A 67214-nucleotide genomic window follows, 5' to 3' on the forward strand; every position below is an offset into this window, starting at 1 on the left:
AAATATTACAAACACACACAAAGTCCCCTGACAGGATTTAAAACACATAATATTAATAAAGTAAATATTACAAACACACACAAAGTCCCCTGACAGGATTTAAAACACACAATAATAAAGTAAATATTACAAACACACACAAAGTCCCCTGACAGGATTTAAAACACATAATATTAATAAAGTAAATATTACAAACACACACAAAGTCTCCTGACAGGATTTTAAACACATAATATTAATAAAGTAAATATTACAAACACACACAAAGTCTCCTGACAGGATTTATCTTTTGAAAGAAAGGATCTTGGTCGTTACACAAATTCAGCCTGAAGAGTTTAACCATGACCGCTGAAAGTTACATAATCACAATAATAACTCTTACAGTAAATGATGTATTACACTAGTAACCAGAGAAGAGAGGTTGATCATAATAATTCAGGAAATGCCTGTAAAATAACAGTGTTTACGCTTTATTTAAATTAGGATATTTTACTTTAATTTCAAGGTTTTTGTCTGGCAGTCATTTGATAGGTTTATCATTTAACTGTTTTGTTACTGTTTAAACTTTTTTTGCGTGTGTAAGTTTACGTTTGTTATTTAAGAAAACAGAAGAAATAGTGAATCAAAAATACAGTAATTTTTCTGCATTAAAATGTAAATTACTGTAATTTCTCATTTGTCATAATTTGTTTGTAATTTTTACAGTTTTGAGTACAATTTAAAATAATTAAAAAATCTGTTATTTTCTGTAAAATTAGTTTTTTTTACAGTGTAGGATTATGCCTTTCCAATCTCCTAGACCACTGTACAAACATTGCAAAATCAACATTTTATGATTTATGCTTTTTTTTTTTTAGAACAAAAACATTCTATACATAATATATACACTAACTACATATACACGATAATTGTAAGGAATTATATACAAAATACATATATAAAAACAATCTAGGCGATCTGGGAATAGATCTGCGGAGTTCCTGATCCTTCTTGGGCCGGTCAACCTCCTTCTTAGTTTCATCATTTCGTATCTGATTCCCCCTCCTGAAACAACAACAGAGAATCATGATACATGTAACACATATAATATGTTCTCGATCCTTTGAAATATTCAAGAAACTGTCAAATGTAAAATATCTGATACCTATTTTAATCTAAACATAAAGGAACACAATAAAAAGTGACCGTCATGATTAAGTATTCGTACTAAAACTAAAAGTTGTCACCAATTAGAAATGGATGAATGAACAAAAATTAAAGCCTTAAACTACATTTCTTGCCGAACATAAGAATACTGTATTTTCAGAATCAACCAAATTGAAAACCGTTTAATTTCTCTTGGTTTATTTTCTATCGGGGCGCGGATACAGTCAAACTATCCAGCTCAAAAAATATCTTTAAGACAAGAATATTTAAAAACAACAGATTTAAAACTGTAACAATCATGTTGAATATGTTGAACTCACCGTTTGACACTTTCTTTTTGTTGATCCACCAACAAATGAGAACTAGAAGTAGAAGAAGAAATGCTGCCGCTCCTCCTGTTATATAAAGCCAGAAACGTTCTGTTTCACAGTCAAAACATCCTCCATCTGCAGAGTGAAGAATATATACAGTATAATTATATATAACCAGAAACATTATGAATGCTTATCACCTGTTGAACTGAATCGAGGCACTTCAACTGTATTTGTTTGTGACCAGAAACATGAATCTATTTCAGCATCATCATGTTCTCCTGATACAATATGACTGATGCAGAAGCACCATTACTGTATAAAGATCATTCATATTCACTCAAGACTGTATTTATGATCATATTTACCCCAGTTTACTGTAACTGGTTCTGTCAGACTGCTGTGAGTGATCAGACAGTCGTAAGATCCTTCATGGTTTCTGTTGATCTTCACACTGATTCTCATCTGAAAGGTTTCATCATCATTTGGTCTGATTCCAGAAGATGTTTGATCCTCAAGATTAATTCTGTTCAATCTAATGTTCATCTGAACATCTCTGGGGTAGAAACCAGTGGCCAGACAGACCAGAACCAGTTTACTTTCATCATCAGGAGATTTACTCACAGAGACATGAACATCTGGAGAACCTGGAGTAGAAAGAAGAATAAAACCATTATGAAACTGATTCTGTCTCAAAGGTTTCTGTGTGGTGAAAAAAAATTATATTCATAATTCTAGCAATAAAATTCATCATTATAAATTCATCTTTTGTGTTCCACATAAGGGAACCAACAAGGGTAACAAAATGATGACAAGGTGAATTAGCCTTTTAACCAAAGGGTTCTGTTCTGAACATTAACTGATAAACAAGTTGACGACTGACTCCTGTAGACCAGATGAACATGATCTGCATCAAGAACATTTCCTTAAGGATCTTCAACTCATATAGACAAACACACACACACACACACACACACACACACAGGAGATAAATAAACTGATCAGAACTTACTCTTATTTGTGTTGTGAAACGTTGAGATCCAGTCAGTGCAGGTCTTGAGGAAATACTGCAGGAACTGGTTTCGTCCAGTGTGACGATCCCATTTCTTTTTGGTTTCTTTGGCTTTGGGGTTTTTATCAATCCACTGCATAGTGTCATAATTAAAGGATATAAGATCTTCTCCATCAAATCCATATTCATCAAACACAGTCAGATTCACTGATCCATCAGGAAGTTTCTCCAGTTCACAGCCAATTATTCTCTGAAGAACATGATCTACAATCACAGATCAACACTCATGAGAAACTCTCAGTAAATATAATGTCTGATAATTAATAAGAGTAAAGCATGAATCTCACCAGAACACTGTGAGTCTGTGCAGTTTGACAGAGTCCTGATCTGATGTAGGAACCAGTCTCTAGAATCAGGAGGATCTTCAGGAGCTTCAGTCCAGTCTTTATTAGTCAGAATCCAGACTCGTTCTTCATTACTGAAGTGTTTGATCCGTCTGTCATCATAAACACACACAGCACTGAACTCTGGGAATGAGTCTGATTTGGTCAGGACTGTAAACTTGTAGTGGAGGAAGTGTTTCTCTGAGGAACATACAGTATAAAAAAACAAGCTATGAAAACATTGACAAATGGTGGATAAAACTAACTTAAAACCTGAAAACATTCAATACTATAAAGTATACTGTAAAACTGTATTTTATTTTATTTTACATTCTATTTTATACTATTCATAGTATGTTTCTGAGTGACTAAAATGTATAGGTCGCATTTAGTCTACTAAATCTAATAAACCGTGTTCTTACCTTGCAGCCCATCGCTAAATAAAGAGAGAAACAATACAAAAATAAGCAAAAACATTCTTATGTCTATATAGAACATTTAAAAAATAGAGTCAATCAACCATTTTCGTCCATTATATTTCAGACGAGCGTCTTGAACAGACTAAACACTGAAGTGAATGTTTATCTCGTCTCTTCCGGGTTGTATTGAGCGTCAGGTGTATCAGCTCACTGTCGCCCCTCACTGGCTGCTGGAGGAATCACACTTTCGTTTTCATTCCTGACGTCACGTGTTGAGGAAAAGTCCAGCCGTAAAAATAATTTAAATTCGTTGTTAACAGTATTATCTTTTTAAAACTACCTTAAAACACAGTTTTCACAGTTTTAACTGTTAACAAACAAAACATTATATCAAGGTCCAAACTGGACAATCCATCAAATGTATAAATAAATCTTACTCCATAAATAGTCCTAATGGATTCTGTGCCATAAGGTCTTCTTAAGTCATTTGACAAATTTATGTGCGGACTGAAATTTAATTTAATTATTACTGAAATTTGCACACAAAAAAAAAAAAAAAAAAAAAAAAAAAAACATGCATACAGAACTGGACACGCCTTTTCGCGAGTCTCATCCAATCAGAGTTGACCTCGTCAGACGGGCCTCCATCATGTGACACAAATACAAATGAGTGATACATTTGACTTCTGTTATTTTCACTTTTTAATTTAGTTTTATCATCACTATTGTGTGGATGGTGAAGTTTCTCTAAATATGCCATGTGATTGAAATTTAATTCATTTATGATCATGAATTAAGAGTTTAAAAAAGGTGAAAAATAGTCAAAATTGATTTCATGTTGATTTAAAAGCACTAAGAAGCAGCGAGTCAGATATTCAGCTTCAGTGTGTATATGGTCTATAAAAATACAAACACTTTCACTTCACAAATAATCAATACGTTTTATGTCACGGTGTGACAAATGAGAGGGCGGAACTAAAGTTCGCCGCAATTGTGTCCCCTCCGGTACAATAACAAGGACACACCACCCCCCGTGTAAATGTGTATCTGTTGCCTTGCCAACCGGGATGAGGAAATCGACATCAGGTGTGGGGAATTAATCTAGAGCCATGACGAAGCCATGTGGGCATTGAGAAGGATATAAAAAGCCAGTGAAGAGAGACTGTTGTGTGTACCTGATCAGGCTTCAGTGTATACGGCAGAGATGATGGCGATTATTGTAGGACTACAGTGGGTTGAGGAAGTAAAACCAGACAGAGTGGTGTGGTGTGGTGTGGTGTGGTGTGGTGTGGTGTGGTGTGGTGTGGTGTGGTGTGGTGTGGTGTGGTGTGGTGTGGTGTGGTGTGTTGTGTTGATTCTGTAGCAGCTCTATATAGTATTCAAAATATGAAATCTAATAGAGAAGATCTAATGCTAGAAATCCAACAAAGTTTATTTAGATTACAGAGACTACAGATAGATGTGAGATTCTGTTGGGTACCTGCTCATATAGGAATAAAAGGGAATGAGGGAGCAGATAAAATAGCAAAAAAATCAACCAGGACAAATGATACAATAAATATACCCCTTGGAAAAGGAGAGGCTAAAGCAATAATCAAAAAAGAAATGATGAAAAAATGGCAGGACAGGTGGGATGTGGATAAAAGTGGAAGGAAATATTACAGTTTGCAAAAATCTATTAATGCACAGGGGGTGAATAGAAGTAACAGAAGAGAGGAGAGTGTTTTAACCAGGCTAAGGTTTGATCACACAGGTTTAAATAAAACATTGTTTTTAATGGGTAAAAGTCAATCTGATGAATGTATAGAATGTAGATCCAAGGAAGATGTTGAACACGTATTATTGCATTGTAAGAAATATAGGGATGAGAGGATGAGATTAAATCAAAAGATAAATCAGGTAGGAAGAAAGTGGAATATTGAAGGTTTGTTAGGCACAACAGGAGATGGGGTGAAGGATGCACAGAAAGCAGTTGTACAATATTTGAAAAATATAGGAATATATAATAGGATTTAGGTAGTATCTAAATTTATTTATTTTTTTATTTTTTTTTCTAAATGATATAGTCATGATAATATTGTCTCATGTTACATACTCCTATACAGTAGGTGGCGGTATGCACCTTTATAGTCATGGTTGCAATCTGCCATAAAACGAAAAGAAGAAGACTGTTGTGTGGTTCTCCCCCGTGAGAAGTTGTTCTATTTGAGTGTTGCAGAGAATAATTGTGGTGTGCAAGGGAAAGTGTTGTTGGAGGGGACTCGAGGAGCGTGGAAGAGTTGTGAAAACACCCCGTTTGTTTGGAAGGGAGAGAGATAAGTAATCGACCATTGGATCTCTTACCTGCATGTTTCAACACTGAATTTAAGGTGGATTGGAGTGTTTTGATTGTGCTATTTAAACGTCACTGAGTGAATTACACTGATTCATGTCCGATCTCTTACCCTCTTCCCCCGTGTTGGAACGGTGATGTGAATCCTGTCTGTGGAGGAAAACCCCGAAACATCCTTTCTCAACATTGAAGCTCGTTGCTTGTGGCACGGAGACCCCTGGGTGAGTGCTGGCCTTATCTGCACTTATTGAAGTGGATTGCAGTGCTTAAATTGACGTTTCCCCCCTCACGTTGCATGTTTGGAGTGAAATTGCCGTGTGTGTGGAAGATTTATTCTCTTTTGCCGTGCACTCCCCACGTGCCATGCTGGTCTACTGTCAGTAACTGGAGCTTAATAATGTCGATCGGCCCCATCTGTTGAGGACTAGAAGGAACAGCATCCGTGAGTCAAACTAGCCTCTCTGTTTTGAAGTAGTGATTCTGACTGTCTTAGAAGAAGCTCTGTCCAGCCTGGTGACTTAAGTTCGCTACTTGCCTGTCAACCCACCTGTATGGTGAGAAGGTTCGCCCCCTTGCAACACACGTGAGACTGCACACTCTATCTGCAATCTTGATTCTGTTTGTCTTAGCAGGAGCTCCGCTCAGCCTGTTGACTTTGAGTCTGCTGCAGCCCTAAGCCCACCTGCACGGTGTGAAGTTATCTGTCCCCTGCAACACGTGAGAACTGTATACTGCTGTTGAAGTTGATTCTGTCTTAGAGAAGTTCTGCTCAGCCTGCGACTTTGAGTCTGCTACAGCCCCAAGCCCATCTGCATGGTGTGAAGTTATCTGTCCCCTGCAACACACGTGAGAACTATATACTGCTGTTGAAGTTGATCCTGTTTGTCCTAGAGAAGCTCCGCTCAGCCTGCAACTTTGAGTCTGCCGTAGCCCCATAGCCCACCTGTCTGGCGCGAAGTGGTCATCCCTCTGTATTACATGTGAGGACTGCATCCTCTGCTTGAAGTATTGACTCTGTCTGTCTGTCTGTCTTAGAAGAAGCTTTGCTCCGCCTGTTGGCTTCGAGTCTGCTGCAGCCTTATAGTCCACCTGTCTGAGGTAAAGTGTTCATCTCCCGGTAACACACGTGAAACCTGTATCCTCTGCTCCCAGTGTCGATACTGCCTGTTCAGAAGAAGGCCCGCTTAGCCTGTGGACTTCGAGTCTGCTGCAGCTCCAGAGCCCTGACCATCCCTGTGAACCCTGCATCAGTGCGGGAAGAGGAACAGCCCCGACCGCATACTCACCCGTGGAAACTCACCTGTCCCCCGAACCTTGCACCGGTGTGAGAAGAGGAAGAGCCCTGACCATCTACTCACTTGTGGAAACTCACCTGTCCATCGCATACCATTGTGAACCCTACATCGGCGTGGGAAGAGGAAAGGCCCCGACCGTCTACTCACCTGTGGAAATTCACCTGTTCGTCGTAGGTCCCTGTGAACCTTGCACCGGCGTGGGCCCCGGAGACTACTGCATTGCCTCGATTCCTAAGAAGAAAGGAAGATTTAGTTTAGGTTATTCAAATTACTTTTAACTTTAATAAAAAGTACTGTTATTCTTTTAAATTCTGTCTCCGTCTCGTCTCTGACACGCTCCTCAGGGTGGTCCTGGTTCAGGGGTGGGCGCAGTCCGGCTTGGCCCATCCCGACCTGTGACATTTATGACTTAATTTAAAGTTTTTAAACAAATTTAAACAATTTAAAAAAAGTTTTTTTTTTTTTTAATAAGTGTTGCTGATCGCTGAATTTGTATATATTGGTGTGCTGAAGAATTAGATCCTTCAACTCTTTAACAAAGTTCAATTGAATGAAATCTAAATGAATCAATATCAGTCTGATAAAGTCATGAGTGTAAAAGTCATCAGACGATATTTTTACAGTAGTTTATTAAACAGCTTCACCTGAGATTGTCAAATACAGCAGGATTAATATTAATATCTCCAGATAGTCAAAGATGCACAAACACTATTAAAGCTGTGACAGTTAAAGCATGAAGTGAACACACTGAATTACATAGACAGCATTTCTGGGCATCATAGTCTCAAAACCTACAGTTATTACATATTATTCTATCTAACATGATTTTCTATATGAGCTGAGAGAAATGTCTGATATGAAGATCTTCATAAGCATCATATTTCACCATATCCAGTACATAAACACTCAGACCCAAGACTCATTTATTAATGCACATTTAACACATGTTGTCCAAAGAGGCTTATTTACAGTACGCATCTGACAGACACTTTTACTAGCTTTACATCTGATCAACACATGTTCACTGGGAATCAAACCTGTGATCTTGTGCTTGCTAATAATCATGATTAGCAAAATAACAAGAACACTATAAGGACATCTTAATCTAATCTAATCATGATGCAAAATATACAAATATGCTTTTCCACACTCATAACATGTTTTACACAGACTCAAAACTAGAAAGAAAGAAAGAAAACGAGTGATCTGACAGTATTTAAAAACGTCATTTGAAAGGAAGGACTTTGATTCCAGCGGAGGATCATTACATAAAATCAGACTTTAACCGTAACTGCTAAACGTTTGTATAAAATTTCCCAGTGCTGAAAATATTATAACTCATGCACCGCATAATAATCTCACTTCCCTTTAGCCCGTCTTTGCCATAGTATTAAAAGTCTCATTTTATCATCTTTGGGTTTCTTGGTAGGATGTATGATAATTCTGCCTGGTTACAGCTGAATGTAAAGGCCAGAATTAGTATTTTAGTTTAGCATATTATCTAATAGCAATAAGTATTAGATGTAATACTAATTATTGATTAGTTTTTCCCCACATTATGATTTACTACAAGGTAAAATAATGAGATAAAAAAAAATGCCTTGGCTTTGCAATTTATAATACTCTTAGTTCTTAAAGGTGATGAGTTTGAGTTTTATGTTAAATCTGTTAATAATTCACTGTTAGTTTGGCTTCTGTTGAGTGTAACACTGTGACACTGATCTGTGTTTAACTGGTTTGAACAAGCGTTTCAAATGTGTTTTCTGTTTCACTTTTGATCAGATCACAGAAAACAGAAGCTTTTTAAACTCTCAGATGTTTCACTAAAACACCAATTCACAATTCACTGTCCATTTGACTGGATATAAATTTAATGTAAAACATTATCATGTGATCTCGACCCTTTGAAATGTTTCAAGAGACTCTCAAATGTGAAATGTGTCATATTTCTACCGCACATAAAGAACATAAACAGGAACTGTTATATTGTTAATGAATCAGAGCTGAAAAACACAGAAAACAAACAGCCTTTTTTGCAGAACTAAACTGGATACTGAGAATGCAGTGTGTGTATTCAGAATGAACGAACATGAAAAACATTTCATTAATGTCTGTAAACCTGTTCACGTCTCAGTGTCTGTGGATCCATCAGTATTGAGCTCATGATCGAATCTCATCAGCTGAACTGGCCATCTGTATCTGATCACTCACTGCGCCGTAAGAGGAAGATTTTCTCACCTGACCTAAAGATACAGTATAACGTAAATAACAATATTATAAATAACTTTACCTTAGTCTGTCGTCAAATGAAATCTGAATCATGAAAAAAAATCACCGTTCACATATTTCTACCGTCATATCCTGCCAACTGTCCATACATTTCACAATGTCTTTAAACAATGATATATAACCAAACCAAAGATTTAAAGCTACAATGATCATGCAGAATATTTATAACTCACCATTTCTTCTTTTCCTTTTGAAGATGAAGTAACCGAGCGAAGTAAACGCAGCGAGAACTAGAAGTAGAACTGCAACTCCTGCTGTAACAATCCTTGTGTCTGTTTCACAGTCAATACAAGTTATGTCTGCAGAGTGAAAATAAAAATAATTAAAAACAAACTAATATTTTTTTTTTTAATAAATGTTTTATATCATCATCACACACTATTGAACTGAGTTGAGGCACTTTAATTATTTGTGGCCGGCAGCATTAATCCATATCAGCATTATCATGTCCTGTTACAACACTGTAAAAAAATTCTTGTAATTTTTACGGTAAAAGACAGAAAGTTTCCTCAATGAATAACTGTGATAGATTTTACAGTAAAATACCGTAAGTTTTTAACCTTAGTTTTTTTCTAATCAGTTGTGTACATTAGGTTTTTATGTTACATTTAATGTTGTTAAAATAATGTTTATTGCATGGAAAAGCTGCTTATGATGAACTTTGATTCATCATGTGACTCATCTCCACTGTGATTGGTGGTTATCAGTGTATTACAATGATACAAAACAGATATTAGTTCAATAGGTCGGTTTTATTTCAGATAAGGACTTTTTTATTGTTATTTTACTGTAAATTTAATGTAAGTCTGTAAAACCTAAAATGGTGCTACCATGTTTTTTACAGTAAATTTCTGGCAACCACAGCTGCCGTTTATTTTACTGTAAATTTACACTGTGTGAGTGACTAAATTTATGATGGATCTTTACCCCAGTTTACTGTAACTGGTTCTGTCAGACTGCTGTGAGTGACCAGACAGTCGTAAGATCCTTCATGGTTTCTGTCGATCTTCACACTGATTCTCATCTGAAAGGTTCCATCATCATTTGGTCTGATTCCAGAAGATGTTTGATCCTCAAGATTAGTTCTGTTCAATCTAATGTTCATCTGAACATCTCTGGGGTAGAAACCAGTGGCCAGACAGACCAGAACCAGTTTACTTTCATTATCAGGAGATTTCCTCATAAAGACATGAACATCTGGTTTACCTGGAGCAGAAAATAATAATGCATTAAATTCTCTTCCAATGACAGTAGTTGTGTGGTGAACGCAGCATAAGCTCATTGTTTTGGTTTAGGAGGAACTGTGAAAGGTGTTTGTGGTGCTCAGTGACTGACATCTGTCTAATCTCATCCCTGTGTAGCAACAATGGCATCTGCTTTTCAGATTAAGTGAATCATGTGATGGCGAACACATCGTCTTTGTCCTTAGGAAGACAGCGCTGGTTAATTATTTCCCCACGGGGCAATGTGACTGGTATCCCCCGACTTTACAGCCTCGTGACATTCCACACACACACACACACAAACACCCTTTGTGTATAACTGAGAATAAGAGAAATATCTTTTATTTTATTTTATAATGTATGTACATTCCTATATGCATGTGTGATTAGTTTTACCTTATAATAGAGGTTTGGTTTTCTAATGTGTAGTTTTGAATTCTAAGTGTTTATCGAAAGAATGTTTCTCCCAATTTAGGGTCTCAAATAGAATCATGGTTTTGTAACCCTACCCCAGACCATAAAACTTTATGACCCAGGAAAAGGCAAACATTCCAAGCGAGTCACATCCCAAACGCACCACACACACACACAGATTTTTCATTGACTTTCCCACATAAGACATTACCAAAATGAAGAGGTGCCTTTTGTTATGACCATGTCATATTGGGGTGTCTATGATTTTGTCATGTGGTAATCACAACTTTAAATGTGTGTAATTCTGCATATCTCCTGTAACGTTGCATTTCTACAACCTTCATGTGATGCGTTTGATATCTCTGAAATTCTCTCAATCTAACAGAGTCGAATTCCAATAGCAGAATGCAGTAATATACATTGTTTACACACTTCATATTTCTGGAACCGAAAGGCTTAAGTCAATCGACACTGTAACCCGAGCCAGGAGACTGTTCCAGACGAACAAAGGGATCTTCCCGCTAGGAAAAATCTCGACATCTGATTCGTCCTCCACGAAGAAGGGGACGGTACTTGGGACACTGATAAAAGTCCAAACCTTCAGTTTCCTCTCTCTCTTCTCTCATCGATGGCTCTCTTCTCTCATCGATCGCTCTGACCTCCTCCTCTTCTCCCCGGCTTCAAGAAACATCTAAAAAGGCTCAGGCCTTCTCCTCGGACCAACACATGTTCGAGTCGTAGCTGCCGTTCTTTGCAACTAAGCTCATACGTGCCTTTCCCCTCCAAAAGGGAAACGATCTGAACTTTCTCGGTAACGTTACATTCAGTGAGCCTTTCAAGCTTCCCGCGACACCAGAAGACGCAGCAGAAACAGGAGACCGTCCGCGCTTCCTTCCTGTCTCACCCGAACAGAGAACAGACTTGCAAGTATCTTTTGATCTCTAACAGCTGATTCCTGGTGTCTAGCTCATAGGTCTGTGAATTAAGTTACCCTCTATCTCTTATCTCTTTATTTCTTTCTTGCTTTCTTTCTTTCATTTCATTTTATTCTGATCACATATTTTCTTGTTTGTTTAAATGTTTGTTTGTTTTATTGTTTGCATTTTACGTACGTTTATATCTGTAGGTTATAATCTCTAGCGTGTGCCATTTTATTAATAAACCCATTTATACTTTTAACTGTCTCTGTGTTTGAAAACCCACTTTTTATGAAGTCCATGAAATTAAAAGATCTATAAAGCTACAGGCTCTATATTATAAAACTACTTTGAGTAGTTTTAATTTATAAACCCAAAGAGGTTTTATCTTCGTGGCCAGAAGATAAACTTTCTTGGAGTTTTGTAAACAGGAATACTTCTTCTTAACTGTGATAGTCTTACATTTATTCGCGGGACAAATAACGGATGACGAGACCAGTTACAGAACGAGGCATTTCCTATAATTGATAAAGTAAATGCATATGCGATTTATGAATTATGACCATGAGTTATGATTATTAATATTTCTAAAATTCCCTATATCCTTGAGCTAATTCGCATTGACCCAGAGAGGCATTTACGTTACACCTGTTTGGATCAATACCGACCTATTGAAGCTGGACTATGACATCACAGTTTTCTCCAGAGTGGCTATAGTAAATTAATAACTTTTTTAAAGCAAAAATTAACCATCACTGAACTTACTTAAGCTGGACTGTGATGCTATTTTCTTCTAGAAACAAACTTTGTTGCATTATTTTCCTGCTATCTCTGTAAAGCAGTTTTGAAACAATCTGCATTGTAAAAAGCGCTATGTAAATAAAGGGGACTTGACTGTGTTTTATGTTTGGAAGCGTGTTTCCGCCACAGAATAATAAAAATAAAAAAGTAACTGCAACTTTTTATCTCACAATTCTGACTTTTTACCTCAGAATTGCGTGGAATAAAGTCGCAATTGCGTGTTATAAAGTCAGAATTGTGATAGCCTATATAAAGTCGCAGGGACATAAACTTGTAATTATGAGGAAAAAATCAAATCTCGCAATTCTGACTTTACATCTCGCACACACACGCGCGCGTGTTTACTTAGCTAATAGACATAGTAATGGTTTTTGCATTTTTACATTTAAAAAAATCTTTAATTACTTTATTTTTATACCAGATTTACAGATGAGGACGTACTTAAAGGGATAGTTCGGCCAAAAATGAAATTAAACCCATGATTTACTCACCCTCAAGCCGTTCGAGATGCATATATCAATCGTTTTTCAGACGAACACATTTTCAGCTATTTTAGAAAATGTTTTAGATCTTTCAGTGGTTATAATGTCAAGTTACATTATACTCCCCCACCCCCCCACACCCCCCTACACACACACACACTCACTCACAAACAAAGTGGCTTAATAAAGTGATCTGATTAAAACTTACTCTTGTTTGTGTTGTTAAACGTTGAGATCCAGTCAGTGCAGGTCTTGAGGAAATACTGCAGGAACTGGTTGTGTTCTGTTTGACGATCCCATTTCTCTTTAGTTTCTTTGGCTTTGGGGTTTTTATCAATCCACTGCATAGTGTCATAATTAAAGGATATAAAATCCTCTCCATCAAACCCATATTCATTAAAGACAGTCAGATTCACTGATCCATCAGGAAGTTTCTCCAGTTCACAGCCAATTATTCTCTGAAGAACATGATCTACAATCACAGAACAACACTCATGAGAAACTCACAGTAAATATAATGTCTGATAATTAATAAGAGTAAAGCATGAATCTCACCAGAACACAGTGAGTCTGTGCAGTTTGACAGTTTGTACATCAGATATTTGTACCAGTCTCTATAATCATCTGATTCTGCAGAAGCTTTAGTCGAGTCATCTATAGTCAGAATCTTGCTTGTCCAGGCTTCAGCTTCGTTACAGTAATGAGAGATCTTTCCATCATCACACAGACCCAGAGAACTGAAAATAAACGAGTGTGCTTCAGTCATGGATGTAATCATGTAGTGGAGATGGTGTCTCTCTGAGGAAAACAACAATAAAAACACTTTACTGGGGCAACAATTCTTATCAATAGGGTGCAATAAATATATTGACTGTACTAATTTAATTAAATTACAGATATTGGATAAGCTAAGTGCACTAAACCATATTGCAATTTTGGTTCTAGTTCAATCGACAGATGCTTTGCCAAAGCAGTGGTGCAAAACACAATGTTAGAGACCTTTTATGTTATTAAAGTGTAAATATATTTCCGGGTCATAATTAAACTGCTAGAGTATGTAATAAATGGAAAAGTTATTTTTCAGCACTGTGACATGACAGTGTCAGTTTTGGCCCAGTACAGTCTCAGGATCATCAATAATCTCAGACATCTAACAGATGTTCCTGCACTCAGAATGAGCTCAGAGAGATTGCTGGTGCCTATCAATCTAAAATCAATTCTGTAACAGACCAGCAAATAGCGCTTAGAAAATAATTGACTACTTGACTTTTCACGAAACCCAAACTTGCTGAAAAAATCTTTCGAAGCGTCTCATTACAAAATCTATGGAAGCTTGTTTTCGCCACAGAATAAAAAATAAAAAAGGTAATTGCGATTTTTTTATCTCACAGTTCTGACTTTTTTTCTCAGAATTGCGTGATATAAAGTCGCAATTGTGTGTTATAAAGTCAGAATTGTGATAGGCTATAGTCGCTGGGATATACACTTGCAATTTACGGGGGAAAAGTCAGAATTCCGAGTTTTTTTCTCGCAATTGCGACTTTATATCACACAATTCTGACTTCAAATCTCACAATTCTGACTTCAAATCTCACAATTCTGACTTTATATCCCAATTCTGACTTGAGGCTATATCTCGAAACTGCAACGTTAGCCTTGGCCTATATTACGCAATATCTCATCTCATTATTCTGACTTTATAACACGCGTAACTGGTGCCCGCTCCCAAAGGCACTCGAAACTGAAAGCACGTGAGATGGAGTTTTACTTCATTTATGTGGACAGAGTCGCTCAGAGACGCGGGAAACACCTGATCATGAGCTGATCTCGTGAGGAAAGTGCGTGGAACAGATGCTGACTCCTCAATAAAACACAAAAAGCCTGTTTGCGCTTTCGATTAGTTCGTTTGACATACTTTAACAGAGCAACGGCATAAAACATAATGTTAGAGACATGTAATGTTGTTATGAGAAATCTAAAATATTTTCAGTTTATTAATGAATGAGAAATAAATATATTAAATAAGCAAACTCGAAAGGTTTAGTTTAAACATTTGTAGATAACCGCGTCTCTGCTGGGGATCAGAAGAAACACAAATGAACTGTTCTTACCTTGAAGCGCATCACTCAGACTAGAGTGAGAAATAAACCAGACTATCGCTACCTCTATAAAGAAAATGTTTTTAAAGGAGAGCGCGTGAAACATGTTTGCCATTCAATGCCAGCGCGCGTCACTGCATCAGTGTGTTTCACTGCTGAAATCTGGAAGTGTCTCTGAATGTCAGCGCTTTACCTCTGCAGAAAGATCTTTACTGGTCGTGAAAGTTGGGCATAAGGCGGAGTGTATTAACACTATTGGCCAACAGATTAAAGGGAAGTGATCAATCCAACAGGATTTGTAACTTGTAGGCTAGTCATGATATTAAAAATACTACATTTGAACTTCATTTAATTAGGATTGTATGGTCTTTTCCCGTTGCAATGATAACAAAAACATGTAAGTGAATGAATGAATGAATGAATTAATGAATTAATGAATTATTTAATTCCTTCACGATGTATTAGCAGAAGGTAAAAAAAAAAAAAAAAAAAAAAAAACTTTATATTTCTTTAAGTGCCATTAAGCAGTTCAGAAAACACTATTTTATCCAATAACACATTTATTTATTTGTCAAGGGCGCTCACAAGTCATTTTCCCAATTAATAAATAGTCCTTAATTAAAATAAAAAGAAGAAACCCCACAATTAATGAACGAATTAATTGTTTCATTCATTCACGAGAAGGTTAAAAAACAATCCTTTATATTTACCATCTCTTCTGGGTGTTTTGAGTGATTGCTGCCTCTAACTGGCTGAGGATGAAATCACACCTTCGTCTTCATTACTGCACTAGGATAAACCCTTAAAAAAGTTACGCAATTGAATTGAACAATCCATAATCAAGTATTCAATTAAAACAGGTCAAGATTATTCGATTCTATTTGATGGGATTTTAATAGTTGAAATGCAGGTCATGCATGTGGGAAAACTACAGCCGTAGAAACGTAAATCTATTGTCAATTTAGCTTCAATATTTCTGTAGGAATATATTTGATGAATCTGAGGAATCTGGTGCGCTGTCCTATTTAATTCAAAGAAAGACAGGTAGGTGGCGCTATATACACACTTTTCACACTCTCTTTAGTGATATGCATAAACATGAACATTAAAAATCATTTCATAGTGATGTCAAGATCAAGATTGCATGTCAAGATCCAGTTTAATCTCAGTTTATTATAAGAAAACATTTGCTTTATGCTTTCTGTTTCTTACAGGTTTATATTATCCAGTATCATATCAGAATTAATTTATTGATCCTCTAAGGACCTACAGTTCTTGGACTGACAACATATATTCATTTTTGACTCTTCATGTGTAAAATAAATTTGTATTGTTGTTCAAAAACGAATATGAACTTGTCTTTTCATCATCTGAGGTTGTGAAAACATATTTATTTATTTATTAGATGTCCTTTTATGCATAGAAATGTCCTAAATTACAATATTTGGGATAAATACTGCAAGTAGTTTATGGAAAAAAATAATAATGTTCATTTTTACTCAAAAAACATATAAAAGGTAAAAGCGGATAATTTTGCAGTGGTCTCTTAATATGCATTTCAGTCTCCTATAGACCAAACATCAAACCTCAGCCTTTTTGTGTTTTGCACATTTTATTTAAAAATAAAAATACAATTCAGACACATATAGGCTACATTAAAATGATTAAAATATTGTAATCTCCTAGACCAAACATCACAAATCACACTGTTATCAGCCTTTTTGTGTTTTGAGCATTTTATTTAAAAAAAAAAAATCCATTCACACACGTATATTAGACACTCTATAAACATGAAATATTTTTGAGCAGCTCATAAAATATTCAGGAGACACTTTTATCCAAAACAGCTTAAAGTCAAACCACCTTCATTTATATTGCACATTTAAAAATATAAAAGCAGCTTTACAGTGATAATTACAGTAACAGAGATTGTTTTGGCTTTGCAGCAGCTCTAGAATAAACATGAGGAATACAACAAGCAATTCATATTAAAGAGGCAATATATGAAATACAAAACAGAAAGCTCTCAAACACTGTCTAATAATACAAGCCAAAACGATTCATCACTGTAAGAATGGAAACGGCCTAATACAACATTCTGTGCAAAATTCAAACGGGTCCGATACGTTTTCTGGATCTGCGGGACTTGATCACATGATCCCCTCTGTGTTTCGTGTCTCTGAACAGGAGCTGCGGTGGTTTGCATGACACTGTGAAACTAGACTTCATTCACCTCAATGGAAAGCTTATTTACACTTATTTACACTGTCTGAATCGTTCCCTATACTCAGTAAACAGGGGTCCTCCTAATTCTGTTAAACTGAAAATACGAAGTAAACTGTTTGCTAAAATATCCACAACTTCACATTATTTAAAGGGATACTTCACCGCTGGAAAAATGAATGTGTATTTAAATTGGGTCATTTATGTAGTAGAAATGTGAAATTATTTTAGAAGTTGGAGCCTTCTAGACTGAGAAATGCCAGAAAACGTATTTTTGGCTCATGTGGATGAAAGACAACAACTCCCAGAATGCACTTGCTTCGCTGCCCTGCGAGAACACTCCCAAAGCAACGCCCTACCGGTTACAGAGGGCAGTATCGGAAGAAATTATACAACTAGACTACTAGTACCCTGCGTCCCAATTCGCCTACTTATACTACACCCTAAAAGTATGGACTCTTTTTGTGAAGAAAAGGTACATAGTTTTGAGTGTGTAGCAAAACAATAGGCAATCTTTGGGACATACAGTACAACTTCATCATTTTAACGGACAGATCTGTCGCGTGCATCCTGTCACTGTAAACTGCCCTGTCAATCATCTTGTCACAGTTAAAATCCTCCATTCAATCTAATTTCATTTCCTACCATTTCGGAGAGAAATGCAGTTACACGTTCATCTGCCAGTGGGTCTTTCATGCGGAGACTCTCCTGTTTGCAATTTGACTATAATGATGGATTTAAAAGTTAATGGCTAAACGTATCTTTACAAAAGTTCACAATGCTGCTGCAGACGCAATATAATGTAGACAACATTGAATAAATACATTTTCATCAGATTAGATACTGATAATTAATCACTCAAACCCCTTTATCTAAACCCCTCTACATAACCACCGGTCTCGCGCGTCCTCCATGTCTGTAGTTTAACACTTTTCACTCGTGTTTGTAGTTCTAACCGAATCCTCATCCGACGCGCGATGGTTTGTGGGCAATATCAGCCGTTAGACTGCGCATCGATCTGCACTTCGGATTCTGACCGGAAATAGTAGATCATCTGTGTATCTTTGGAACACTCATTTCAACATACTAGCCTACGATTTTGGACTTACTTCTGTTTTTGAATACTATTTAGGACGGATAGTATGCGAATTGGGACGAGGGCGGGTTGAAAACATGGAACAGCTCCTTCTACTGGCTGTAGTCTCTCGCCTTTGGACAAAAAAGCCTCTGATGACGATAAATGTTATTATTTTTACTACTGGATCAAAAGAGAAAGCATTTTTCTCACATTCAAAAAACCTTTTGAAAAAGTTAGTGCAAATGTTTAGTGCAAATGTGATGTGCAAAATACTTCGGTAAACTTCAGTGTGTAATGTCACAGTAGTCAGTGTGTCCTGGATCATTTAAATCCACTGATGTTTCACTGTATCCACAGTCTTCATCTGCCTGAAACAACAACAACAGAGACAATATTGATACACATATTACAAATATTAAGCGTTCTTGATCCTTTGAAATGTTTCAAGAAACTGTCAAATGTGAAAAGTTTGAAGCATCATTTTTCTGGTACAATTAATTGTTCTTATTAAATTAGAGGTGACCCATAAACAGACATTAGAAACAACTGAAGGCAAAGAAAGAAAGAAAGAAAGAAAGAAAGAAAGAAAGAAAGAAAGAAAGAAAGAAAGAAAGAAAGAAAGAAAGAAAAAGAAAGAAATTTCTCTTCAGAATAAAATAAAATCAGAAACATTTAATTTCTAATCAGAGCCAATAAAACAGCAGTTCTCCATATTTTTAAAACAATATTTGAAGGACTTTTTAATTTAAAGGAATATATAAAAATCAAATACAAATACAAATAAATATCAAAACTATTATTTTAATTTCCATGATTTTTCCAGGTCTAGAAATCACACTTTTTTCTAAATGTACCCAATCACACATCGACTGCAGGTTTTGTGTTTGATTCTTTGGCCTGAATGATGATTCTCTGCACAAACACATACAGTAAATGTGATTGTGATGTAGATACCTGTGTGTGGAGAAGATGATCATTACTCTGTGTTTCTGGCACAATAGTATTCTCTCCTGTCATTGCTGTCTGACCTGGAAAAGATAAATCAGATTATACACAAACTTGAGCTTGAGGATAAACTGCCCATTCATTGTCTTTTAACACATTTACAACAATATAAGAAAGATAAGACATTTAAAGACACACTATGTCATTTTTGGCCACTAGAGGTCGTTTATTCAAAAGAAAGGCGTAGCTTGATGACGGTGTTACGTCCAGAGCCGTAACCCCTAATTTCCACCAACTGCGGAACGGCTGCGGATCCGCTCCGGAACAGCGGCGGAGTCAATAGGTTTCCATTAAAGTCAATGTGCCGGAGAGCTCCGCAGCAATTCAGCACTTATATCGCGCGATCATACGTGAATTTGCGAGATCTCGTGGGTCCTCGTGACTTCAGCTGTCAGTCATGGCCGCAGCCGTTCCGCAACAAATCCGGACCTAGTGGGTATTGAAGGACGGCACAGCACGGAGCCGACACGCAGTGGAGACGATCCGCAGCCGTTCCGCAGTTGGTGGAAATCCAGGGTTTGTTTGTGCAAAAGCTGTGCTCTATTCTCTCTCTCTCTTTATAGGAGAAATAGTTCCATCCTGATGCCAATAATCAATGCCCTGCTGTGATTGGATGATGGGAGGAAAGGAGAGTATTTAAACTGCATCATCATCTGGGCTGCATACGTTTTTTCAACGGAAACGGTGGTGCGTTGAACACCCTGTTCTGATGAAGCAAGAGTTGATACTACGGCAGCTGGGAAGGACATTCTCTGTGTTCTTTTTGAAGAATTGTCAGAGCCTGATGAAATCGGTATAAATATGTTTAATACTGCAGAATACGCTCGATGTGTCAGTCACTGCCCTGCCGTCCAGAATAAAAGAGAACATCCCAATCGAGTGAAGGGATTTGTGGAAACTGTGGTTCCTAATTATTGTGATCCAACATTTGCCTCGCATTTCAGGATCAAAAGACAAACATTTCAGGTGAAGGATAATCCACTTCTTACTCCGAGACTGTGTAATGATCTATATGACCTTATTATTTATATTGTGAGTATTAGGTTTATCATTATTGCTGATCACTCTTAAGACAAACATGTCTTTGAATATCTTTGTTGCGTATACTGAGCTACAGCGGACACATACACGACTTTACTTGGACCCATTGTGCGAGCTGTGTCTTTAACACCGTGTGGTTTATATTTCAGGTTTATACACACCCACCAAACAAGAGAAAACACATCTCAAACCCCGTTGCACCGGGTTGAGCTTGAACGTGTCCCAGAGCTGTGTTGGTGTTTGTGTTGGCTTGACTGTGTGCAACAGCTCTGATCTCATCTTAAACCCCACACTGATGTTGTGTTGAAGCAAGTAGCTGGTGGTCTTGTGTATTTTATCCTCACTTGTGTTAAACTTATTGAAGTAGAGTTTCTCTCTTTTGTCTCTCTGATTACACTATGATTGAGACTTAAAGGCAGAAGTGAGTGTTAACTTTTATGATCATTCATTGTATGGTTTAATTAATCTGTTTTGCTTTTGGTTTATTTGAAGTTTGCTAGTTAATCATTTATTTCTTTATTTGTGTGGTTAGTAGAGAGGAGGGTGCCATTTATTTTTGAGCTGGTTTATGTTTTCTCCTGTTTATGTTAGCAAGTTAGTTAGCTTATTTAGCTGTTCTTTCCTTTTCTTTCTTTTCTTTTTTCGGTAATGTATTAAAGATTTATGAATGTTACGAATGCCGTTGGAGCGGAACGAGCCGCTGGAGCGATTGCTAATGAGAGACGAATGCGACACACGGCTCGAGTTCAGTGGAGCTTTTATAATACCGCTTCTGCTTCTTCCGGTCGTGTGTGTGGAGTAACACAGCGCTGTTTAATCATATTAGATACATTTGAGTGTGATGAAAGTTGTTACAATGCTACTCTGTGCGTTACTATATGAGACGCTTATTACACACTGCAGTGAGATGGATCAATATTAGACATGGTAAAGCATGGTACTCGTGATAAATCAAGTAAACATTTTCTGTAGATGAATGTATCCAGACAGCTTCTCATCTGTCTAATAAAACACATGTTATATTAAAGCGTCTTTGGTGTTTCCATAGTTTCTACAAAATAACCGGAAATCGAGGGTAACGCGGGTATGATGTCATTGATAGGCGACATACGGTCCATGTCCTGGTTAAAACTGCTTATTTCTCTCGATTTAAACATTCTTAGAAACATTTGGAGTAATGCAAGTACACAAGTCAACAACATACACTGTTCAAGTGGTTTTTGTATTTTTTGATCCAAAAATCTTACATAGTGTGGCTTTAAAGCAACAGTGTTGAATATTTATAACTGACTGTTACGTTCCACGTGTATTTTGTTCCTTCTCTCTTTTATATTTGTAAACTCTTTTGTTAGGTTGCGATCATTGGATCATCTGGCTGTCCATCATACTTGTGACGTCAGGACGCTCGATGTCACAAGTGTGACCAATATGCTGGTGTTGACAATACACTGAAGAACTCGGTTTATTTTCTGCCACCTCATACATGATAAAAATTACATCTCACATAAATGTTGCGTTATCATCCCATTTTAACATCTTTAAGCACGTTACACTCACCATTTGACATTCTCCTTTTATAGATGCAGTGACAAATCACAATCACAGCAAGAGCTAGAGCTGGAACTGCTGCTGCTGCTGCTGCTGCTGCTGCTTTAACAATCCATGGAGTTTCTGTTTCACAGTCAACACAGGTTTCATCTGCAGAATGAAGAAAAAAAAGAAATCTGCTAAAACAAATTGACATTATGAACTGTGAGTCAAGGTTGTCTACAAGAATCTTTCTATTTCAGCATCATCATGATGTTCTATTTGTATAAGGCACTAAAATGTATATTTACCCCAGTTTACAGTTACTGGTTCAGTCAGACTGCTGTGAGTGACCAGACAGTCGTAAGATCCTTCATGGTTTCTGTCGATCTTCACACTGATTCTCATCTGAAAGGTTTCATCATCATTTGGTCTGATTCCAGAAGATGTTTGATCCTCAAGATTAATTCTGTTCAATCTAATGTTCATCTGAACATCTCTGGGGTAGAAACCTGTGGCCAGACAGGTCAGAACCAGTTTACTTTCATCATCTGGAGATTTACTTGCGGAGAAATGAACATCTGGAGAACCTGGAGCAGACAATGACAACACAATTAACAAACAAGCATTTACAAAGATTTTAGTTCTGCGTGTAAAAAATATACAGTATATTCTTCATATTCATTAAAAATATTTTTTTTGTGAGTAAATGATCACAATTAAATAAGTAGAGAAAAAACCTTTGTATATGAACAGAGCCTTCAAATATTCTATATATATTTATATTTTAGACTGAATTAATAGTGTTTCAAAATGTCACACACGAACGCACGCACACGCACACACACACACACACACACACACACACACACACACACACACACACATACAGGAGATAAATAAACTGATCAGAACTTACTCTTATTTGTGTTGTTAAATGTGGAGATCCAGTCAGTGCAGGTCTTGAGGTAATGTTTGAGGTATTGGTTGTGTCCAGTGTGACGATCCCATTTGTCTTTGGTTTCTTTGGCTTTGGGTTTTTTATCAATCCATTGCATAGTGTCATAGTTAAAGGATATAAGATCTTCTCCATCAAATCCATATTCATCAAAGACAGTCAGATTCACTGATCCATCAGGAAGTTTCTCCAGTTCACAGCCAATTATTCTCTGAAGAACATGATCTACAATCACAGAACAACACTCATGAGAAACTCACAGTAAATATAATGTCTGATAATTAATAAGAGTAAAGCATGAATCTCACCAGAACACTGTGAGTCTGTGCAGTTTGACAGAGTCCTGATCTGATGTATGAACCAGTCTCTAGACTCAGGAGGATCTTCAGGAGCTTCAGTCCAGTCTTTATCAGTCAGAATCCAGACTCGTTCTTCATTACTGAAGTGTTTGATCCGTCTGTCATCATAAACACACACAGCACTGAACTCTGGGAATGAGTCTGATTTGGTCAGGACTGTAAACTTGTAGTGGAGGAAGTGTTTCTCTGAGGAACATATGAAACACAAACAACACATAAGCACTTCATGTAATCCAGTCAAGGAACACATTACACTAGTGATCAGATGGTTTAAAGTCACCATGAATTTAACATCGACACGAGGGCGGGGCAATCTGTCACTCACATGAAATCCACCAACAGCAAACCACCACCATCCAATCATCCAATCATCTTTGTACATCTTTAAGTCTAACAAAAACTAACATGTCAATGTGTGTGTCTGTATGTATATTGTTAATCAGAGTCACAGTTCTGACAGATGAATGATGCTGGTAATGAGGCTTGATGGGCCCAGAAACTGCATAGGCGTATTTCACCAAAACCTTCTTTGGCTTTGAGTCGTTAAATTGTTCCATGCAAACCCCTTTATATTGGCAGAGACACCTCTGTCAGTCTTTCTTTCCATGCCCTAGTTATTCTTTAAAAACATTCAAATCAAGAAAATTCTTAGTTATATTCTTAGTAAGAGGATGGTTGTCACACTTTTTAAATAAGTGTTACAACCAATGTTTAGCTAGCTGTATTAGCATAGTGGTTTGAAATTAGCAGGGGGGAAATGCATCACATGTTGCCTAAGAAACTACTATTTAATCTAATACAAGTCATACACCTTTATCTGCAATAGTACAGATACTAAACAAAATATAGTATTGGTCAAAATGTTTACTTTTTGACATCAAAATCAGTTTTTTTTCTCTACATATTCTGCATGTGCCTGTATCCAGCCTTGACAATCACCATGCTGGATCGGGGAGGATCAGGAAAATACTGAAGTGATCACATGACTCATATCTTATCCCTAATTGGTGGAATTGATAGTGTTACAACTCTCTCCATGTTACAACCATCCCGTCTCCCCTACATGTCAGTCGAGGCTAGCGATGGCGCAACTTAATACGCGCTCTGGCACGTTTAGCTTCAAGGAAAATTGTGCGGCGTACTCAACGGACACTTTGAAGTTTCAATATCATATGTAACATCACTAATGCCTGGGAACTTCTTGGGCGTTCCCCACACTGAGGCATCTTTCTCTGAGTATGACTTTAGGCACTGCGCCAACCAGCCGGTTTATACGACTCAGTTTCTACGATCGGGTAGGTGTAGATGTCAGGCCAAGAATTTTTTTATTGCAAGAAAATAAACAGCACTGCATTGAATACATTAACATAAAATGAAAAGGAAAGAGAAAGAGAAAAAAAAAATACAGAGAAATAATAATGACACCTCAACCAGTAAGAAAAATATGATCATAATTCTTAAGAAACTTGTTGTTCTTATTGTTATCAATGAGTTTAAGAGATTTTACGATAAGGGAGAACTCGGAGATAATGCATTAATCCACGTTAGCGTTTCAGAACATCCCCGAGGATGCAGGTTTTATCATCATCACGTACAAAAGTCCCATTTCATTGGCCAGGCACCAACCAATGAAATTACTCCTTTGCACCCTCCCACCTCCCCTGCTTTTCTCTCTCGCTGCCACTCAGTTTGCAAGTGCACAAGTTAGTTTTGCATATAATATATCATGAAAATAGTTGCAAAAGGCATGAAATATGAAATTACAGTGGCAGATTTGAGAGGCTGCAAGTGCCTAAGTTTAGTTGTACTGCGAGCATGAATGTAAGAATAAGTGCAAATATGTAGCCTACTACAAGTTGGCGCATGTCATTTTATTCCTGTGAACAACTTTTTACACATTTGTAACTACTTGTCTGCAGCTTCAAATTCAGAATACAGGTTTGTGACTATTGTCTGCGAGTGCAAATCTCAACATTCAACTTCAGATTTTTATTTTACAGGTTTTCACAATGAAGCTGTGAGTGTAAATTTTAGCGTACAAGTACGAATATCTATTGTACAAGTTCTCAAATTCACACCTACATGCTATTGAGTTTTACTACTCTTTTACCTTCATAAAATATCCACAAAATTTTAAATACTAAACCCTAGATGCAAGTTTGAAGACATTTACTAACTGCGCGTTTCTCTGTTGCCGATCAGACGTAAAATAAATTAACTCTGTTCTTACCTTGATGCGCAACACTTAGACAAGAGTGAGAAATAAGCCAAACTATTTGTACTTGTATGCAAAACGTTTTAAACGAGAATGTGTGAACCATTTTTGCCAGTTATACATCAGACCGCGGACTTGTTGTACTGGTGTCGTACTGGTTAGGTGAAAAGTAGGAGTTCAGAAAAAAAATCATCCCGGCAGCTTTTACAGCTGGACAACTGAGCTGAACTGGCACAGTCTGGATGGCTCGTTAAAAAAAAAAATGTTTCGACTGTGGAATTTGGACGCCTGAGGCGGGGGGGCGGGGCTGCACGTGTCGACATGCAAACACAACTTCTCTTCTTCTTCTTCTTCTTCTTCTTTAGGTCTTTTATAGCTGTTGGTAAGCCAGCTAAAAGGTGCATTTACCATCATCAACTGGACAGGTGTGTGAAGCATACCATAGCTTTTTTTTTTTTTTCGTTTGAAGATTTTACGGAGAGCCTTGAAAAAGCTTTGCTTCCTCCAACCCTGTCAAGGACTTATCACCCTTATTTCAAAACCAAATAAAGATCTCCTTTTAATTGGTAGCTGCGTCCAATTACGTTGCTAAATAATTACTATAAAATAATTGCTTTGGTTTTATCAAAAAGACTGAAATGTGTTTTAAACAGTCTGATTGATGAATGTCAATCTGGTTTCTTACAAAAAAGGCACATCTTTATTAATATACGTTTGGTTTGGGATATTTTAGATCTCTAATGATTGTTGTATTCTCTTCTTGGACTATTATAATGCTTTTGATTCCTTAGAACAGAGTTTAGAGTTCCTTAGAGTTTTTATTTCAAACCATTAAGCCTTTGGCTTGCTCAGTTGGGGATATTTGGGGATATTTAATTTAATTAATCAATCAACAATACTATTGATCAGCATTACCAAACGTGGACGTTTTCCACTAGAAACAAACATTGATGTATTATTTTAATTTAATACTGTGAAGCTGCTTTGATACAATCTGTATTGTGAAAAGCGCTATATAAATAAACTTGACTTGACTTGACAAGATAGGATTTGGTGAGTCTTTTTGTAGATCTATCACATTTTTTTTACACTAATGGCATTAGCTCTGGGCATTATGCCCAATATCTCCTTATTTGTTCCTGATAGCTACACAGCTTCTTAACATACATATTAGAGAAAGCCCTTTAAAATGAATCACCATTATTGATACTGAACTGATAAGTCAATTAGCTGACGACACCGCCTTGTTTTTAAAGGATGTCTCTCAAGTAGGGGGAGACCGGGGATCATTATAACAATTCCAATCTGTCCAATCAGGAACTAGTTACAAATCCCCTGATACACTTCGCACATGCTCAGTTCAGTCCTTACTCCACATGTAATAAAGTAGAGCCCTGTGGCAAACACAGCAGATGTTAGTGGAAAATCAATTTTGAGGTATGAAAGTAACTTTTTTTTTTACTTTGTTTATTTTTGTTATGGGAATTTCTGCTTTATAGTTAAACTCATCAAATTTAAATTATGTTTATTGTGTGTCTGTATAGATATTTTTCATGCAAGTTGTTAGTGCTAATGTTTTGCCTGTTAGCTAAGGTGAGCTGGTTCATACTGGGTTAGTTGTAACAACAATGTAACAACAATGAAACGTAACAACAATGTAACAACAATGAAACGTTACAACCTAACCCTAACACACACACACACACACACACACACACACACACACGCGCGCGCACACACACACACACACACACACACACACACACACACACATCAGTTATATTGAAAAGTCAGTGTTGAATAAAAAGCTTTCAAAATCCTTTTTTTTTTTTTGTGTCAAAATCCTTATTTCATAATGTTACATCTCACCCCAGGGTATGTTACAACTAACCCAGACTATGGGGTGAATTGCAACATTTCACTCCTCGTGTTTGAAACTAAACAACCTTCTGGTTAGCAGCTGCTCAATTTGTAACATCCCTGTAAGAGAAAACATTACCTATTTGGGAGTTAAAAAAAAAAAAAAAAAAAAAAAAAAAGCTGTGTGAAGCATTGACAGAGAGTAAAGTAAAAAAGGAAGATGCACTGTATTATATTCTGTTCAATCCTGTTCCCCTTAGATACCTCAGTAGAGCATCTGTTATCAGAGGAAACTGTCTAAGTTATGTATTTCAGAAATATACAAAATCCCAGTTAGTGAAAAAGGTATTAATTTAAACACTAATTTAATGCAGAAACAATGAGTTCATCGAAGTAATGAATACTTGTTTGTTATGAATACCTTGTCTCTTTCTGTGCATTATGAAATACGCTTATTACTGATAACTTATTCATTCCTATGTAACTTAAAGGGATACTTCACCGATTAGCATTCAGCTTTATATCAGTAGAAAACCCGGTAGTATTCTCGAGTGACCGTGCTTCCCTCCCTCATTTCCCCCTGAGACGAGAGATTTCTGTATTGTGTGTCTGGAAAAAAAACTCAGATGACACAAAAATCTTCATTTAGCATCATGGAGGCTTTGTTGTCCAGAGGCGAGAGACTACAGCCAGTAGTAGAAGCAAATGTGATGTTACATTTGACACTGAAGCTTCAAAGCGCGTATTGAGTTCGCAGCGAAATTTCTCATGAAGCTCCATATTGTTTTCAGAGAAACACGTGATCAACGAAAAACGAAGCCTCACTTTCTTTCCAGTCACGTGAATGCTTCACTTTGCGTGTCGAAATGTTTGAACCCAGACCACTACTCTACAGGTTTTTGGAAGTTTAAGTCCATTTACTTTTTTTTTTCTTTTTTTTTCTTTACAAATAAGCCTATAGCCTATGTTACATGATCATATATTCTGTCATTATTATAAACAGCATAGAAACCATAAAATAATTAGACCACCACTTGCATCAGGCAATTCTTTAGGTATTTTTATAATTAGTATTAATGTAATTGTTACATTTAATTTATTGCCACACTTTAATATGTGAATTATATTATCAGAAAAATTAACATTTAGCGTTGTCAGGCTTTTATTTGTGCTTAATACATAAAACAACGGCGCTGCGCACTCAGGTTTATGGCTGCTATAAATTTGAGCTGCCACAAGATGGCGCTGTTTTTGGCACCGAAAGCTTCGAATCTTTTCCCGGAACAATCAGGGAAAAGCCTCAGTGCTTCATGAGGCTTCATTTGCCCATCCGTACTAGGAGCTTGTTCCGCATGTTTTCAACTCGCCCATAGGGGGATCTCACGATAAAACGCCGTCTTTTTAATTTTGATCATTTCTTCCGACACTGCCCTCTGTAACCTGTAGGCGTGGCTTGGGAGTGGCCTCGTAGGGCAGCGAAGCAAGTGCATTCTGGGAGTTGTTGTCTTTCATCCACATGAGCCAAAATTACATTTTCTGGCTTTTCTCGGTCTAGATGGCACCAACTTCTAAAATAATTTCACATTTCTACTACATAAATGACTTAATTTAAATAAACATTTATCTTTCCAGCTGTGAAATATCCGTTTAATGATTCTGTAAAATTGATTATTTTTCTGTTATATTCTGTGCAATGAATCAACATACACTGTTTCTGGCAAGCCATGTTGCACACGATTTTCAGATTCTCTTTTCCTATGATAAACAGTGAGTAATTATGGGATGTGTGCCCTAATCGAATCCTAGATATTATAGAATCTTCCTTTCTGCTTCCATTTATTTCTCTCAACCCCAACTTTATTTTGAATATTATATAGATGTCTACCGTGTCTCCTTGTCCCATTTCTCTTGCCACATCCTGTTTAGAGCAGATTTTAACATTTATTTTACTCCGCATGTATTTATTATGTCTATGTAAAAGCACAGCTGACTCGGAGATCTGTCTTATTATTGGCTGACTCTCTCTCTCTGATTTCGATGGCCATCAAAATCAACTGACCAAACACAAAAATATATTTCTTTATGGAGGAAATATTAAACGAACATATATCTGTGTTTAGTTGCCGAAAATTGATTCGATTAGCCTATACCATTACTACTATTACTATCCTCTGTTACTATATTGCACTATATTGTATTAAAATTCAAAGTATGCATCATCTTGGAAATAAAGCAGTCAGCGTTATTTGTCTGAATAAGTTATGATGTGTGTATTTTATTTCCTGGTTGAGCTATACATCTATTTCAGACTCTTAAAGACCTTTCAAAGGCTATAGTGTTTTACTAGAATTACAGTTTCCATATGAGTAAAGAGTTATAGCCTAGTTAGCCTAAAACAAGAGTACAACACAACATACATAAACACAACTAAGAATTGATAAATTAAGAAATGCCGGAAAGTCTGATTGAAGAGCGACCAGACCCTGAGAGGACAAAGGACCTCCCTGGAAATTAGCATTTAAACTCACCATTTGTGAGGCAAAGTCTCACCCCCGAAACATCCTAATCTACATCTCTCCCCCTCTTCCCCACTCCCCCTCTCTCATGCTGAGACCACATGTAAAACACCCAAGAAAATGTATACTTTAATGTGAATGATTATCATCGAGTATTGTACATGTTTGGTATCATTTAAAATGTCTCAGTGTGACTGGTACAAATGTCCCATTTCCAAATAAGTAAAACACAAGGTAATAAGATATTTAAGAGTTTAAAGATAACTGACATACAATGGAAGGTGATCTCCTGACAAATGGCCACACACCCCCAAAAGGTGTAACCTCTGAATGCAAATTTCTTTTGTTAGTACATGTTTCCATGTGAAAAAGGTCCTGACTATAGAATGAAAAGTGGCAAAGGGTTCGGGGGCTTTCTGTACCTCAGATGAGCCCGTGAGGCTGAGAGTGTGACTCTCAGCCTCATGTATTTCTTAATGTTGGGTTGTATCTTTTCTCTTTATTCCAGAGCATTTGATGTTATTGTATTGATTATATCCTTGAACTGATTATGAAATTGGCATGATACATTTACCTGACATAATAAATTGTTACATTTGATTATTCTAACTGACTTTGACATTATTTTCATTAAAGAGTTAAAAGGAATAGTCAAACATTCGTTCACAATTAATGATCCACAGATATCATTAAAACCTTTTCATTTATGGAGTCAGATGAAATAACGAGAAAATACATATTCAAATGTATTGCATTTAATCAAAAAATACTTTGCCTCGAGAAAAGGACAGTAACCAAAGAGACCTTCCGCGCTGGTCAGATGCCGGTTTTGGGCCGATCAAGCGCGAGCTTACACAACAGTACAAGGCAATTTCAGGTTAAAAGTCATAAATCTTTATTCCAATTTCAGAAAGCGCATTTTTACATTTGTAATTATGCTGACGTTTTTTTCTTTTTTTTTAGTTAAAGGCATTCTGGTACAGTTCAGAGCATATAAAACAGAATAATAACAACTAAAATATAAAATTACATGTATGTAAAAATAATTATAATAATAATAAACTGGAATAAAGTGCTATAATATTAGGGCAGTCATGAATTTGAAAAGCTTTAAAACTTTTATTGTTTATATGTAAGGCACAAGGAAACACACATGACAAGCAATGTGCTCACAACAAACATGACTAAAACACATGGCCAATAAAACAAATCATATAAGCCACGTGTTCACACAAAACGAAACATGATCACGCAGCTAATAAGCTTGTTCAACTTGAACCGGCGCTGCACAGACCGATCGGTGAATGACATCAAAGTACCGCGAGAGCGACTGCGCTATGCACATTTAGTCCATTATATGGAACATGAAGAAGAGCAATATCATGTGATATTCCAGGAACTCCCTGACATAAACAACAACCAGAGATCGCTGTAACATGCAGATAAAGATGTTTTGGAGACAACAAACATGATTGCAACGATATATAATTTATCTGTGTTCTTCGAGCCATGTCAGGTATTTTCATAATAATAGATTATATTTATAATGTAATTAATGCTAATCAATATAGACTTTATCATCGTGCAGAATACTATAAAATAATATATTTTCTGTCTGATTTTTTTATCCAAAGCCAAATCAGATGACAGAAGGTTATTTAAAACACTTGACTTGCGTTATAAAGTAAGTTTGGAGCAAAAACATGGTTTTAATCTCATAAATTGTCGTGTATTGATGGTGTGCTAAGCTAACATGCTAGCTAACCCTAATGCACCTGCCACCTAGCAGTTATTTTTATGAAACATTCTAAATAGGAATGTTTACTGAAATGTTAATTTTTTTTCAAGAGGGGCATTTGATACAGTTTCAAATGTGAAGTGAGAACTTTGATAAAAGAATTTAGGGACTGAAACAGCGTGAATAGCCAGTCGTTAGTAATTATAATGAAGACAAAATAAAGTAATACTTAGAGCCATAACTAGGCCGGAGAGGTGTGAATGTGTGCAGGGGAGACTGAGACTGAATGGGGCTCGTTTGTACCACAAAACAATAGAGACAATAGACTGAATGGATGCTTAGAAGATGACAATAAACAACAGTTTGCATTTTAGAGTCTAATCAAATTAAAGTCATATGACATGATCTTTAAAAACATTTTTTAAACAAAACTTGTTTTAGACTCATCATCTTCAGATTTTAAATATAACATGGTCAGACATGTGGCTTTAGCTGCAGTGCATTTCTAAATTGATACAATGCCAACTTCAATATTATTTTCATGAAGATATTTCATACAAATAAATGTCTAATAACTTTACAAAAATTTTAACTATTTATAAAAAATGTTTTCATTATGTCAATAATTAATTCTAAATGTACAATAAACTGCCAAGTGTCAGCTTTCAAATGAGACCATACTTGTGCTTTTAGTGCAAATGGTTCATGAACTGTATCAGTTTTAGTTTGGGTACATGGCATTTCTGGGGATTTTTCGAAAGTGGGGTTGCTGGCTAACAGGTTAATGATGTTTCAGTGGAATTTTCTACCAGGAACATAGATGGGGTTTGTGTGTCCATGTTATTATAGCAATGTGCTCTTAATGTACTGAGAGCAAATAAATAGCTTTGATTTTTCTCAGCTGATCTACATTATTAAATACAGGATAAATAAATGAGAAAAATATGATTATTTAGATTGTCAGCTGTATTTCACTGTCCTATATGCTCAGAGTGTGTTTGTTGATTTCCTCATGTGTTTCTCCAAACCCAGACTCCATTATAACGGTAAGAACAAGCGTCACTATCACACACTGACCGCAGGACTCTCTCTCTCTCTCTCCAGTTCATCATTGGCCTGTTCCTGCAATCTTGAGCTCTCAAACAGAGTTGAAGCTGCTGAAAAATATCTGAGTGAAACATAATATTTCTTTAATGCTGGACTGGCTGTCAGCTCCAGTGTTTCTGTCCTCCACTGTGTATTTTAATGCTGATGTGTTTTGTTGTAGAACAGCGCCACCATGTGTCATCAGCTGACTACTGCGGCTCTGAGCTTCTCTGATGCTGATAGTGATGTTGGGATGTTTTCTCTTTCTGTAGATGATGTTTTGTCCCGGGGCTCGATATGCCTGGATGACATGGTTCAGGGGGTCACTATCGCTCGACTGCACTGTCTCTATGTCGTGTTCAGAACACCTCACAGTTTCACATGAGAAAAGAGCAGATATTACACACTTTATACACATATTCTCACATTACTACAATCTCATGTGACAAATATTAGATATGTTAGATAAACTATTTTCTTGAGCTAACATGAAAACTATATACAGCGATTAAAAAAGACTTCTACACAAATGTGTGTATTTTTCATCTGCAGATCTTTCCAGTAAAGAAGAGCAGAAAAGGGCTCCGCTAATATTTTCTCCAGGATCTGAGCAGCTTTGACACTAGATGATGAATCCATCACCATCTGAGACCGATATGAGCTAAAACCTGCTGTGCCAAATCTAAATGAAAGCATGTGTGTATTTTGCACAGTTCTGATCTCAGACCTGAAGGCTGTTTAACAGTAATCTAGCGCCATCTTTACCCATGAAGCTCTTTAGAGATCAGATGCTGGACTACAGTATTACTGCTTCATGTCCACAAACACACTGGATTCATCATCAGAACCACAAGATTTAATATAAGGACGTTCTGTTGAACTGTTTTAATCAAAGGTTAAAGAGTTTTGGTTTTTATATAGGGAAGAACATTAAATAAGAAGTTTAAAAACATTTTTTTCCATCAGTCTTCCAAGTGCTGTAAATGTGTTCTTCTTTGTGCATCTGTATATATGTAAGATACTAGTGGCAAACAAAATAATGGACACAAAGTATCCACAAAACTATATTTGTAAAAAAAAAAAAAAACTGCTACTGCTTCTGCTACTAAAAGTAAAGAATTTCTGTATATTTATTAATGTAATATAATCATCACAATATTAATAATAAACATCATAATATTAACATTTTACTTGAAATGAGTAATCTCTGGATTCAAAATAGTCTTATTTTTGCAAAAGTAATATTCATGAGATTAAAAATCTCATCAAGCCCTCAAATGATTACTGATCTAATGGTGAGGTCTCTCTCTCTCTCTCTCTCTCTCTCTCTCTCTCTCTCTCTCTCTCTCTCTCTCTCTCTCTCTCTCTCTCTCTCTCTCTCTCTCTCTCCTCAAACTGGTTTAGCAACTTTTGCCTCCAGAAGTGAAAGTATTTTCAGAGTTTTACCGTGGACATTTTACACCAGGACGGAATATGATTCTTTACCTCAGAAAAACCAAGCTTCAAAGTGTTTAATAGTGATGTTTCTAGTTTCCTCTACAGGAATTGACGTTGTGGGGAAACAGTTGATGAGAAACCATGAACATGTCAGGAACCAGTAACCCAACAGTGTAATCCAGGTGAGTGAACATTAGTCAGGTGAGCTGCTTTACTTCCTCATTCACTTCACAAACCAGGAGATACTTTCTTTAAGTATTTACAAACTTAAACATGAAGACTTAAAGAAACATGAATTTCTTAATCTTATCAATGTTTTGGGTGGGGTTGAACAAAAAAGTCAATAATTTAAAAATGACATTAATTATCAGTACAGATTGGGGAATCATCACAACTTTCTACAAGCCACAACTGAAAAATAAGGCAACTGACAAATGATGTGTAGTTTACATTGTATTACTAAAAAATTATAAGTACGGTAGACGAGGGAGGTTTTAAATTTTTACTCTACCGTTGGTAATGTTCATGTATCAAACTTTGTTATATTTTATATAATTTATATTATATTATATAATTATGTCTTAGTAAATAAATGTGAGCTTGACATTGTGAAGTATAAAGAGTGCTGTTGTTAAACCTCCTTCACTCACAGGTGAGAGGAACATCAGACGCTGTGGGTCGAAACAATAGTTATTGAAAATCAGGGACATCAATTAAAAATGTGGACATGTCTTTATTTTGTTAATCAAATTAACTGAAATATATACTGAAAAATATAAACATACTCACCCCAATTCTTATTTATTCATTTAATTATATGCATTTTAATTTGAACATTTTTGTTTTTAAAACAGCATTTAGGTAATGTCAGTTTTATTACTAAACAAATAGGAAACCTTTTATTTTAAAACAGTTGGAAAAAATCTTGAACAGATATCTGTGTATGTCAGTCAGTTTCACAGATGTATTACAGTAAACTGTCCCATTTGTACAATATTTGACGCTTCAGTGGAAGAACATTAAACTCTAGTGTTACAAACTTCCCAGTCTGTTCAGCCGAGATATTTCTGTTTTAAACACACACAGATGAAATACTGGAGCAAACGCTACAGATCTGACTGAAGAAGAGAATCTGCTGATTCAGATGATACCAGTTCTGAACATTCATTTACATGATTGAAAATCACATTAAACCAGGAACGAAATGTTGATAATGTCTAATAATTAATTAATAGAATTCATAAATCTGATTAGTTTTGTCTCCATAAACACACTGAAGAAAATGTCAAATGAAATGTATTGTATTTGAGTGTGTGTGAATGAGTGTTTCTGATCTCTTACTCGAGCAGCTCCATGAAGACTGAATGAATCATGGACGACACACACACATTCAGACATGGAGATTCTCCTCCAGGATTCAGGTACTTCAATCTTCATATGATCTTAATGTTATAGAAGACTCATTTTCTGCACATAACAGGGTGTTGTGTGTGTTTGCCAGGGTTGGTACAGTGAGCTATTGTCTCTATCATATTCTGGTCCGGGATATACAGTAGTTGGAGCCACTCAGGGTCTTTAAACACTGTCCAAAGACACACAGATATAGTAGACAGCTAGATGATATATGACATTATCCTTGGACAGTTTCATCACACTATTTTAAAGGGACCTATTGTGGCCTGTGAAATTTCAGCTCAAAATACCCCATAGATCATTTATAATAGCTTGTCCAATTTGCCCTATTTGGGTGTGAGCAAAAACACCCAGTTTTCGTGTGTGTCTTTAAATGCAAATGAGCTGCTGCTCCACGCCCCCTTTCCAGAAGAGGGCGTGGCCTTTACAGCTCATGCCGATTCTGGCAATCACAAATCAGGAGAAGCAATATAACAGACAATGTAAATACACATTGTAGCAATGTTCAATGTTATGGGAAGAAGGAGGCGGGAACTGGCAAACATTTAACACACAACTTTAATAACGAACATAAAACAAAGGTAAAAGACAGCAGCCCGGACGACTGCTGTCACAAATAATAAAACACAACATAAGTCCAGGCCTGTTCCTCTCTTGATCTTCACTGTCGTCGCTCCTCCTTTATGCTTTCGCTCCTCATGAGAGATAATAGTTTTTGGAATTAAAATATAAATGAAGACATAACTCTCTGTGAATATAATCAGACATTACTGGTAACTTTAGCCGCATTAGTCGCGGAAATTGCTAACAAGCACATTTGGAAAGGCGATTTTTTTATCACAAAATATAAAGTGTGATACTTGCGTCTTCAGGGTGTGAAGCTGGATCACGAACAGTTGGTACTGCATGTTCAGATATTCATACAAAAAATATTCTGGGGACCATGAAAATTTTGTGCAAATGGTCAAAAACGCTGGCGATGGCTGGCAGCTTTTTAAAAAAATGTTAGCGGGTAAAGAGTTAAAAGACAACGTTCTCATGTGGAATTTATTTTCATGTAAAATCAACCATATTGGTTCTGGTAGAGAATAACTCTATTTGTGAGGGTGAAAGATCAATCTCACCAGACTCCAGCTGTGTGTCCATGAAGAGTGACACGTCTATGATAGAGCCAATGAAATTTGAGGGAAAACATACATCAACATGCTTGTTTAGACAGACAGAGAGACTACAGACTCACACAAATAATGCATGTATGGCATAATTTGGCAAACATCCACTTATTATCAAAACTCACACTATTATAAAGCGCTGCAATAGCAGGAGTCGAGCACAGGATCAGGTCTCCTCTCACAGCTGATCCAGAGCTTCAGTCCTGATGTTTCACTAACATCTACTGACCCACAAAACACTGATAATCTGGACCAGAACAATACTGACAAACTCAACCAAACTAAACACAACTACATCACTTGAGTAAAAAGATACACGATGGTAAAAGATAGGTGGATGGACTGATTCTCTATATGAGATTTATCTACATGTACTGTAATATAATTAAGAATTCTTTTCTCTGTTCTTTTGTTTATATTCTATTAAAGTCAAAACCACAGGGAGAAATCAAACTCACCGGAGCCCAGCTGTGTGTCCATGAAGAGTGACAGATCTATGATAGTGCCAATAAAATTTGAGGGAAAACACACATCAACTGATCTGAGGTACAACATTTCATAGATAGATAGATCTTCTCGAGTTACATGCATGCAAACTTTGGAAAAAGAAAAAATTCTGGCTCTCAGACAGGTTTGTTCTATGCATTTATTTTAATACACGAAAACAATATACATTTATTGAATTGAACCACAGAGGCCCTGAAAATATCAAAAATGGTATCAAAAGAAAATGTTGCTAAGATCTTAAATCTAAAAGGAAATCTTTAAAACTTCTTGAGTTACAGACATGCAAACTTTGGAAAAATAGACATGACAGTTTCTTCAGAGTCACATCTTTAAACTGTCACCGTTTGGCATCATATATTAAATGATTAAAACATTAAATACAGACAGGGCCATTTCTGACCATTTTACTAATTCCCCCTTACAACTTAAACATTCAACTTAAATGTTTCTGATTATCGTCTTTCTAATAACATTTTAAAAATTATTTATTTTTTATACTAATTTTCAGCTGCAAAATGTGCTTGTGCTAGAATACAGTGTTATGTTAAAGTTGAGGCGCTCATTGGCACCGCTCTATCTGGCTCTATATGAACACTATATGAATTCTTGTCTTTGTTTTCTCGACTCTGTTGTATTGTCTCTGTTCTGTCCGTGTTTGTCCATAATTAGTGAACAGTCTATGGACACTCGAGGAACATTTAGGGGAAGACACATGCCATCTTATCTGAGGTACAACGTTTCTGTCTTGACATAACTATATTTTACTATCACTTTTACTAATTTGTTGTAATCTAATAATTTATTCTTTCAGTCGTGATTCTCAACTGGTCCAAAGCACATTTAAATCAAACCTGCTGAAGAGGTTTCAGTGTCTGTATGAAGGAACAGCAAAGCAGGGAAACCCAACACTCCTGAATGAGATCTACACAGAGCTCTACATCACAGAGAGTGAAAGTGGAGAGATCAATAATGAGCATGAGGTGAGACAGATTGAGACACAATCCAGGAGAGCAGAAACAGAGGACACACCGATCAAATGCAATGACATCTTTAGACCTTTACCTGGACAAGACAAACCCATCAGAACTGTGCTGACAAAGGGAGTCGCTGGCATTGGGAAAACAGTCTCTGTGCAGAAGTTCATTGTGGACTGGGCTGAAGGGAAAGAGAATCAGGACGTCCAGCTCATATTTCCACTTCCTTTCAGAGAGATCAACTTGATGAAGGACAAAACACTCTGTCTTTCAGATCTTCTTAATGTATTTTTCCCTGAAACAAAAGAAATGGAAATATCCAGTGATGAATATAAAGTGTTGTTCATCTTTGATGGTCTGGATGAGTGTCGTCTGTCTCTGAACTTTAAGAGCGAAGTTAAACTGTGTAATATATCTGAATCAGCCTCTGTGGACGAGCTGCTGATGAACCTCATTGAGGGGAATCTGCTTCCCTCTGCTCTCATCTGGATCACCTCCAGACCAGCAGCAGCGGATCTCGTCCCCTCTGAGTGTGTCCATCGAGTGACAGAGGTACGAGGCTTCAGTGACACACAGAAGGAGGAATACTTCAGGAAGAGAGTCAGTGATCAGAGTCTGGCCAATACGATCATCACACACCTGAAGTCCTCGAGGAGCCTCCACATCATGTGCCACATCCCAGTGTTCTGCTGGATCTCAGCCACTGTTCTAGAGGAGATGTTGAGTGAAGCAGAGAGAGGAGAGATTCCCAAGACTCTCACTCAGATGTACACACACTTCCTGATCATTCAGACCAACATCAAACATGAGAAGGATTATGAGAAGAGAGTGAAAGATGAAGACATGATTCTCAAACTGGGGAAACTGGCTTTCCAGCAGCTTGTGAAAGGCAACCTGATCTTCTATGAGGAAGACCTGAGAGGGTGTGGCATTGATGTGACAGAAGCATCAGTGTATTCAGGATTGTGCACTCAGATCTTCAGAGAGGAGTTGGGCTTGTATCAGGGGAAAGTCTTCTGCTTTGTTCATCTGAGCATCCAGGAACATCTAGCAGCTCTATATGCACATATTTACTTTACATATAAGAACAGAAATGTGTTTGACAAAACCAAACAAGGTTTATTTTCTAAAATCTTAAACCAGAAGAAATATCACTCATTATCTAAGCTGCATCAGAGAGCTGTGGATGAGGCTTTACAGAGTAAGAATGGACATCTGGACCTTTTCCTGCGTTTCCTTCTGAGTCTCTCATTGGAGTCCAATCAGACTCTCTTACGAGAACTACTGACACAGACTGGAAGCTGCTTCTACAACGAAGAGGAAACAGTTCAGTACATCAGACAGAAGATAAGGGAGAATCACTCTCCAGAGAGATCCATCAATCTGTTCCACTGTCTGAATGAACTGGGTGATGATTCTCTTATGCAGGAGATCCAAGATTTTCTGAAATCTGGAGAAATAGGAGGAACCATACTCTCCTCTTCACAGTGGTCAGCTCTGGTTTATGTGTTGCTGACATCAGAGCAGAAGATGGATGTTTTTGATCTAGATCAGTTTATTGGGACACAAAATACAGCAGATGAAGTTCTTCAGAAGCTGATGCCTGTGGTTAAAGAATCCAGATCAGTTCAGTAAGTCACTCTGACAACAATCATTACACTGATAAAACATGATCCTATTTATGATTTTAGCAGGTGCTTTCGTACCTAAGGAATACTGTAAAAGGAGAAATTCATAATATAATTTATATCAGTGTTTTCTGAACTGAGAGACTGAAGAGTGTCATTGTTCTCTACAGGTTGAGGTATTGTGGTGTTACAGATGAAGGTTGTGCTGCTCTGACTTTAGCTCTGAGATCAAACCCCTCACACCTGAGAGAACTGGAGCTGACATGGAATAAAGTAGGAGATTCTGGAGTCAAGCAGCTTTCAGATCTACTGCAGGATCCTCACTGTAAACTGGAGATACTGAGGTAAGATTGTATAAAATATCTCATATGGTAAATAATGATTGTGTTACAGATCTGCCAGGCTCTCACACCAGCCAATCACAGCGCACTCCCTCACCTGAGTTCTAATCACACACACCTGCACCTCATCATCACCCTCATCACTGTCACTATTTAGACAAACACTTCACCACAGTTCATTGTCCGGTCTCGTTTGTATGAAGAGGACTACTTAGCCTGCCTTAGCGACTACTACCTGATATCTCCAGCGACCCTTCTCCAGTCTCGTCTCCATTCTCCTCCGTGTCTCCAAGTCTGTGTTGTTCAGAGTTCCAGCCTTCACTGCATCATCTACCAGTCATCACATCTGTCAGAAGAAACATACTATTCACTGCCAGCATCCTGCTCTCCAAAGTATCATTGTACTTTCCACTTTCCTGCTTTCAGTTCATCCGCTCAGTTGTTGTCTTAATTAAGTTCCTATTAACTTCAATCTCCTTCTCTTGAGTCTGCTTCCGTAACAGATTGCCATTCAAAATATCTACTGTGAAATTACTAATGGGAATGTTGCTTTTATTTTCATTAGGTTCTTTCCAATGTGTCTGACATCATTTTACAATATTAATGATTAAACATGACTGGATGATGTAAAGATGTGACAGTCGTGTTCATATACAGATATGTTGATGATTTTTGGGTACTTGTATAAAAAAATAATATTCAGTTACACTTTATTTTAAGGTATCATTGTTACAGTGTAATTATATATTTAAGTACTGAGTAATATTAAGCAACCACATGTACTTAGTATAGGATAAGGGTAGGATTAGGATTTGGTTGAGGGTTAGTTACGTGTAATTATGCAGAATTTACTGTTATTACTATGGTAAGTTCATGTAACATATGTAACAAGGACACTGTTAAATAAAAGTGTTATTGAATATTCTTGCAATTTTTATCAAATGGAGACTAAACCGCTCAAGCAGTTTGTAGAAGCGGGTCTGAGCCTTAGACTGGACCTGTTAATTGTGCCGTGGATTAAGTCTCTGATTGTGAAGTTCTGCTTATCTGAGCTGTAGATCCTGAACTGAGAGACTGAAGAGTGTCATTGTTCTCTACAGGTTGTGGGATTGTGGTGTTACAGATGAAGGTTGTGCTGCTCTGACTTCAGCTCTGAGATCAAACCCCTCACACCTGAGAGAACTGGATCTGTCAGGGAATAAAGTAGGAGATTCTGGAGTCAAGCTGCTCTCTGATCTACTGCAGGATCCTCACTGTAAACTGGAGATACTCGAGTAAGATTTTATAAAAGTCTCAATGTTGTCTGTTTTTCTCCTGTGGTGAATAATCAATGATATAAACAAATAATATATACAAACAAGTTTACCATCAAGTAACTTAACCCTCTGGGGTCTGAGCTGTTTTCTGGGCCCTGGAGGTGTTCTGACATGCTCTGACATTTGTGCTTATTTCTGTTACTTGTGACATTTTCATGGCTAAAGTCTAATTACACTGTATTCAGCACAAACTCTGCTACAATAATATATCAACAGCATGTGTGTAAAAGTTTGTAGTTTTGAGATAATGACATTTATGCGTGGTTTGTGAAAATACAAAAAAAAATTCTCACTGAAATAAGGTCATGAAACCCATACTGATTATTTCTTAACAAGACTTTTGAAAATTGTATGACGTAGCCTAGAATATTTGCTCTAAAACTATGTGAAAATCACCCTGACTGCTCATTCAGAGAAGACAATATATTGATTTAAAATTTTTACGACGTGTTTTGTGTGAAAAAGCAATATGCGAAGGGGCGGATCATCTCATTAGTATGTAAGGCTTTTTACACCTGAGAAAGACAAAGACACACCCTAATGGCCCTATTAGGAGCTTATCAGGGCCCATCATTCTGACCAACCTTGCACAAAGAATGAGGAGATTAAAAAAAGAATGGCTTTTAAAATTGTTTGGATTTATTTACAACATAATCCAAAGATACACAACAAAAAAAAAAACACTTATTGATAACAATGATCCAAAGAAAGAGACCTTTGTGCCATTCCTAAAAACATTGTACATACCTTTCATTTCCAAGGTGTTTGATTTTCACTTTACCATGTTCATGTACAGAGACATGTACTGTGAATGTTGAAGTCAGCAGGACTCAGTGGCATCTGGGCCCTGAAAAAAAAGAAAAAAAGAAAAAAGTGAACATACTGATATCAAGAGAAAGGCCTGCACGATTTTGGGAATACATTTGAGATTTTTCTGGTTAAAATTGCTTTTTAAAATTCACAGAATACACACACACACTCACACAAATGTTTCCAACAATATATTATATAATGAACACAGGTTTGTTGTGCCTTGTAGGTATAGGCTATGCGCAGTGCTGCATAAAATAATAACAATATAGCAGCCTATATACATTTTCAAAAAGATTTCAGTAACAACTAAGCTAGAGAAAAATATATTGATTATCATGTTACTTCAAATGTTTCCATTCGTTATGATGATATGAAATGAGATAATAGTAAAACATGAAGCCGTTTGGAGCGTTTTGCTTTTCCAAAATATGATGCATTCAAACGCGATCGCGCTCAAATATAATTATGGTTAGGCCTACCATATACATATCTACGTTTGAGCAGATATCCACAAACACAGTAACAGTAAACACGGGTCTAAATATTATAATATTCACCATATATCTAGCAACAGTTCAACTGCAATGTGAAATTTATGCAACAATAACAAACTAATATGTAAGAATTTCTTACCTTATCTTTCTTGTCTTGAAATCGCATTCTTCTTCTGGGGTAAAGCCAATGTAAACTCACGTCTTTCAAACTCGACGAAAAGCAGAGACTGATGAAGTGTTTTGTTTTTGAGGTAACGAGCGCGTTCGCGTTCCATGTGGAGATTTGCATGTGAATATCTTTTGCGCGAGTAGGCGTGGCCAAATTAAAAATAATTAGGAAGCGTTTGAGAAGCTGGACATCTTGTTGGTTTTATACAAATTACTTAAACAGAAAATATTTGTTTTCAGTTTGAATCCGATCATTTAAAAGTACACACTTAAATGTTTATAAAGGTATATGGCTCATAAATGTGTGACAAGTATTCGCTGAGTTTTGTTTCAGTTTATAGACGTGCTCAAGAAAAAAAAGTTCACCGCGACGGAGAGGCAGAACGCACACCCTGTTTATTTTCTTTATGTTTCAAAAGCACAATGTTTTGATTTGATTGTAAGTGGACACATACAAAAGTAGAAATATCACAGATTCTTTTTTTATATTTATTTTTTCTGTATGACCATAAATGACGGAGTAATTTAAGTTTAAAGTGCTACAATGTAAAAAAAGTCCAGCAAAACGCGGGGGCGCGTTTGCCGACCTCAGAGGGTTAAAAGGATGTTTAATCTTCATTAGATTCTTTCCAAAGCTTCTGAGGTCATTTTACTTTTGATAGTTTTACAAGTCAAAAACATGATTGTATGTCGTCAAGAGGTGACAACTGCTTTCATATATAAATATGTTGAGGAGAAATTCATATATATCATATCATTTATATCAGTGTTTCCTGAACTGAGAGAATGAAGAGTGTCATTGTTCTCTACAGGTTGAGTGATTGTGGTGTTACAGATGAAGGTTGTGCTGCTCTGACTTCAGCTCTGAGATCAAACCCCTCACACCTGAGAAAACTGGATCTATCATGGAATAAAGTTGGAGATTCTGGAGTCAAGCAGCTTTCTGATCTACTGCAGGATCCTCACTGTAAACTGGAGATACTGAGGTAAGATTGTGAGGTAAGAAAATATCTCATATGGTAAATAATAATTGTGTTACAGATCTGCCAGGCTCTCAGACCAGCCAATCACAGCACACACCCTCACCTGAGTTCTAATCACACACACCTGCACCTCATCATCACCCTCATCACCACCACTATCTATTCGTTTCTCTAAATACCCGGCTATGTGTAAATGTGGCCTTAGCGACTACTACCTGATATCTCCAGCGATCCTTCTCCAGTCTCGTCTCCATTCTCCTCCGTGTCTCCAAGTCTAGTGTTGTTCAGATTTCCAGCCTTCACTGCATCATCTCCCAGTCATCACACCCGTCAGAAGAAACACTGCCAGCATCCCGCTCTCCAAAGTATCATTGTACTTTCCACTTTCCTGCTTTCAGTTCATCCGCTCAGTTGTTGTCTCAATAAACTCCCTATTAACTTCAGTCTCCTTCTCTTGAGGCTGCTGCCGTAACAGATTGTCATACAGAAAATCTACTGTGATATTACTAATGGCAATGTTGCTTTTATTTTCATTCGATTTTTTTCCAATGTGTATGCCATCATTTTACAATATTAATGATTAACCCATTTATTCCCAAAATTTTCCCAGACACAAAAATATCCAAATCATGTGTCATTTGTATCCCTTTGAAACAATCAATCAAAATTTTTAGAAATTTTCATGGAAAAGTGTGTGAAAAAGTGTTTTATGATCGGTGGGATACTGTGTTGTATCAGCCATTGGACAGACTGAATATAGGTCTATTTGACCTGTGCAGTGTGTTTGTGTGTGTGTTTCTGTGTGTGTGTGTGTGTGTGTGTGTGTGTGTGTGTGTGCGTAAGAGTGTATAAAATCCTTATATCAAAGGCTATAGTTATCACTTTTAAAAGTTCCAGCATTGCCTCTAAATGCTCTCTTATTGTAGTGTGAATATTTGACATATAAGCCTTATACTATCGGCTAGCAATATGAATTCTGGGAACACCATTATGAAAATTGAGGTTAAGACAAAAAACAACAACAATCATCAATGTATTTCAACATTATAACTTTAGTGCAACTTACTTTAGTGCAACATTCATTTGAAAACGTTCATTTTTAGTGCAAAATTCATTTGAACACATTCATTTTTATCATTTGAACACAATGAACATGAAGGTAAACATTTTGGATAGAGGTATCCGGCTGAACATGCTTTCAAATATAGGCCTACACTGACCCCATACAGAAAGTGTCAAAAATATATGTGGCATATATTCCAAATACATTGAAATATATTTGCATTGTTGTTCTCTTATATTTATCATTTTGAAATATATTCTGAAATATAACTAAAATATATTTATTGGGCCAATTTCGAATATTTGCATATATTCCAAAAATATATTCCAAAAATATATTTCAAATATATTTTTTTGTGTATGGGACTGACTGAACAACAAAATGAAATAGGTTGTAGAACAAAGAGCAAAGCAATGCCTTGAATGACTAAAAAAATAACATCTTTTTCTGGAACATTTAGGACATTTTGATGTTTTTTCTTTTTCCAGCTTTTCTTCCTAGACTCCAAAGTACTGTTTGTTTGTAACTGTATGCAACCACTTGTGTGTGTGTGTGTGTGTGGAAAGTTAGGTAGAATTAGTTAGCTAGCTAGTCTTCATGCAGCGGTGCAGGCTGAGCAGGGGGCCACGGCGGTGCCGGCTGAGCAGGGGGCCACGGCGGTGCAGACTGAGCAGGGGGCCACGGCGGTGCAGGCTGAGCAGGGGGCCACGGCGGTGCCGGCTGAGCAGGGGGCCGGGCCACGGCGGTGCAGGCTGAGCAGGGGGCCACGGCGGTGCAGGCGGTGCAGGCTGAGCAGGGGGCCACGGCGGTGCAGACTGAGCAGGGGGCCACGGCGGTGCAGACTGAGCAGGGGGCCACGGCGGTGCAGACTGAGCAGGGGGTCACGGCGGTGCCGGCTGAGCAGGGGGCCACGGCGGTGCAGGCTGAGCAGGGGGCCACGGCGGTGCAGACTGAGCAGGGGGCCACGGCGGTGCAGACTGAGCAGGGGGCCACGGCGGTGCCGGCTGAGCAGGGGGCCACGGCGGTGCAGGCTGAGCAGGGGGCCACGGCGGTGCCGGCTGAGCAGGGGGCCGGGCCACGGTGGTGCAGGCTGAGCAGGGGGCCACGGCGGTGCAGGCGGTGCAGGCTGAGCAGGGGGCCACGGCGGTGCAGACTGAGCAGGGGGCCACGGCGGTGCAGACTGAGCAGGGGGCCACGGCGGTGCAGGCTGAGCAGGGGGCCACGGCGGTGCAGGCTGAGCAGGGGGCCACGGCGGTGCAGACTGAGCAGGGGGCCACGGCGGAGAAGACCCTTCGGGCGGCCATGGCGGAGACGGGCTCTGTGCTGGGCAGCGATGAGGGCTCTGTGCTGGACGGGACCAGCGGTGAAGGCTCTGTGCTGGACGGGACCAGCGGTGAAGGCTCTGTGCTGGTGAAGGCTCTGTGCTGGACGGGACCAGCGATGAAGGCTCTGTGCTGGACGGGACCAGCGGTGAAGGCTCTGTGCTGGACGGGACCAGCGATGAAGGATGCTCTGCAGGCATGACGCTGTCAATCTGAGGCGCGGCGGGCATGACGCTCACAGTCTCAGGGGCGGCGGGCATGACGCATTCTGTCTTGGGCTCGGCAGATCTGGAGTGAAGTGTGGGCTCGGCTGGACTGACGTGAAGTGCAGGCTCGGCTGGACTAGCGTGAAGTGCAGGCTCGGCTGGACTGGCGCGAAGTTCTGGGTTGGGCATGAGAGGAGGTCTCGGACACTGGATCAGGCTTGGGCATTCCCCTAGCGAGGGAGAAATTACAAACCCAAAAAGCTCTGGTACCGGATCGACTGACTCTGGATCGGCTGACTCGGGATTGGCTGGTTCAATAGTTAGTGAGGAACCACAAACCCAAAGGGCTTTGTCCATAAATTCGATAAAGGGTAGGTGCAGGTACTCAGTCAGCAGAATCTGGGCGAGTGGATCTTCTAACCCGCTCCAGAAACGCTGCTTTAGGTATTCCTCGTCCCAATAGACATCCTGGAAAAGATGAAGATAGACATGCACAAAGTCCTCCAATGTACACCCATTTTGATGGAATATAAATGTATCCAACGCGTCCTCCTCCATATTATTTAGGTCAGTTATTCTGTAACGCTTTAGGGTTGAAGAAGACAAAGGTAGGTGAAGGTACAAAAATAACAAAGGTTTTAATTCAAGGCAAAGTCCAAACAAACACGAAACAGCTCGATTTTTTGCTCGATTTTTTTTCACATAGCAGTTTTTTTTTTTTTTTTTACAATACTCCGTCATTTATGGTCATACAGACTTAAGAAATATGAAAAAATAAACTGTTAAATGTCTTTTTTATGTGTCCACTTAATTCCCTATAATATTCCCTATAATAAAAACAAAAGACCTATTTTACAGACATATGAAAGACAACATTTCGTTGACTAGTTTTGGATAGATTATACATTTTTTCCTGTAAAATAGACTGCCACATCAAATAAGCTTTTGTTTGCCAATTTTTGCTCATATGCTCAAATAATATGTTATTATATTGTTTGTTCCAATGTAGGCTATATTAAAAGTAATGAATCCTTAACTTTGAAATATGTATGATAAAATGTATACTTTAGTTTTTACAAAGAAAGATTACATATCAAGATAAAAAATATATATTTACAAGGTGGATGTAAACAAACTATTAAAAGGTAAATATAAGCCTTTTCTTTAAATAATTTTTATTGTGTTTTATTAGTGACAAATTTGGGGAGAGGATACATATTCCAAAACTGAAAATACAGTATGAGAATTAACTGCACAATTACTAGACATGTTTTCCTAGAGATTGGCATGGGGTATTTTCCATAAGATCATCTCTCAATGCAAATCAAACTAGCTTTTAGGCTAACTGAAATAAAACCATGCCAATCTCTAGGTATGGTGAAGGCTATGTGATGATGTGGGGCTATTTTAATTCCAAAGGCCAAGGGAACTTTATCAGGATGCATAGTATCCTGGATCCATGAAGTAACTGGCCTTTAAAAATAAAAATCTGCCTGCCTCTATGGGAATTTAACATAGGGGTGTACTAACTTATGCACCATGTATTTTAAGGAAGAACATTTATTTATTTACGATACATTATTCATTCACAAAGAAAATTGGTGTCCTTAAAGGTTGGATTTTTCCAAATTTGTTAAATTAAGGCATTAAGTTCAATTTCCAAAATATGATTTTTTATTCCTCTTTTTAGTCAACTTTAGCATGGGTGTATTAACTTATGCATTGCACTGTATATATTGCTCTTGCATTCTTTCTTGTGGCTCAGTCACACACCTGAATGAAAGGCTCATTATGTATGCAGCCCATTACGCAGGCCATTGTCTCCTCAGGTGTGAATCACTCAATATGCATGATGGCGATATATCGTTGACGCCCCTGCGCATATTGCCTTTCCAAACAAAAAGTGTCTTAAAAAATTTAAATCAATGTATTGTTTTATGTGAATGATTAGGCAGGATGATTTTCAGATCATTTTGAAGAAAAAACTCTAGGCGACGACATCCATTAGTCAAAATTCTTGTGGACACATATTTAGTATGTGTTTTGTGGCCTTATTTCAGAAACTTTTTTTTTTTTTTTATAACCATGCATAAACATTATTCTCTCAAAAATAGAAACATGTACATACATTTTGCTCACATACTATGGCAGCCCTGTTTGTGCTAAATAGAGTGTAATTACACCTTTGCCATTAATATGTTTATAAGCAACTGAAAAAAGCACAAATGTCAGGGCATGTCAGAACATCTTAAGGACCCCAAAAACACCTTAGACCCCAGAGGGTTAACATACTTTACTAATCTTTACTTTGGGAGCTTTCTTGCTGCCATCCTCTTCTCTTGGCGCAAACAAGAAGTACACGGCTCTGGTCATGTGACAATTTACAGTAAACATGCGACACTGCACATATTTCATTGAGACCCTTTATTATTTCAATATCTGCTGGAAATGCATTGATAGATCATTCAGTAACATTTTTATAGCCTTAGAAATGAAAAAAAAATTTATGGTCACTATTGTGACAGGTGGGATTAACATGACTGGATGATGTAAAGATGTGACAACCGTGTTCATATACAGATATGTTGAGGATTTTGGGTACTTGCATAAAAAATAATATTCGGTTACACTTTATTTTAAGGTATCATTGTTAAAGTGTAATTATATATTTAAGTACTGAGTAATATTAAGCTACCACATGAACTTAGTATAGGATAAGGGTAGGATTAGGATTTGGTTGAGGGTTAGTTACGTGTAATTATGCATAATTTACTGTTATTACTATGGTAAGTTTATGTAACATATTTATCAAGGACACTGTTAAATAAAGTGTTATTGAATATTCTTGCAATTTTTATGATATGGAGACTAACCCGCTCAAGCAGTTTGTAGAAGCGGGTCTGAACCTTAGACTGGACCTGTAATGGTGCCGTGGATTAAGTCTCTGACTGTAAAGTTCCTGCTGATCTGAGCTGTAGATCCTGAACTGAGAGACTGAAGAGTGTCATTGTTCTCTACAGGTTGAGGGATTGTGGTGTTACAGATGAAGGTTGTGCTGCTCTGACTTCAGCTCTGAGATCAAACCCCTCACACCTGAGAAAACTGGATCTGACTGAGAATAAAGTAGGAGATTCTGGAGTCAAGCTGCTCTCTGATCTACTGCAGGATCCTCACTGTAAACTGGAGAAACTCATGTAAGATTTTATAAAAGTCTCAACATCGTCTGTTTTTCTCCTGTGGTGAATAATCAATGATAATCAAAAATTCAGATATTTCAGATATAAATCTGTTGAGGAGAAATTCATATATATTATATTATATCATTTATATCAGTGTTTCCTGAACTGAGAGACTGAAGAGTGTCATTGTTCTGTACAGGTTGTATGATTGTGGTGTTACAGATGAAGGTTGTGCTGCTCTGACTTCAGCTCTGAGATCAAACCACTCACACCTGAGAAAACTGAGTCTGACATTTAATCATCTAAGACACTCATATCTCTCAGCCGCTCTCTGATCTGAAGTGTGATCCACATTATAAACTGGAGATGTTTGAGTAAGTAGTGATGATTAAAACTGTTCATATTTTAATTGAAAGTTTTTATAATTAAAATTTAGTTTACTTTCCTTGTGACACCATGTCCTAACTACCCGCGACGCGATAAGATTCCAGTGACAGGCAGTGTGTTTGTCCACACTAGATGCGGCGCGACTGTGATACGCCACAACGTCAATCAAAAATCACAGCCAATCAGAACAGCAGTGTTTCCCCTACAATGTATTAAGCAGCGGCGCAGCGGTGCAGTGCTGCCGCTGGATTTTCAGCGCCGCTGCAAAATCTGCACATGATCAGTAATATCACGACATTCACTTACACACCTAAAAACACTGAAACATGGCGACTGGCGGCGCTGCTAATATGATAGCTCTGAATCCACTTGTTGACAAAGGAGGAAAGAGCAAATGGAAATATTTTTGATTAGGCAAATGTCACGTTGCCATAAGGGGCCGTTCACTTCACATTCACGTTCACATGCAAATATTTCAAATGTGGGCACGCGGCAAGCGCGCTCATATAGAAGCGACGCGGCGCGCTCGTTTTCTCAGGTGCGCCTCTCTTCATGGTTGCATAGCAATGACAGATGCCACGGGAGAGCGAGCAAGCGCTTGTGGAAAGGAGAATGCGGTACGAACTTTTCTCCGTTGAAGTCTATGGGGTCGCTGTCTCCAATTTTTTTTTTTTACTGTCTATGGAAAATATGCCATCCCGCCCCTCCGTGTTCGGCGATCAGGTTTCATTCTCGCGCAGCTTGTTTAGTAACTTCATGTGCGGGTCTTTTCTGCTACATGTTTGCGCCGCGCTCTCCGTTCCGTGCGTGTGTGCGTGTGTCCGTGCACTGCGCTCTCTGCTCAATGTTCCGCTCCGTCTTTGCGCTGCGCGTTCTGCTCCTTAACGTCCCAAACGCTCCGATCATGTAGGCTACCGATCACGCACTGGAAAAGCAAAGTCCGCTCAAATAACCTGAAATTTCTCAGTAGTAGACTTCTGTTTGCTGAGCTGGTATAGCCATGCTGGGCAACAATGGTAAAATTACCTGCTCTGATCACATGCTCTGGTAATAACAGCTTTGTATGACTACTTTATTTTGATAATTAGTCAACAAATAAATCTGTTAAAGTTGCATAGAACTGAATGAAGAATAATATATTGATGTTTTATATTTTAATATAGGGCTATTTTCTGTCCAATTTGTGTGGACATTTTTCTTTTCCCCCCCTTTTTTGTGTGTTGTTTTTATTTAATTAGTGATTCTACATTTAAATATGGATGATTACAAGTTTGGGGGAAATGCGATTAATTGCGATTAATCACAGCAAATTGTGCGATTAATTAGTTATTTTTTTTAATCGATTCCCAGCCGTAATATATATATATATATATATTTTTTTTTACATATTGCCCCTTTCTTACATTTGAGCCCCTGCCCCTGATGAGCTCTTTGTACTTCCCTGGAGGTTAGTGAAGTAAAATAGGCTATGCAAGCTAGTCATCTTTTAAACTAATGAAAAGTTTCATTTGGATTTTAATGTTCAAAATGTCTACAGGATAAAATAAATGAAAGTACTGGTTACATGATGATGTATCTAAGTGCTAAAGTGTGTTACAGAAAAAAAAGATCAGTAGTGCAGATGAGGGAGGAAAGAGTTAAATTTTTCCACTATCAATTTCTACCTTACAGCTGAAAATTAACACAAAAGAAAAACAAATTACAATAATCCTGTCCTAATCCTGTTTGTGACCAGTTCAAGGTACATGCTGCAATAATCATGCCTTCTGTTGATGGTATGTCAAATTTGTATGTCTCAAAATGTCCATTTCTATCCACAAAACTTGGCAGAAATCATGGTTTAAGGGGTATTTAAAAAAAAAAAAATCTTCCGGGGGTGCATGCCCCCGGACCCCCCGCGAGCGGCTTGGTAACCTCCGGCACGTAACAGCACCGCTGCTGGAAAAATTGGGGAAACACTGAACAGCACAGCACTAGAGAGTAATCTTGACGGCACTCGCAAGAAAATGGATAGGCCTACATAATCAAATTCACCAATATTACACCATTTAAAAAATACATAGGCTACTGAATAGGTTACTAAAACAATCTTTGTCAAATAATACACTTGTTTGTTCACAGTTTTAACATTCTTGTTTCCATTTGTTTAATTTCAAGATTTGAGGTGAATTATATCCATTGTTGCTTTTACAGCTAACTTTACAAAGCTGGAGCACTAAATGATATTCAAAGTCACATTTCACACTTTTAACATTAAATAAAGCACATAAACAATACCTGAGATTATCATCGCCATACTTTGTTTTTGTTGCTTCAGCGCGACATCGCAGAAAAATAGAAACCGTTTCTAAAATAGAATCGTCACGTGTTGCAGTCGTGCCTGGTTAGAGAGACCGGAGACCGGTGGAGATGTTATCTTCAGCCTCACCCACAGTGAAAGGCGGACCCATTCAACAACAGCACCTGATCATGGTATTGAGCGAATGAACTAGGTGTAGCAGCTGAAGTTGGCTGGTAAAGAGGAGCGTCCAGTCCAAGCTCGAACACCTTCTTAAGGACGTCATCTCTCCAGTTGACCTCGTTTGAAATCTTGCATGTATTCCTCGATCGGACGGCCATCCTAGAAACAGGTCAGTAGATGATCGGTAGAAGTTAGAGGGGTGCTGGAAAAACCCATTTTAAATTTTAGGGTCCGTTCTTCTGTCACGCTGTGGTGTAGGTTGAAGAAGACAAAGAGGCCAATGGCTCCAATACATAAATTTTACTAATTCACTCAGAAAGGCACATACAGGCAGAAGGTTTACACACACCTAACACACCATGACTCAGACAAGAACTATACATAGACGAGAACAGACAAAGACTGACTGAACAGAGGGAACTAAATACAGACACTGATGAACACTGATTAACTGAACACAGGCGATGTAGATGATGATTGACTAGACACAGGTGATACAACTGAACTAATGATAGCAGAAAGACAAGTCCAATACGAAAAACTAACTAAACAGAACACAACAGTGACACAACAGTGACAGAGGACAGTCATACAGGATTATAGATAAGGGTCAAGAGTCATCATTCATGGTGACTTAGGCCATATTTACACATAGCCGGGTATTTAGAGAAACGAATATTTCTCCCCCTCCGTTTTCAAAAATAACATTGTGCACACAACATCATTTTCAAAAAAGTTGTCGTTTACACCAACCCGCATAAATACGCCGTCGAGCAACATCATAACTGCCAAACCTATGGGTGGCCGTGTAGGGAGAAGGATAAAGCCATGCAAGCCAATCAGAATCCTCAAAATCGACAACAACGAATAGCACGTGCGACTTCCAGTTCCTTTCAAAACAACAGACATGGCGCGAGGTTCGTTTGTGTGGACAGACAGCGAAGCAAATGCAAACAGACCAAAAGCGTTTGCACAAAAGTAAAAATGAGTACCACCTTAACAGCATCTATGATCAAATAGTAGCCAAACAAACTCTAAACATAGGGCGCTCACATGACGTAAGCATTTTCTGGCGCATAATGTGACGTTTGAGAACCTAAAACCCCGTTTCTCCCAGTTGACACGGCAACACATAACCGGTGTTTTCAGAAATCTCCACTTTGGCCGGAGTTTTTAGAAATAATCGTTTTCTGTGATAAAAACGGCGTTTTCGTGTAAATGACAGGCCAAAATGCTGGGAAATGTCTGCGTTTTCCCATCGTGTAAACGGGGCCTTAAAAACAAAATCTGAATGTTTAAAAACAGCTTTAACAATCGTGTATCTCAGTATTATATTATAATCTTTCAATTATTCATCTAAGTAGTTTATCGGTAGGCTAAAGAGTCTGGGTCTTTCAAATCACTGCCTTGCCTGGTTCACTAATTATTTTTCAGACAGATTTCAGTGCGTCAAATCTGAGGGCTTGCTATCTAGCCCACTGGCTGTCTCTACGGGGGTGCCACAAGGTTCAATTCTTGGCCCGATACTATTTTCGGTCTACATTAACGATGTGGCCCTGGCCGCAGGTGATTCTCTGATACATCTATATGCAGACGACACTATTCTTTACACCTCCGGCCCATCTATGAACATTGTGTTAGATAACCTCCAAGCGAGCTTTAATAGCATTCAACACTCATTTTGCGGTCTCCAACTAAACTTAAACTCTAGTAAAACCAAATGCATGATCTTTAATCGATCTCTTTCTGCACCTTCTTATACAAAAAAAATTTCCACTCTGGATGGTTTTGTATTGGAAATTGTTGACACTTATAAATACCTTGGTATTTGGTTAGATTCTTCACTCTCTTTCCACACCCACATTAACAAACTCCAATCTAAAATAAAGTACAGGATTGGCTTTCTTTTTCGTAACAGGGCCTCTTTCACTATCCCCGCTAAACATGCTCTTGTGAATATGACTATCCTTCCCATCTTAGACTTTGGTGACGTTGTCTACAGATCTGCCTCCAATACTCTTCTTAGAAAGCTAGATGTATTATATCACAGTGCTATACGCTTTGCCACTAATGCCCCATTTAGTACCCATCATTGTAATCTCTACACACTCATTGGTTGGCCTTCCCTTCACATCCGAAGACAAAGACACTGGTTCTATTTTATCTATAAAATTATTCTAGGCAAAGGCCCTACCTGCCTGAGAAACCTAATTTGGGTAGCTTCTCCCTCTTGCAATCTGCGATCAAGTAGGTTTATCTCATTAACTACTACCAATGTCCGTACTTCCTTTGGCCATCTTTCTTTTCAGTTGTCTGCCGCTAACGATTGGAACAAATTGCAAAAATCCTTAAGGCTTGAATCAAATGTACCGTTATCAGCTTTTAAACGATTGATATCTAAACTATTGTCACATCATTGTTCATGTTAGTATTATCATTTTCTCCCTGTGCAAACAAGTGCATTTATTTATTTATTTATTTATTTATTTTTTATTGCTATTCGCCAATAACGCATATTGCACTTTACTTTATACAAAGTTTAATTATTTAGTATGTTTTTACTATTGATTTTTGTACGATGCACTATTGACTGAATAACTGTTTGTAACCTGTATTACACTGCCTTGTCTTTTATGTGTAACTTTATGTCGTCTGCACCTTGACGCTTTATCTTGGCCAGGTCGTCGTTTTTAATGAGAATGAGTCCTCTATGTGCCTACCTGGTTAAATAAAGGTTATAAAAAAAAAAGGTTCTTTTAGTTGTTCTAAAGTGGATAATGCAATAATGTCGCACACATTTGACTGTCCGTGTTTTAGTTACAGGTTCTAGATGTTAGTCTGACTTTCTCTGGATCAGCTGATGGAGAATAAAGAGCCTCTACAGACACAATCACATTCAACAGAATCAACAGACACAAACGCACAGTGATCATCACACACATATGTGTTTGTGTAACTTTACAGAATGATCCAATCCTTCATCCAAAGTCAAACCAGGAAACCTTCAACCAGATGAACTGGATAAATATTCTGAATGTTCAGATCCAATCTGACCTCTGACCTGTAATGCCTGAATTATACACTGTAAAAAATGTTATTGCTATTTACTTAAAACAATTATGGTAACAATATTACACATAATATTTTTGAGTAACGGCTTGATTTCTTTCATGGAATCTACCTGAATAAATCATGTAAAATCCATAATTTATTTTAGTGAAATATGCTTTTTTATTTTAAGTATATATTTTTGTTTTTTCTCAAAATTGTGTGAATTCAAGTGAATGGAAATGACCTGTTTATATTTGAATTTTGATTTTTATTATATTATTAACTGGCAACTGAAAATACAGTAGTAGATTAGAGTTACATAATGTAGTTCTGAACAAATTCTACAGAATTTTTATTTTTTATTTTTTTTATTTAACCTTTATTTAACCAGAAAAAGCTCTCTGAGATTAAAAATCTCTTTCACAGGAGTGTCCTGGCCAAAATGTGCAGCAGTACAATCAATTCCATCACAGATAAACATCACACAGACAAATTAAAGACACTTAAAAGCAGTTGCATATTGTTAGATCAACTTCCAAATTGCCGGATAACTGATTTGAAATGATCTAGAGTCAGCAGATTTTCTAGTTTTAATTTAGATTGGAGGAAATTCCAACCAAACGACGCTGCATACATAAAAGACTTCTTACCTATCTCAGTTCGAGTAAAAGGAACAGAAAGAGTATAAAAGTTTTGCGAGCGAAGAAAATAATTCTTGGTAATTTTCTGTTGCATAAAACAACAAAGATAAGAATTAAACTGTGGCATTTACTGAAAATCACTGAACTGTGTTCATCTGTGCACCAGAAGTTGATGGACCGTCCTCCAGCTGTTCTTCCACACTCTGGGGGCGGGGGGGAGAGATAAGAATTACCCGTTTATACTTAGATTTAATCTCTGTGGCAGCAGAAACTATTTATCCTCATCGTCCTGTGAAGATGAGCATTTGGTTGAGTACACTTTATCAACTTTATTAATTTATCAACTTTATTAACACTATTTGTCATGATTTCTGGTGTATTGAGTTGGCGACTTACAACTGCCTGTGGTTCTGTTGGGACAGGAGGCTCCAAAAGACAGATATTACCATCAGAATCTGTTGGGACCAACAAAAAACCCAACCCAAAGTAAAATAAATGGAAATATCAAAAATAGCCTATATAAAAAATAACACATATGTAAACCTCTTACATTTTCTGAAGGCCCTTGGATCTTCGGGAGTGACTGGCTCTGAAGTCCCTCCCGGAATTCCCTCAGCTGTAAATGCTGCTGCACTGCTAGACACTGGATGCTTTAGTTATTTAATATGTCAAATGTACAGTCAGGTAGCCTACACCCATGATATGCTCAAGCCTTACCTGATTGAATTATGTTTTTATATTTAATTTTCAACTGCTGCCATGTTCTTTTAATACCTGCAGGATTGCTCCTACATGAAAATTAAAATTAGGTTGAATAACACACTTCTTCCAGTTTCACCTCTGATATTATAACAGTTGGGTAAGTTACTTGTATTACTAACAACAAATGACATCTTCAACAGTGTAATTAGATTAATGTAATAATGACAATCTTTAGAAAGTATTGGTCTACTTATTACTACTAAATCCCATATCAACCTCAACCACTTAAACAATACAAGGAGAGACAAGAAACTGCACTTTTATTGCTTTCAAATAAACAATATACAATTGCATGAATTATTCTTGAATTGACCAAAGTGTGTAGAGGGAGAAGGTTACATTAAAAATATACCTTTAAAAAAATTATGTTAAATATACAGAATTGTTCTATAGTCTAATGCAATTACATCAGATTTTACTTTCAATTACAGAAGAATTAAGAGTAATCCCTTTAATTAAATTACAGTATTAATGTTCTAATAATGTAAAATTACAGTAATAATGTTCGTACTGGTGAGAAATATGAAGACCTCTTTTTGTCTGGCGCTGTTGCCATGGTGACTCATAATATCTGCGCTCCATTGATAATGGCTTTTTATAGTTGTGGTGCACGCGCTTAACTCAGAGTAGGTCAACTCAGAGTTGATTGAACTAACTCATTTCAGCTGTTCTGAAACCAAAAACGTCTCGGTTACGGATGTAACCCTCGTTCCCTGAGTGGGAACGGAGACGTTACGTCGGATGACGACGATTGGGGTTTCGCTTAGAAAGCCTGTCATCTTCGAGTATATAAAACGAGCCAATGGCAATGAAATGCCATGGGTCTGCGGAATTTGCATAGCGTATCTCCGCCCACCGCAGGGGGTATATAAGGAAGTACGCTGGCAACATGCATATATGTCTTCGCTGAGGAGCCGAGACTGAACTCAGGCGTTCCCAGCGGTACAGCGGAAGTGGCAGGAAGACGTAACGTCTCCGTTCCCACTCAGGGAACGAGGGTTACATCCGTAACCGAGACGTTCCCTTTCGTGGTCACTCCGAGTTACGTCGGATGACGACGATTGGGGTTCCAGTCTAATCACGCCACCTCGGCTGTCTTCCAGTGCCCTGCGTAAGTCTGAGCTCCCTGTTGTGAGACTAGCACGAACGAAGGAGTCCTACTTAACACAGGGATACCAAGGTTGACTGGGAAGCATATCTCCAGAGAGAAATATGCAATTATGCCCAGCCATGATGGGGGGGACTTAGAATACACATATGACCCAGAAGGCTGCATATGGAAAATCACTGGGGTGTCCAGCCGCAGGTGGAATTTTAAACCCCAGGGGTGGCAAGGTGGCTTGCCAAGGGAAAGACACACGCTCACAAGGAGACTTACAGTGGAATACACATGTGGGGGTCGCCCAGAGGGGGAACCATGCACATGGAGGCACCTAGTCAAGCGCAAAAGCTGCGTTATGGCAGATTGGCATAACTCAGGCGTTGACGTAACCAGTGCTGGAGGAAACTCAGAGCTTATCAGACTCACCTGAGAAGAAATCGCACGTATCCCGTCCGTATGTGGGGAGGAATGGCGAGCAAGCAAAGACACCTGAGCAGAATCTAGCACCGGCTGGTTGAAGCGAGTACATGAGAAGAAACTGGCTCTACGCGGAGATTATAGAATCTCGCGAATGTGTTGGGTGTCGCCCAGCCTGCAGCTCTACAAATGTCTGTTAGCGAGGCGCCATGCGCTAGAGCCCAAGAGGAAGCCACACTACGAGTGGAGTGGGCTTTCACACCAAGGGGGCACGGACGACCTTGCTGCTGGTATGCCAAAGCAATGGTATCCACTATCCAGTGGGATAACCTTTGCTTTGAGAGAGCCTTTCCCTTCAGCTTCCCACCATGACAGACAAAGAGCTGGTCTGAGGTCCTGAAACACTGCGTTCTGTCTACGTAAGCACGGAGGGCGCGAACTGGACAGAGCAGTGCCAAGGCTGGGTCTGCCTCCTCCAAGGGCAGCGCTTGCAGGTTCACTACCTGGTCTCGAAAGGGTGTGGTAGGAACCTTGGGCACGTATCCAAGCCGGGGTCTCAGGATCACGTGAGAGTTAGCCGGCCTGAATTCCAGGCACGCTTCGTCAACCGAAAATGCCTGCAGGTCCCCTACCCTCTTGATGGAGGCCAATGCAACCAGGAGCGCTGTCTTCATTGACAGGAACTTAAGCTCCACTGACTGTAAAGGCTCAAATGGAGCACTCTGCAGGGCAGTTAGAACCACTGAGAGGTCCCAAGAGGGTACGAGGGGAGGACGAGGAGGATTTAGTCTCCTCGCTCCCCTCAGGAACCTGACGATCAGGTCGTGCCTTCCCAGAGACTTACCATCAACTGCTTCGTGATGTGCGGCAATGGCGGCAACATACACTTTCAGGGTGGAGGGAGACAGCCTTCGCTCCAACCCTTCTTGCAGGAAGGAAAGCACGACACTGATCGGGCATTTCGTGGGTTCTTGATGTTTAGAAGAACACCAGTTGACGAAGAGGTTCCACTTCAACGCATAGGCATGTCTCGTGGACGATGCTCTAGCGGAAGTGATGGTAGCCACCACCGCAGGTGGTAGGGTACTCAAACCTGCCTCGTCCCGTCCAGGAGCCACACGTGGAGGTTCCAAAGATCGGGACGAGGGTGCCATAAGGTGCCCCGTCCCTGAGAAAGGAGGTCCTTCCTCAGAGGAATTGGCCAGGGAGGTGCTGTCGCGAGGAGTACTAGTTCGGAGAACCAGGTCCGGTTGGGCCAATACGGGGCAACCAAAATGACCTGCTCCTCGTCCTCCCTGATCTTGCGCAAGGTCTGCGCAAGGAGGCTCACTGGGGGAAACGCATACTTGCGTAGGCCCCGCGGCCAGCTGTGCGCCAGTGCATCCGTGCCGAGCGTGCCCTCGGTCAGGGAGTAAAACAGGTCGCAATGGGACGAGTCGTGGGAGGCAAACAGGTCTACCTGTGCGTCGCCGAACTGATCCCAAATCAGCTGGACCGTCTGGGGATGGAGTCGCCATTCTCCAGCGAGAGGCCGAACTCGAGACAGCTCGTCGGCCGCCTGGTTCAGGTGTCCCGGGATATAAATGGCTCGAAGCGACCTCAGATGCTTCTGACTCCATATGAGGAGGTGGCGAGCGAGTTGCGACATACGGCGGGAGCGTAGACCACCCTGGTGGTTGATGTACGCTACTGTTGCGGTATTGTCTGATCGGACTAGTACGTGCTGGCCCCTGAGCAGCGCATGGAAGCGGTGCAGGGCGAGACGTACAGCCAGCAACTCGAGGCAATTGACATGCCAAAGGCGCTGGGGTCCTGTCCAGGAGCCCGCGGCAGCATGTCCATTGCACATGGCGCCCCAGCCCGTGGTGGAGGCATCTGTTGACACAACAACATGCCGGGAAACTCGTTCTAGGGGCACTCCGGCCCGTAGAAACTTGAGGTTCGTCCACGGGGTGAAGGTCTGACGGCAGGCTGGAGTCACTGGAACTCTGAGCGTGCCGTGTAGCCATGCCCACCTCGGGACTCGATCGCGAAGCCAAAGCTGAAGCGGTCTCATATGAAGCAATCCCAGCGGCGTTACTGCGGCTGCGGATGCCATATGCCCCAGGAGCCTCTGAAAAAGTTTCAGTGGAACCGCACTCTTGCCCTCGAACTGACGAAGACAAGTCAGCAGTGACTGCGCGTGTGCGCTCGCTCGTAAGCTGCGCGCACATGGCGACCGAGTCGATCTCCATACCGAGAAAAGAGATCCTCTGCGCGGGGCAGAGTTTGCTCTTCTCCCAGTTGACCCGAAGGCCCAGACGAGCTAGGTGCCGGAGCACTAGGTCCCTGTGTTCGCAAACCTGGTCTCGAGAGTGAGCTAGGATCAGCCAGTCGTCGAGATAGTTCAGGATGCGAACCCCGTGTTCCCGGAGGGGAACAAGGGCTGCCTCGACGACCTTCGTAAAGACGCGAGGAGACAGGGCTAGCCCGAAAGGGAGAACCGCGTACTGGTATGCCTGCCCCTCGAAAGCAAACCGAAGAACGGTCTGTGTCGAGGTAAAAATGGAGACATGGAAGTAGGCGTCCTTCAGGTCGATCGCTGCAAACCAATCCTGCGGCCGCACACACTGGAGGATGTGTTTGGCCGTTAGCATCTTGAACGGCAGCCTGTGAAGGGAGCGGTTCAAGACGCGCAGGTCGAGGATTGGCCGTAACCCACCGGACTTCCTGGGTACAATGAAGTAAGGGCTATAGAAGCCGGACTTCATCTCGGCTGGAGGGACAATCTCGATCGCACCCTTCGCCAGTAGGGTGGCGACCTCCGCTCTCATGACAGGGGCATTGCCACCGACCATAGTGAAGCGGACTCCCCTGAAGCGGGGAGGAGATATCGCGAACTGAATCGCGTAGCCGAATCTGATGGTTCTCGCGGCCCAGCGGGACAGTCTGGGAGGCTCTAGCCAGGCCTACAGAAAGTGCACCAGCGGGGTCATACGAACCACAGACGTACCGTCGGTGGGGCAGCGAGGCGGAATGACCGGCACCGGCGAGGGTGGCATAGCGGCCCTGTGCGGGGGCACGGTCATTAACCGCGTCCTGCCAGAGGAGGCCAGGGGAGGGCGCGCGTCCCACGGGGGCGTGCTCTGGCAGGGGTCTGGCGACAGAGGGGGATGAGAGGAGCGTGGCCCGTGGGCGGCGCGTGCTGTCATCCACAGCCTCTTGGGGCTCAGAGAAAGAGCATCAGTTCTTTTTTGAATGAGATTCTCCCCCAGCCCTCCACCGGGGGAAGGAGTGGTCCTGCTACCAGCTCCAGAAAGAACTGGGCCCTAACTCTAAGCCGCCCATCTCAGGAGTGCTGCTTAACCAGGTGTTAGCCGGCTAAGGGGCAGAGACAGGCGGTGCCAGCCTCCAGCGACCTCCTCATGCTCGGGCCGGTGAAGGCTCAAGGGGAGGAGCCGCATGGAGGTGGCGTCGGCGGGAAACAGACTAAGGAGGCCACACGGACGGATGACCGTCAGTGCAGAAGCCTCAGTCCGTTTCTGGAGAGATCGAAAACTGTTGGGCGCAGTCCTCAACCACCCCGCCGACCAAGCTGCCCGTCTCAAGAGTGCTGCTTAGACTGGTGTGGCAGTCCAAGGGGCGGAGACTGGCAGCGCCGCCCTCCTGTGACATCCTCCTGCTCAGGGCCGGTGAAGGCCTGAGGGGAGGAGCCACATGGAGGTGGCCTTGGCGGGAAGCAAACTAAGGAGACCACACGGATGGATGACCATCAGTGCAGACGGACCTGAGTCTGCTTCTGGTGGCCGAAGCCATCCCGCCGAAGAGCCCAGCCTGGGACATGGGGGAGCTGAGAAAATTAATTCCCAGATCCCCTCACATCAACCTGGCTAAGCCCATGTCTGGACCACTCTAGTGGGCACCACCTGACCCAGGATCACGCAGGTACCGATGTCGCCCGAGAGCGAGGTCAGTAGTGTGCGCGGCGGAACGACCAGGCCGGGCATGGAAGGCATAGCGTCCCAGCAAGGGGGCGTGGTCGAGTTTCCGCATTCTGTCAGTGTTGGCCAGGGAAGGACCAGCGTTCCACTGCGGCCGGTTCTGACAGAACTCCAGAGTCAGCACTGCCTCGAAGGCGAAGGCGACACACAGGACTGCATGCCTGTGTCACAATAGTGACAGAGAACATACAGACCAAGATCGGCTCACGATCAAGGGCAGCGAAGGCGGAGGACGCCCGCAGGCCGCGAAAATCACGTGGATTCCCGCGGCCGGAGGCGTCCTGATGCACATCCGGGAAGCCTACAGCGCTCGGGGGGAGGACGCCACTCCAACCGATGCTTTCAGCTGCCCGGGAAAGCATGGCCATCAGCTCTGGATCTGACTCGACTAACGCTGACACTCCCGAGGGAGGCAACGTAGTCGAATCCTCATTTCCAGAGGAATCAAGCCCGCCTTATGATGCTGTGAGTGACATGACACCATCTGCTGGAGTCCCGAATGAAAACACTGGGTCCCCGAGAGGAACCAGGCACACACGGAAGCCCCACGGTTTGCGATGTGGAGGGGGGCGTGGCCCGAGGAAAGCTCGTCGGGATTATGCCACACCATAACCCTCAGATCACCCTGGCCACCAGCCAAAGTATCCCTCTTTGGAAGAGATAGATTGGGGTGTGGCAGAGGGGACTCTCACACAGAGATCATTGAGTCTCGATCTATAAACATCGCGATGGTCATGTTCCCGCAATGAAAACATGACTCATCCACGAGCGCTGCCGAGCGTGATTAAGCCCAACACGCAAAACAGCGCTCGCGACCGTTAAACAGATGAGTCACGCGCCCACATCCAGTAATACACGGGCGAACCGTCTTGAAAAAGACGTGCCGCGTGCAGCTCTTTTAGAGAGAGGAAAAGCTCAGCAGAGTGCTGAAGCGCCCAGGGAGAAACACACTCACTGTCGGCAGATCACTGCACAGATCAGCAGCAGGCAATGCGATCTCGCTGGAACACGCCATCACACAAACACACTGAAGAGCCGCTCGTCTCGTAGAGTGAAGATGATACTTGGCTTATAGGAGTGAAGAAAACTCTTGGCTCCGAAGCGAAAACATATCTGCATGTTGCCAGCGTACTTCCTTATATACCCCCTGCGGTGGGCGGAGATACGCTATGCAAATTCCGCAGACCCATGGCATTTCATTGCCATTGGCTCGTTTTATATACTCGAAGATGACAGGCTTTCTAAGCGAAACCCCAATCGTCGTCATCCGACGTAACTCGGAGTGACCACGAAAGGGAACTCAGAGTTTCCCATCTCAGGGTAAGTCAACTCAGAGTTCAAGTTTTAACTCAGAGTTGGATGAACCTCCTTTCTGAAACAGGCCCCAGGTCGTTTCTTAGTGTTATCAGACATGTCATAAGTTGCAGTGTCGTCGCTGTTGAGTGCAAAGTCAGTATGCTAGACGAGGCGAGAGGCTCGGGAGCGCACATGCAGGTCACGTCACTGGATTTCGTGGTAAATCCAACCCGGCACCTTCACATAAAAATAAGAATACTTGCTTTCCGAGGTAATAGCAAAACCCGTAAAGTGGATCATTTTAATGTGAGATTACAACCCCTTCACACACAGGCAATAAAAAAAGGATTCGTTTTAGTAGAAAAACTACATACAGCACCTTTAATAAACAACTATTATACTGCTTTTGGATCTACCTATTTTCCCGTGTGTTCCCGTGACAAAAAGTGATTTAATAACAGAATAACATAAAGAAAGAAACAAACAGAAGAGCATCTTCTGAATAATTTGTGAAAACTGCAAAATAATCATTCCTATTGTTCTGCAAATCTTTTTGAAAGTTGTTTTCTCTGACTATCGAACACATGCTGTATTCATATGAGCTGAGAGAAATCTTCAAACCTAAACATCATGTTGCACTGTCCAATTAACACACACACACACACACACAAGACTCATTTATTTATTATACTGCACATTTAACAACTCATTATCCAGAGGCACATTTATGCATGTATCAGACACTTTAGTCAAAAAGACTTACATTGCATTCAATCTATACATCTGATCCCTGGCAATCAAATCCATGACTTTAGGTTTGCTCACACCATGATGATGATTATCAGGTTACAGGATACCTGTATCACTATAGTGTTCCTGTAGCTCAGCTAATCATGATGCAGCATAATAAAGCAAATGTTACGAGTACTAAAAATAAAAAATAAAAAAAAGTGTAAAACTGTGACATTGATATTTTAGGCCTTATTTGCAGCTGCTTGTAATATGCATTTCAAATGAGTCTCCTAAGAGCCCTTTTGTTCAGACCACAATATCTTGATGCTTTGAAATGTTTAAAAAACTCACTCGCTGAACTGGGGATCTATAAACCTGCTCAATCACTCCAACTTCACTCCATTAGCATCATTTCTCTTCTGACCTAGGAAAGATACAGCAGATTATACACTATACAAACTTCATCTCGAGTACATAAATATGTTCTTGTAAATGTTTATGCTAAGCTTGTCAGGGTTGGGTGTGATGGAAGAAGTGAGGACTCAATCACAGGAATGAAGAGCTTTTATTAATAATAAAAAATAAAACAATACAAACAAAAACTACCCCGAGGGGGGAGACACCACACCACACAAACATACAAGGGTAGAAATACGATGACGAACCAGCACAGGACTGCAAACACAAGAAGAATAAATAAGGAGCAAACAAAGAGAAACAAAGAGAAAATGAATCAATAATCAGGCAACAAGATGGGCAGGGCTAGACTAACAGGAGAGCACAAGGCACACGGAAACATACATGACAAGCAATGTGCTCACAACAAACATGACTAAAACAAGCACATAGCCAATACAACAAATCATAAGCCACATGTTCACACAAAACAGGACAATAGAAAGCACACAGTCAGCTTAAAACACAAGCTGCTGCTACACACACAGCACAAGACAAAACAGATATGAAAGCATGCGGGTGGCCAGTGTAAATATGAACCACATGCTAACAACACACACTGACAGAAGAGCTATACTCGACAAGACAGAGCGCACGAGAACGAGCGAAAGCTCCTGTGCTCACAGAAAACAAACACGCCGAGCATGAGTGTCCGAATCCCGACAGAACCGAAACCAAACTAGACCGAAGTGCCGGGATCCAAACCTCACACTCCGCACATGAAACAAGGTTTCAATGAGGTTTCGATGATGTCACATTTGTTTGATAAAAGTATGGAAAATGTTACCTTGTAGTCTGTGTTATCACATTAAATTAAAATAGTGAAAATAATCAATCACCATAATAAACATCACTTTCACATTGTTCACATATTTCTATGTCATACTATACTGTCAAACTGTTAATTTTTTTTTTTTTTAAATATCTTTAAAAAATAAAAAAATAAGAGATTTAAAGCAATGATCATGTTGAATAATTATAACTCACCATTTTATTTTTTGTAGATGAAGTACCAGAACACAGTGAGAGCTAGAAGAACTACAGCTGCTATAAGACTGTCAACATATCTTCCATCTGCAGAATGAAGAAAAACATAATGCTTCATAAATGCTTTTAAACTGTTGAACAGAGTTTAACCTTAATTGTCTGGGCGATTACACTACATTATTTTAAAGGTGCTCTAAGCGATGTCACACGCTTTTTAAGCTGAAACATTTTTTGTCACATACAGCAAACATCTCCTCACTATCCGCTAGCTGCCTGTCCCCTGAACACACTGTAAAGAAACGCTGTGTCTGTAGACAGCCCAGGCTCCACAAACACGACAAAAACAAACTGGCCCAGCCTGGACCACGAAACAGGCGGGGGGGTTAGTGCGCGTGCACATGAAGGGGGGTGTGGGGGGTTAGTGCATGTGCACATGAAGGGGGGAGTGGGGGGTTAGTGCATGTGCACATGAAGGGGGGTGTGGGGGGTTAGTGCATGTGCACATGAAGGGGGGAGTGGGGGGTCGAGGAGAGAGAAGCATGAAGAGGGAAGTTAGCTAGAGGAGAGATGTCCTACAACGACAACGACTGACGCTAGAATTATATTCTCTTGAATTTTGATATGGCCGACACACGACCAAAGAGACGACGTTCCAATGAACAAATAGCAAAGAAGAGGGAGAAGGGAGGGAGGGTCGAGCTAGCCTCTGTTTTGTTTGACAATACTTCGAACGTCAACAAGAAGTGACATCACCCAACATCGCTTAGAGAACCTTTAAGGGCTCATGAAATGGAAAATCAAAATGTCCTTTATTTATTATTAATTATATTTAAACCTAGAAGACGTTACTCTACAATAAAAAAGCTAACTGCCCAGTTTTCTATCCTTCTGAAGCATCAGGATATCCTTCCAAAAGTTGGAAATATTTGCAAATATTTGGAATTTTTAATGCATGCTAACTTCATAAGCTAAACTCCAGAAACAATAATCTGAAAATACATTTTATGGCCCCTTTAATTACATTAAAAACATCAACACTACTCCTCTTTCCAGAGATACTGATTTGTATTCAGTCTTCATGTTATAGGCTAATTGTAGAAGCAGAATTAGTGCATAATGGATATTTAAATCATAATCACAACAAAATGTTGATATTTACTCCACACTGTTAAAACCGGTCGTGATTGAGTCAGACTG

At 39.4% G+C, this 67214-nt stretch overlaps 5 protein-coding genes across 6 annotated transcripts in view; 1 reads left to right on the forward strand and 4 right to left on the reverse strand.

The window, feature by feature from the left end:
* The window catches only part of LOC311300261 (zinc-alpha-2-glycoprotein-like), a 3912-nt gene extending 432 nt beyond the window's left edge, over positions 1-3480 (reverse strand). Inside the window, exons 1-6 of the mRNA XM_084424434.1 lie at positions 3275-3480; positions 2817-3053; positions 2470-2733; positions 1826-2104; positions 1467-1592; positions 1-1044 (exon numbers count right to left, since the gene is read on the reverse strand). The exon at positions 1-1044 is cut by the window's left edge and continues 432 nt beyond it. Coding sequence (XP_084280560.1) covers positions 854-1044; positions 1467-1592; positions 1826-2104; positions 2470-2733; positions 2817-3053; positions 3275-3350 — 1173 coding nt within the window. The 5' untranslated portion in view covers positions 3351-3480 and the 3' untranslated portion in view covers positions 1-853. The remainder of the gene's footprint in view (positions 1045-1466; positions 1593-1825; positions 2105-2469; positions 2734-2816; positions 3054-3274) is intronic.
* A 4037-nt stretch (positions 3481-7517) lies between these two features.
* LOC311300263 (H-2 class I histocompatibility antigen, alpha chain-like) lies at positions 7518-15287 on the reverse strand. Its single transcript, XM_084424436.1, has 6 exons — positions 15136-15287; positions 13580-13822; positions 13233-13496; positions 10115-10393; positions 9361-9486; positions 7518-9141 (listed from the first exon to the last, which is right to left on the reverse strand). Exons 1-6 carry the CDS (start codon positions 15236-15238, stop codon positions 9059-9061), a joined length of 1098 nt encoding a protein of 365 aa, XP_084280562.1. The 5' UTR covers positions 15239-15287; the 3' UTR covers positions 7518-9058.
* Positions 15288-20804: 5517 nt separating this feature from the next.
* Positions 20805-25759, reverse strand: LOC311300265 (zinc-alpha-2-glycoprotein-like). Its single transcript, XM_084424438.1, has 5 exons — positions 25545-25759; positions 23264-23500; positions 22917-23180; positions 22309-22587; positions 20805-22168 (listed from the first exon to the last, which is right to left on the reverse strand). The coding sequence occupies exons 1-5, from the start codon at positions 25633-25635 to the stop codon at positions 21990-21992; spliced, it is 1050 nt and encodes a 349-aa protein (XP_084280564.1). The 5' UTR covers positions 25636-25759; the 3' UTR covers positions 20805-21989.
* An 8388-nt stretch (positions 25760-34147) lies between these two features.
* Positions 34148-55798, forward strand: LOC311300250 (NLR family CARD domain-containing protein 3-like). 2 transcript variants are annotated; one of them, XR_014629248.1, is made up of 11 exons: positions 34148-34348; positions 35516-35587; positions 37181-37297; positions 37928-37987; positions 38070-39863; positions 40031-40204; positions 41302-41475; positions 43805-43991; positions 49587-49760; positions 49945-50119; positions 55411-55798. XR_014629248.1 is itself a non-coding variant. In XM_084424415.1 (11 exons), the coding sequence occupies exons 2-10, from the start codon at positions 35538-35540 to the stop codon at positions 50078-50080; spliced, it is 2853 nt and encodes a 950-aa protein (XP_084280541.1). In that variant the 5' UTR covers positions 34148-34348; positions 35516-35537; the 3' UTR covers positions 50081-50119; positions 55411-55798. The 2 variants fall into 2 exon arrangements, 1 of the variants encoding a protein (XP_084280541.1); XM_084424415.1 differs by having other exon boundaries at positions 43805-43978.
* An 8712-nt stretch (positions 55799-64510) lies between these two features.
* LOC311300268 (zinc-alpha-2-glycoprotein-like) overlaps positions 64511-67214 on the reverse strand; it is a 6386-nt gene continuing 3682 nt past the window's right edge. Inside the window, exons 4-6 of the mRNA XM_084424442.1 lie at positions 67177-67214; positions 66018-66104; positions 64511-64998 (exon numbers count right to left, since the gene is read on the reverse strand). The exon at positions 67177-67214 is cut by the window's right edge and continues 247 nt beyond it. Coding sequence (XP_084280568.1) covers positions 66022-66104; positions 67177-67214 — 121 coding nt within the window. The 3' untranslated portion in view covers positions 64511-64998; positions 66018-66021. The remainder of the gene's footprint in view (positions 64999-66017; positions 66105-67176) is intronic.

The sequence above is a fragment of the Rutilus rutilus genome (assembly GCF_951802725.1).
Source record: "Rutilus rutilus genome assembly, chromosome: 11".
Classification (NCBI taxonomy): domain Eukaryota; kingdom Metazoa; phylum Chordata; class Actinopteri; order Cypriniformes; family Leuciscidae; genus Rutilus; species Rutilus rutilus.

Excerpts from the sequence above, each read along its gene's own strand:
- LOC311300265 (XM_084424438.1), bottom strand. The coding sequence starts at position 25,635 with ATGGTTCACACATTCTCGTTTAAAACGTTTTGCATACAAGTACAAATA. Across the intron at positions 23,181-23,263 it reads CACAGACTCACAGTGTTCTG|ATCATGTTCTTCAGAGAATA; the intron begins GTGAGATTCATG and ends CTGTGATTGTAG. Across the intron at positions 22,169-22,308 it reads ACCAGTAACTGTAAACTGGG|ATGAAACCTGTGTTGACTGT; the intron begins GTAAATATACAT and ends TTCATTCTGCAG.
- LOC311300263 (XM_084424436.1), bottom strand. The coding sequence starts at position 15,238 with ATGGCAAACATGTTTCACGCGCTCTCCTTTAAAAACATTTTCTTTATA. Across the intron at positions 13,823-15,135 it reads TCTGAGTGATGCGCTTCAAG|AGAGACACCATCTCCACTAC; the intron begins GTAAGAACAGTT and ends TGTTTTCCTCAG. Across the intron at positions 9,487-10,114 it reads ACCAGTTACAGTAAACTGGG|ACATAACTTGTATTGACTGT; the intron begins GTAAAGATCCAT and ends TTCACTCTGCAG.
- LOC311300250 (XM_084424415.1), top strand. The coding sequence starts at position 35,538 with ATGGACGACACACACACATTCAGACATGGAGATTCTCCTCCAGGATTC. Across the intron at positions 37,988-38,069 it reads CACATGCCATCTTATCTGAG|TCGTGATTCTCAACTGGTCC; the intron begins GTACAACGTTTC and ends TTATTCTTTCAG. Across the intron at positions 40,205-41,301 it reads TGTAAACTGGAGATACTGAG|GTTGTGGGATTGTGGTGTTA; the intron begins GTAAGATTGTAT and ends TGTTCTCTACAG.